Source organism: Pholcus phalangioides, unplaced genomic scaffold (assembly GCF_987345545.1).
Source record: "Pholcus phalangioides strain wild (caught in Gottingen) unplaced genomic scaffold, Ppha-v1.0 ptg000014l_1, whole genome shotgun sequence".
NCBI lineage: Eukaryota > Metazoa > Arthropoda > Arachnida > Araneae > Pholcidae > Pholcus > Pholcus phalangioides.
Window position 1 is genome coordinate 17086445 of NW_028301607.1, and position 72089 is coordinate 17158533.

Below are 72089 nucleotides of genomic sequence, written 5' to 3' on the forward strand. Positions count from 1 at the left end.
AATGAAGCACTTTCATTTCTAGCTCTTTGCTAAGCATTGTAAATATTTTTTATGCCTTTTCATGCCCTAGAAATACAGAAGAAACTTGAATGCTATTAGGTACCATCAGTCGCTAAACCTGGAATAGGTCTATGTACCCAACTGCTTCGTTATGCAAACTGTTGTTTCACCTATACACAAAATGTGCACCTAATTTTAAATGATGAATGTTAGTTACTGTCCAAGACCATGAAGCACAGTAAATACAAAATTATTTTTTTTCAACCAGGCAGAAGTTTTTAACGACTACTCTACTTGTAGAACCCTCAAACTATGCAAATGAAAAATTACTAAACCACCAAATGGGGTTCCCATACATCTTGCCCCCCAAATAAACATAAAAACAATACAATTTACGCCTTGGCAGAATCATTAATTATAATCTACTACATTTGCAATATTTGGCAGTATATAGATGATTCCCTGCTGAATTAGAACCAATTACATGAATTTTGTTGAGAGGATTTAGTAAGGAAAAGTAGGACAAAACTGAGAAAAACAAAAGTAGGGCATTTTACCAAAAAGTAGAGTGAGAGACCTGTATTAATCTTAATACATTTTCAGTAATGAGTAAAAATTTAAGTAAGCTTCCTCAAAAAATCTCCTGTTGTCTGGCCACAGAGCACAATAGATCTACAACAGTAGGTCATTGAATCATTATACTTCGTTCAGTTTGTAAAACAGATGGCAGCACTAAAAAATTCATGCCTAACACTAGGTGTGCAAGACTGTTAGGGACACATACACAATTCATTCAGAAAAAATACCTGTGGTGATAGACCATAGTTGTGATCAGTTTGAACGAATTGAAGGTCCACACACATAAGATCAGTGAAATCTTGTTTTCATTTGGAGATATCTCATCTCAGATTAAAAAATATATATATATATATTTGTCTATCCTCTAATAGCCATTTCCACTCGTCAGATGCACAGTTAAGAATCCAATTAAAACATGTTTGTGAGTGATGGGACAGATCATCCTGAACAGGCCCATCACTTATGTAAATAGACCTTTAATGTGGTTCATCATTTCACTATAGCACATAAATTTACTTGAAAAAATCTGAAGCAGAAATTCATCACAGCAAATTGTATCCATTGTCAGCATTATTAACATAGAAGAAAACAATAAATAGTCGAGCCTTTTATGTGACCCCAAATCTATACCAGCCATCAACTTCAACTAATCCCACTAATATGTTTTGACAAAAAAAGATCAGTAAAAAGAAAAAAAAAACATCTCTTTTCAAATTAAAAAAAAACTACCTCTTTATTTGATCACAGAAAAGATGCATGTAAAAAAAGGAACAAACACTTTCTTTCGTGAAGATGAATGCCATGTACAATTGAGACTATGACGACTAATTTCTCTCTCTGGAAAGACCTGCGACTCTTTTCATAAAAACAAGAAAAGAAGACCCTTTACCGCATTCGGTAGTCGAAACAGGCATTCAGATCCGATAATTCACCACTAAATTCAATGTCTATGGAAAAATCAAGATCTCTCTGAAAAATAGGGGAGGGGGGAAAAGAGAATAAATAAAAACCACCTGAATGAATGAATTATCACAAATGTAATTAAATTTTTCTTCACAATGTTTTCACACATTCATTTCAAGTTGACAATTATATATATGATAAGCTAAAAACAAAAACAAAAAAACATTGCCGCTGTGGTGGTCGAGTGGTTATAGTGCCGGACTCGTGATGCGAGGATCTGGGTTCGAACCCCACAGTGGTGGTCGGCTGAAGTTGGTTTTCTGTGGTTCCCAACTTCAAGGCGCAAATGCGAGCCGATCTCCCCGTTAAAAAGTCTCGCCACAGAGAGCAACAGTCCTACAACGGTAAATCATTCAACCATAACACTTCACTCATAGTTAGTAAAACTGGGGGCAGATGACAGCACTACACATAACAAGCATTACACAGAAGCAAACTTTACGTCAGGTTGCACTACACGTACACTTCCGCATGTACCGATTGGTTGGGGGGGGCTCCGCGGGCGGGCGGTGCATGTGTGGTGTAGCAGTAGTAGATAGGGGCTCGGGGATCCATGATGTTCTTAAGTCAGCCACGTCGTTGGGCAATTTGCCTGTTGTGGCGTTGTATTTGTATTATGCAAAATACAAATGACTGAATACCAAGCAAAGATATGTTTCAGAAAGAAAATTCACATTCCTCTGTGAGGAATCAAACCACCAACCTCTCACAGTCTGGACAAGCACTCCACCATTTAAGCTACAAAAGGACAGACATTTTCTTCCCTTGTAGGATATATTTATGCTGAACGGGACTGTACAGTGGGCAACCTCCTAGCTCTGCTCACTACTTTACCACACACCAACTCCAGTCGTATATTGCTATATAGCAATTTCAAACCAGTGGAGTTCGGTGGGAAATTAAGGCGTGAGCTATCAGTAGTTGCCTTAACCGACTGACGGTTTGAGGGTGTTGAGAAAATCTACTTGAAAAAGGTTCAGGTAATTGTCACAAAACTGCTTCGAAAAAAATCCAACCATTTTTCCTTCCCCCCGTACAAACAGCGGGATATCGGATTTAGTGTTGTGTGGTTTGAAATTTTTGTTCCGCCCACTGTTGAATGCTTCTTTGTAGGAGAGGAAAAGAAAAGGTGTGTTCTCTCGTAAAAGAATTCAAACTAAGTACAATACTTGGCTTTTTGTGGGCTCGTCTTTTTTTCCCATTCCTCTGCCAACGTATTTTTTACTTTTCAAGTAAAGATCTGGGCAAAATGGAAGTGATTACACACGAGCGCTGATTTGAACAACTACCAAATTATTTTACTCAAAAATTTCAACAAACTTACCGTATTCCCACGCATTGGCCGGTATGCCGTAAAACACGAGGGGCACCAGCTTTTTGTATGTTGTGGTCTTGGCCACTTTCGGCATGCCGGAAAAAGTGAGGTTATAATAGGATCACAGCATGCATTCAGCTGAATCAGTGGACTTTCCGAATAAAGTTTATATATATATATTTTTTTTTCTAAATCGCTCTTCCTCGTTTTCTTTAAATATTAATTTGTCTCGTTCTTCCTCAGGAATAAATTGAATCTATGCATTATCTTGTGTTCATAAAACTTTGAAAAGAAAGTATTTTACTTACATAGTTCCTGAATTTTATTACTCCATGCCATCTGATATGAATTCAACTGTCAGCCTTCATTCATATACAGGGCCGCAATTAGGGGGAGCAGACGGGTCTCGTACCCCGGGCGCTGAACCCGAGGGGGTGCAAATTTCATTCTGAAACCTCTCCCTTACCATTACAAGAGGGCGTAAAAATGCGCGCTTGCCCCGGATGACCAAGCATCTAGTTGCGGCCCTGTTCATACGCATGTATAGAAGACTAATCAAATTTTACCTTCTTTCAATTACAGTACCGACATTGAACAATATTTCAGATTCTCTCTGAAATATTTCATTTCCTTCTTCCTCCCATTCAGTTATTCATTCTAATATTAAATATTCAACTGTTTATTTTCACTAACATCCAGTAAGAGCCATCATTGTTGGCTCCGCGGATATGTATAATTTATTTTCCTGATAAGAAATTAATAAAAAATAAAGATATTCAAGAATTTTCCAGAATCCGTGAATCAAATTTATCGGCATTCCGGAAAATACGGATATTTTCAGCATGCTGGTATGCCCCACTGTTTCCCGGCATGCCAGCTACTGTGGGGGAGTACGATAATTGTTTTGCTAAGAAATTAGTTTTTCTCACTAATTGAATTCAATTGCTGTGGCCCGTTTGATCGTTAAATTTCTTCCTAAAAACATTATTGTGCAAATAAATGTTATGTTAGGTTGTTTGACCTCAAGACCTGTAAGACCTTTCTATTATGTGGACAATGGTGCTATTGGAAGAGCCGTTGCCAGAAATTTCTTGTGGGTTGGGGGAAGGGAACTGACAGTGCAGTACTTAGTCAAGATTCCACAATATATAAGTAAAATTCTGGCATTTAGGGGGATGACTGGCAGTGGGGGTGGAGCCAGAGGATGCAGTGAGTGCTCGAGTACCTACAGTATTCTGTACCACTGATCTGAGCACCTCCAAAATTCATTCAGGGATCAATAGTTTCCATGTAAAGCTCAAGTCAAGCACCCACGGTTTCGTAACTCTTCCGACGTATCTAATGGCTGGGCCACCAGATCACTATCTTAGATGGAAAAAAAAAAGTCAGTCAACCATTTGGATGTTTCGTTTGTACAATGAGCACACTTTTTATAAGAAGTGTGAGTAAATGACCACAGAAGATACAATAAAAAAATTGTATTTTATTTTTAAATTTAAATGTACTTTTTTTTCGTTCAATGTTGAGGCATTGTGCTTGGTGAGCACGTACAAGCTCATTCATGTCCTGTCACATAAGTGTGAGGAATTGATGGATGAGCTGCACATTTTTTTTTTTTTTCGTACGTAATGCTTAATCATAAGCCGTGGCTCAGCTTTTACAGCACAATACTTTTTTACTGGATTTTCACCCGTGGCCACTTAGTATATTCTAGAGCTACTGTGTCGTCGCGTGGACATCATTCTGGGATCTCATCACGAGCATCCAGGTTTGTACCTCACTGGCGGCAGAGTGGTGGTCTACCGAAGTTTGTTTTCTGTGGTTTTTCAACTTAATGAACGGTTACAGCAGCGGTTCTCATCCTTTTTTTACTCGCGGAGCCCTTTTCAGTTTATAATTTCTATGGCGAAGCCCTGTTTCACTCGAGGAACACTTTTTGCATATAATTTTTATGGTAGAACCTTGTAGGCCTCTTATTTTTTATTTATCTATCAAAGTTACTGATTTGTTTTATTTTCCTAGAGTCACCGCGGAGCCCCTGGGAAGTGGAGCACCGGTTGAGAATCGCTGGGGTTACAGGTTTATCCTGCTTGAAAGTTCGAATTTACTCATGACCGGTCAACAATGTGATAACATGCTTATATTTATTTCCACTTCCAACAGTTTTTTTTTTAATTCTTACTATAACCGATAAAATTTAAAAAAAAAAAAAAGCCACACGCGAGTGCCCTTGCCTTATTTATTTTTTAGAACATTGCTCAACGAAGTGATGAACAATGATATAAAAATGTATATATTTGCATAAGCACTGGTACTATCTGAAAATTATCAACTGAGCAATGAAATGTTGCAGAGATTGAATACATGCGTGGATTTAGGTATTGCAAATGAGCCGCATTCTCGATTTCACTGAACATTAGCATGGCATAGTTTGCGCAAAGCTAATAGAATTCTATACATGTTATGTACGCCTTACCACAAATGTGATGCGCATACGTTCCCATATGCTTTCTCTGTGTATGTTCGCCCAACTCTGGTTCACAAGTATGGGCTGATCCAGGCATAGTCCGGGGGGTATAATGTCTTCATGGGGCCTACATGATAAAATTCTGGCACACAATAATTTTCGAAAGTATGTAAATATGTAAGCTGTTACTTCCATCGAAATATTGAACCCCCCCCCTTCCCGTAAATCACTTTGGACGCGGGAGGGGGTGGGTTGGCGTGATCTTGGCATCACTGCCCAGCATATAACCTTCACAAGAGGGAAGCTCGCTGGACTCTAGAGGCATGACAATCTTGACAGACACTATGACAGTCTTTGTTTATAAAATTTTCGCTTTCACTATAAATTTTTTCAAAAAGAAAATAGTTTGTATACTTTGAAACGGTTTAGTCTGCTGAGTGAGGTTAGGGGCCCAGGCAAAGGCCAAGAAACAAGAAGTGAGAAGAAAACATGGTCCAAAGAGGGTTACAGGGGGTAGGGTAAAGGAGTTAAGAAACACTGGTATCAATTATGCTCTGCGTAAATAAACATGATACTGTATTTGGTTTTCTGATGTAGGGCTTTCCAATCACATCGGATAATTGAGGTTCTGCCGTATCGTACTTGAGTAGTGATAAAGAGGTAAAGATAAACAAATGAAAAATAAAATTAAAAAATTTCGCCTATACTGTAAAAAATTAAAATCACTGGAAAGCCAGGATGTCACAATTCGGGGGGGGGGGGGGAATTCTGTTTATCTCTATCTTGCATTCAGTGTTTCGCAGTCAATGAGTTTTAATACGATGTAATTTTTTCATGCCAAAATAAAAGTGAATGCCAGTACATATCCTACAATCAAGCGATAAGAATTTCTATAATAAGATAAAGACGTGCCTTTTAGGTGGGGCATTTCTTGCTGAAGAGCAGCCTTTCTTATACTTTCTGAAAATTCCTCTTCGTTTACAAAAGGATTAAGGCTTCTTTGAACTGACTATTCGAGAGCTGCTTGTCAAACGTCTATCTGCTAAGTTAATTGAAAACTGTCCCCTCCCGCCGAAGAGGCAGAAGCCATTTTGTCGTTTTCAACGCCCAGCGCTGTTGCGAGTACAATGGTCATTTTGTGGAGAAAAGAGAGGGGCGTATGCTAAGCCAGCTTAGTGATTCTTTATGGGGGGAAAGCAAGGCAGTATATTTACGGCCAGGACCATTTGGAAGTCAAAAAGTTCACACGTAAAAATACGGCCTAGACCGTTTGGAAGGCATCAACTTCACACGTAAATATACGTGCAGGACCGTCAGTCGGTTAAGATTGGTAGGCAAAGAACTTATTTTCCATGTCCTTCAGCCAGATTCAACCTTCATGGTTGAAGGCAAGCGTTCAGCTCAGCTAACTGCTCTTAATGAAAATAGCCCCAGATGGTGACACACACCCTTGATGGATCTCATTGTTTTCTTGCTGCTTTAACGTTGAAAAATTTGCGATAGCGGAAGCACAAGATATATCCAGTCTGGGGGCTCCAAAAAATTTGCGAATGCGGTCACGGGTAGTTGCGTGGGTGGTCCTGGATTTTATTCGTTGGTAAAACAAACACAAATGAAAATTTTTCATGGCATTCTCACCGGGGGATAACCGACAAACTTCCAAGTCGGGGCCCCATGTGTACAGGTTTCATTTTGGGGGCCCTGGATGAATCTCATTCTTTTCTGTTGCAGAATTTGCAACAGCGGATGCCCGAGATAAAGACAGTCTGGGGCCCCACTAAAAGTATGCGAATACAACGGGCAACTGATTGGGGGCCCTTGCTTCTATTCATTGGTAAAACGAATACAAATGAAAAATTTTCATGGCACTCGCAGTGGGGGATGACCCTGGATTTTATTCGTTGCAAAATTGAAAAAAAATGAAAAAATTTTGTGGCCCTTACAGGGGTGTGTCCGACAAGCTTCCAGGTCAGTGCTCCATGGGAATGTTAATAGGTTCTAATTCGGGGCCCCTGGATGTATCTCATTGATTTTTGTTGTTTAACATTCTAAAATTTGTAACACATCGGTAGCCCGAGATATATCCAGTGTGGGCCCCACTAAAATTCAGCGAATTGAATCTGGGGCTCCAGTTTCTGGGGTGCTTGATGAATCTCATTTGTTCTTTATCATTATTTTTATTAAAATTCACTTCTTCAGTAAGCTGGTGCTTTCACACGTCTCTTTCCATAGCACGCTGATGAAGTGGGACGAAATAAACAAGATATGTTGTGAAGAGAGGTGGGGGGCAGCGCCCCCTCTAGTATATATATAATTTCCTGCATAAATAATCCTCAAATACAAATTTTGCTAATACATAAAGTGAAAAGATTAAGATGAAAACAGTTTTAATTGCTTGCATGATGTAATTAAGCTATTTTTAAAATAAGACGCCCTTCTTCACACACATCCCATCCATTCATTAATATTAGAACAAAAACAAAATGATCTGAAGGATGCTTAAAGTGCAGATAAAGCACAAATGTTTATGGTCTGACAGCAAAAAATTCACTTTGTAATGAGAAGTTTTGTAATACATTTTTTTTAGCAATTGTGATAATGGAGTTTCACTGTAATTAAGTAATATGGTTTTTTGAAGTTTCTTAGTATTTAAAGATAAGCAAACAACTTACATTATTTTTAGGATTAGGACGCATACTGAACACTCCATGGACTTCCTCTCCTCTCTTGACTGTCAAATAGCTGTTGAAGTAGAATATTGTTTGTTTCCAATGGGTGTATGGAGCACCAGGTGCTGCAAAAAAACCAATCACACGTCAAAAACAAATTTCATGAAAACCTGAACCACATTCAATACACAATTACATAACAAGTACAATGAAAGTGCAAAAACAAAAGAAAACCAAAGTACAAATATTATTTCATGAAATTTCAAAATACAGGTGCAGTGAATGCAATACAAAAAATAATTATAATCTGCTTATTTATTAAAATTGAACAAAATATTTAATTTTATTCATGCAACTTTAACAAAAAAAAAACCAAAAAAAAACACTGCATCAACCACATTAATCAATGGTGGCACGAAGTATAAAGAGTGAAAAATGAAATTTTTAAAACTGGTAAAAAATTTAGGTTTTCGTATCTAGTTCCACTGATACTTCAGCATTAGATGCTGCTCTATCAATATATTTTGAGGTCTCTATATTGGAATGTATTAGGAAAAACCCAGTCACTACTGATATAAAGTGTTTTGTAATAAAAAAAGAACAGCAGTCAGTTACATATAAAACATTCAAAATTGTGAAAGTTTTTACTCCGACAATTACCTGTAGAGAAGCCAACTCTCTTATGACACTTTGTGAAGTCTACGGTGAAAAATGTAACAAATGCTTGGACATAGTCATCACGTTGGAAGGACAATACAAATGGCGTACAGAAAGACAGCTCTTCTGGTTTAACTGTATACAAATCAACTTCCTGAAAGAAAATGTTAAAAAGCTATGGAATCACGTCAGCATAAAAAAGTTGTAGCACCTGACTTAAAATTATGGACAGTCATTTTTAGGGGATGGGTCCATTGTACTGGAAAATATTTAAAACAGCTGAATCACACTGCACCGCTTTCATTATCAATGTATAATTTTTTTTTCTTTTTACCTCTGAATTATTTTCTTTCCACACTTTCCTGTTTCAGACTCAAGTGAGAAATAACTTCTGCATGTTTAATAATTATTCAGGTTTACCTTGTCATCATCCATGAGGGCATTCCCAACTACCACATTAACATGAAACTTTTGTTGCGAAAAAAAATAAATTAAAATATGGGGAAGATTTTTTTAAATGCTGTCCACCTGAACTTTTAAACTGCTCCCAACGTGAATAGGTGAGTTTAGTAGGCTGCTGAATCACTTAATACAGAGGCAGAGGAGGATTTTTCTCTTGTGCACACAAACACAGGTATACAATGCGAGACATAATTATAAGACACTCTTAAATTTGTGAAATCACAAGGAGCAAAGTAAAAAATATCAAAAATTTAAAGCTGTTTTATGACGGCAAAAAAATAACTTTATACCAAATATTGGAAATTTAAAAAAATATTTTAATTTTATGGAAAAACAGAAAATGTAGTATGGACAAAATTATAAGACCCCAATTGATTTTTGAGGGAAAAGTAAAATAAAATTCAAACAAATTACATATAAATTAATCAATATTTTGTACAACCACCTCTGTTGCTGATCAATGCAATTTGGCATGGATTCAACCAAATCAATAAGTGTGTCACAAGAGACATCATTTCAAGCTTGTTATATGGATGTTCGATGGAAGAAAATTGCCTCCTACCTGCGTATACTGATCTGCAAAGCATGCCCCACAAGTTTTCCATGGGGTTAAGGTCAAAGGAATGAGTACGGTCAAGAAATAGCATTGATGTTTTCATGCTTGAACCACTGCTTTGCGTGACCCGACACATGAATTTGACGCATTATCTTGTTGGAATATGCAGTATTTGCCACAAAGAACTTCTTTATATATACTATAGGCCCCAGTGTAGTGCACCAATCTAGGGCACCGGTGTGTAGGCGCCTATCTGTAGGACCGGTTGTTGAGCTCCATTATCAATGATAATAACAATCAGAAGGTTTTAAATAAAAACATGTTTAATTCGGTACGGACACATAAAAACATAGGACATCACATAACAATGGTTGCTTGCCAACTGCGAAGAAAAACATTTGATTTTTATCGCAACTTGCGTTGCTAGGTAACAATCATTCGCACCAGAAAATTGCGAGACGGGACGTCATCATTTTTCCGCAATCGATAAAAGTTCAAGTAGAGGTCGCTACAATACCAAGTTGCTCCTGCAAAAGTTCTACGTAGCTTTTTGAACTCATCCTTGAGGGTAGAAAAACTACAGTCTTGGGCAGAAAATGCTCCCCAAACCATCACTGAACCACCACCCATTTGACAGCACATTAATTATGGCGTTACAGACCTCAAAACATGCCAATATCAGGGGTGGGAAGTGACTAAGTCCATTTCGGAGCAGCTTTGGAGCAGCAAATTCTGGATTTGGAGCAATTTTGGAGCAGCAAAATGTGGGATTCGGAGCAGATATTTATAAATTGGAGCAGTGAAATTAACAAAAATATTTTCATTAACCTTTTACCCTTTTCAAAATAAAACTGCACTGTCTTTTGCTATGAAACATCTCATCAGCAGCTTGATTTTTGTTTTTGGTGTTTTAGGCTTTTGACACCTTGTTTGAAAGAGCGGCTGTCATAAAATTTTTTGCACCCGTCTATTTAAGATGATTTTTGCTTACTGAGGACACTATTTGCTGCCTTGAACAGCAGCACTTCAAATGAGCTAAAAAAAATTTTATAAGTTTTTAATTTTTTTATACTTGGAAAGAAATTGTTGCAAAATGGGAGAAAATTTCGGAAGTATCAACTCGATGTTTGGCAATTCAGCACTCATTATCTGGCGAGATTGGCGATCTGACACTCGTTATTTGGCGAGATTGGCGATTTAACGCTCGTTATTCGGCACCATTGGCGATTTAACCCTCGTTATTCAGCAACATTGTTGATTTAGCGCTCGTTATTCGGCAACATTGGCGATTTAACACTCGTTATTCTGCAAAGTTTCTAAACTAACATTCGTAATTCGGCGGACATGCGCTTTTTACTCCCGGAATGACAATTTTTTTCACGAAACATCGGGATTTAACACAATGACAATCGACTACAGTAATTTCTGCTGCTTCCAGTGACGACTTTTTTTTTTAAAACGGAAACACTCGAATTTGCACTTTAAAGCTGAAAGGCATTGCAAACCATCTTCAGTTCCACGATCACGGACAATATCGGGGTTTCGCGATGGAAAGCCCGATCAGGGGCCGATAGTTTAAGTATAGTGGAATAAAACACGCTCTTCTCTCTCGTAAAGTAACGTTTCGTGGCTAGCAGGAACAAAAATTTTTTGGCGTCCTTTCCGAAATTCCGGGCATACTGTAGCAAAATTCGCTATTTGGCGCAGAAAAATGCGAAAATACGCTATTGGAGCAGGATGGCGCAAGATATTAGTTTTGGCGCAATTGGCGCAGAGTTCCCACCCCTGCAATATGAATGGAAACCATCTGGACTATCAAGATTGATTTTTTTGTCATCGGATAACAGAGCTGATGAGTCCAAGGCATGGTATGTTTTGTGAGAGACAAATGATCCTGTTTAATGGAGGTTTTTCTTGATTTTTATGAATTTGATGTTACTTGTAAAACTTAAAATTCTAGAAATTGTTCGCTGTGAGCACTGAAGTTGTAAGGCAGATTTTATGTTTTTGGATGACATTTTGCTCCTTAACGCTAGAGCACAAATTGTGCTTTGATGGGGCAGACAAGCATGGAGTGCACCCAGATCATTTTTTGACAAAATCACATATTATACGGTTTAAAAAAATTTGTGATGTCACAGCAAGAACATCCAATTTTACTTGCTATATACATTTTAGAAATACCCATGCCCTGCAATAGCAAAATTTCACGAATTTCACTTTTTTGCAGCACTGTACGAGTGATATTTTTTCTACTGATGAGGTACTTGTAAAGAGGGAATATTTTTATTAGCTCGTTATCCAGTAATGTAAAAAAAATAATTTGCATAAAGTAACGCAGTGCTACCTACTATAAAATAGTGGAAATGAAAATATCTTATATTTCTGTCCCACTAATTTATTACTGCAATTCACAAAAATATTAAAATATCTAAAACTATTTCTCTGACGTCCTTGTAATTTCACTCACAACTGTACACAACATGAACAATATAATTCAGTTTCATTATTGTGGAAATATTCTTTTTTTTTTGCGAATATTTGTAGCGTCTTATAATTATGTCTTGCACTGTATCTACGAATATTAATTTAGGGTTAAAACAAATCTTTTAAACATGTAAATATTATACTTGTTTCAGAAATTTGAGCAGTTAATTAGCAAATTATTTGAAGTAAAATCAGTGAAACATCCTATCAGCAAAATCTCTTAAGTCAGAATAGTTTTCCATCTTGACCTTGATGTCTAACTAGCTATCATTCTAATTGCTGAGCAACCTGTGAAAAAGTGTCACACCAGCAGTTCTGAGTCAGAACTGATGATCTGACCTTCCTTACCTGGGGTCACTCATTTGTGTACGTTGAAATGTATTAGGACTTATAACCTTCATTTGCCATTTTCATGTATAGGGTATAAGTACAAACTTCACCAACGTTGAATTCATATACACTGAAGAGCCAAAAAAACTGGTTCACCTGCCTAATATCGTGTAGGGCCACTGCGAGCCCGCAGAAGTGCCGCAACACGACGTGGCATGGACTCGAGTAATGTCTGAAGTAGTGCTGGAGGTAATTGACACCATGAATCCTGCATTCTGAAAATTCGTAGGAGTAAGAGCGGGTGGAGATCTCTTCTGAACAGCACGTTGCAAGGCATCCCAGATATGTTCAATAATGTTCATGTCTGGGGATTTTGGTGGCCAGCGGAAGTGTCTAAAGTCAGAAGAGTGTTCCTGGAGCCACTTTGTAGCAATTCTGGATGTGTGGGGTGTCGCATTGTCTTGCTGAAATTGTTAAGTCCCGTTGGAATACACAATGGACATGAATGGGTGCAGGTGATCAGACAGGATGATTACGTACCTGTCACAGTCGTATCTAGACGTATCAGGGGTCCCATATCACGCCAACTGCACTTGCCCCATACCATCACAGAGCCTCCACCAGCTTGAACAGTCCCCTGTTGACATGTAGGGTCCATGGATTCATGAGGTTGTCTCCATACCCGTCCATCAGCTCGAAGCGATTGGAACCGAGACTCGTCAGACCAGGCAACGTGTTTCCAGTCCTCAACAGTCCAATGTCGTGTTGTCGGGCCCAGGCGAGGCATAAAGCTTTGTGTCGTGCAGTCATCAAGGGTACACGAGTGGGCCTTCGGCTCCGGAACCCCATATCGATGATGTTTCGTTGAATGGTTTGCACGCTGACACTTGTTGATGGCCCAGCATTGAAATCTGCAGCAATTTGCAGAAGGGTTGCACGTTTGTCACATTTAATGATTCTCGCCAATCCCGTTCTTCATGATCTTTTTCTGGCCGCAGCGATGTCATAGATTTAATTTTTTACCGGATTCTCGATATTCACGGTACACTTGTGAAATGGTCGTACATGAAAATCCAAATTTCATCGCTACCTCGGAGATGCTATGTCCCATCTCTCATGCGCCGACTATAACACCACATTCAAGCTCACTTAAATCTCAATAACCTGCCATTGTAGCAGCAGTAACCGATCTAACAACTATGATAGACACTTGTTGTGTTATATAGGCGTTGCCGACCGCAGCGCTGTACTCTGATTGGTTCCATATCTCTTTATTTGCATATGCATGCCTCTACCAGTTTTTTGGCTCTTCAGTTTACTTGCTTTAATATCAGAACTTATTTTCAATGCAATTTTTTATGATACATAATTTAAAGAAAATGCTTTTCATGATAAACTGAGGAAAATTTAGTGTTACTGGAATGAAAAAAAATATTTCCAGTTATTTTATTTTTAGTACAGTAGAGTTAGGAAAGTTAAACCCTACTAAGGAGCAGCTGGAATAATCCTTTTTCGTGAAAATAAAAACACATTAGATAGATAAAGCATCAAAATAGAATAAAATTACTACCTTTAGCAACCAACTGGAAGAAACCACCTGTTTGAAATCAACAACATCAACGACAGGTTCAGAAATGGCAACATTCCTTATGCAATCCATATTCATCCCATAGACATTTTGCCACCCTGAAGCATAAGAAAAATACATACATAATTATGCTATTAGGCGATTTGGGAAGTTTCTTCATCCCCTAAGAAAATTTTTTGACTGAGGAAACCGACATCAGTTAAAATAGAGTTCCAGATAAATGGTCACATAAATCAAGGTTCTACTGCATTATCTTACTTACACGAAATTTTTTCATCCTTGTATTTCCTATCTTCTATGGCACATATGTATAAACAAGTTTTATCAGGAAACATGACACCTCCAGGTTTCTAGAATATAAAAATATCTTTTTTCAACAGGAAATACTCTACGACCATAATATATTACAATTCAAATGGCTGTTCTTATTTTCATACGAACTGAGTATAAATTTATAAAATGTGTGCAGAGACTGCCCATATTTAGTTTCAGCTATCTGGAAACTGATTGGTTCATCAAGAAAAGTTGACTAAAGTCCATTTTGTTATATGCAGATGAGTTAATAACCTGGTTTCAAAAGGCAAGGACTTAAGGTGTTTTAACATATTTTGGTTAAATTAGGTGGCAAACATTTGCTTTGGCAATATTTTAAATGTAAAAATAAAAACACTTTTATACTTGGTGGAGAGGGGAAGGTTGAGGAGGTATTTTTCCCCCCCCCCTAGGAGCTAGGAAAGAATGGGTTCCCCGGGGCACGTGTGAACCAAATTTTTATGCATCCTTTTCTGAAATTTTTGGTATTTGACATGTTATAGCACATCAGTGACATCTCTGATTCAGCCTTTTATTCACATGAATTTTTTTTTTAAAACTAGCTTTAAAAATTTCAGAATACAAAAATTTAAAAAGACCTAGAAAACTTGGTAAACACATTACTTACCAACCATTTGTCCCGAGCATAAAGTACAGTCTCCAACATTGACTCATAAAACAAAGAATAGCCCATCCATTCAGATATAATTACATCAACTTTATCATTTCCAGGAAGATCAATATCTTCCACTTTCCCTTTGATTATTTTCACAACTAAAAAAAATAGAATGCAAATGTAAGAGGGTTTGCTCACCTACACTGAAATATATATTAGATTAATATAACAAAGCTAAAAACTTCAATTTCTATTGTTCATTTTGATTTGGTGACTTTTTATTTTAACAATTCAATTTTCTCGTCTACACAGTATTTTTAAAAAACCCCATACTTGGATTCAACCAAACCTGCCAGAGTTTGTCTGCATTTTTATTTCCCCAAAAATTTTTTTTATCTATGGGGATAATGAGATATGACTGTGGGAAGGAAGATGTACTATATAAGAGCGCCCTCTGGTGATGAGAGACGCAGGCGTATATGTGGGAGAGACCAGATGCGTCCTCCCATGCCGACGCTTTTGTTTTATTGTATGTATAAATTAGACCAATAGAATAAACTGTTTAAGTGTCCGTTAAATGTGTTCAATTTTTCTCCATATGACTATCTGTGCAAATACAGCAGAATTTCTCTTAATCAGGCTAGCTTTTTTTTTTTAAATAAAAAATCTTGTTAAATAGGGATACAGGTGAAATTCCAGTTAAGCAGAATTAATCAAAAAGTGCTCTAACGAATAGCAATATATATATACACCAGAGATGCCACTGGACTCTAATTGGGATCCAGGTTATTTGAAAAATCTGGGTCCTTTTTGAGTGAAAGCGGGTCCCTCTCAAAAAAAAAAAAAATTTATCTTGAAAAAAATTATGCCCTTCCCCCCAATAATTCACTGGTGTCTCTGAATTTTCTTCCAGTATAATCCAGGTCTTTGATCACCTGCTTATATTTCTTTATTGAGACTGAGCAGTGGGTCATGTTCTGGGTAAGACAAGAAGATATCTGTGAATCAAGTGTAATTAATTTCTAAAAACATGTTCTATCCAAAAAGGTTCATTTACTTTCATTGCCTACTAGTAGGAAAAACTTGCAAAGAAGCTCATTAGCACTGAGAATTTAATGTATGGAATTCTGCACATGTAATAAATCTAAAACAAATATACAGTTGATCCCGCTTATAACGTTTCTCCCATTTAGAATGTTTTTCCACTTGGTACAACTTATTTTCATGGTATTAACAATAGGTAATTCTCATTGCGATTTCCTGTTTAAAGTGTTTTCCTATTTATAACATTTTTTATGACGGTTTTTGAAAAACGTTATAAGCAGGATCCACTTTAATTAACAGTTGAAGGCACACATTTATATATTTACTAATAATCAATATATAAATTCCCTTCTGGCTAATTTTACATTTTGTTAAAAATATCTTAGCATTTTCAATATCTTCTGATCAAATTTAAAGCAAATCAGATGCTTTCTCTCCTCTCTCTCAGACACTTATCTTCTCATTCTCTATTCATACTTTGGTTATCCTGGTAAAATGATTTTATTTTCCTTCCCTGATGGTCCACCATTCTGATCTGTCACCATTTAACTGCCACATATTTTAACACCTGAATATGGGAGCTATGTCAGATTTGTGTTGGAGAAAGTTAACAGTGTGCTTATGTGTGTGCCCAGCATTTGGCGTGTTTTGTGTTCAGTAGGTGGTGCCATCTATCTAGCGCCGCAACTAGATACTTTCTCAAACGGGGCAAGTACACATTTTGGCACACCCATGTAATGTAGAAGCAGCAGTTATAAAGGGTGAATTTGTGGCTGCTTCCTTCGCCCCCATCTCGCCTCTATAGTGATTATCTTTATATTAATTCACACAAGAAAAAAATGTCAAAACCGCATGGGAGCATTGCCCCCCATACTGCCACATTCACAATATATAATTTACATATTAATGTAAATATTATACATATTATATAACATTAAATGTAATATCCAATATATAGAATATTATATATAGTTATTAAATATATTAAAACATTGCCAAACAGGCATCTGCTAATGCGTTCTCGCCACACACAAGCAGGTTTCTGATAATACATCGTACCACTTCAAAAATATAAAGCAAAAATATTCATTGTCTGCATGCAAAATATAACACATACACACACGTTACAATATGAAATTTTTGAGTGTGTGTTTTTCTGTTGTTGATTCTTCAACTATCTTGCACACCTTTTTTTTAAAGAGCCATTCAGATTAAGTGGGTTTTAGGATTAGCAGAATTTTAGTGTATTTACCATCCATATAACTTTTAAAACTGCAATGAAAATCCTATATAATGATCCTTTAACAATATTACTCTCTGGCCCTGATAACTAGCATTTCTCCAATCTTTTGAGTAGTTACACAGGCATTTTACTGTGCATTGTTTTCCATTAAAAATAATTATAAACCACATAATAATAATAGAATCCACTTGAAACTCACTATGATCAAGGTTGTTATCCTTCACAATTTGTTCAGCAAGCTCTACAATACTTGAGCATTCCACCTATGTTCAAATAAGTAAATAGGATTCTATTTAATATGTGCTTTCCTTATTACATAACTGGCAATAAAATAAAAAAAAAAAGTTGCATCAAGAATTAAAAATAGTGAATTCAATTATTATTAAAGCTCACATCCCATTTTTGCAAAACTGAAACACCTTGGAAATGTAAACCTCGACTTCACAAAAGCCCCAAAGAAATACTATCCACATGTAAATGCATATATCACAGGGGATTGTGTTCTGAGACTATGCTTTACAGATGTGTAGGTAGAGATGTGAGGCGAGAATATTCTCGGAGAATGAGAATATTCCGAGAATATTCTCCTGGATGTAAAAATTGGAGAATAATCGAGAATATTCATTTTTCTTTTAAATAATTTAAATGTTTTCACTAATTTTGTTTATATTGTGAGATATAAATCAGTTTTCATTGCCTGAAACATTCACAACAAAACAATTTTTGTGTAATCACCCCGAATGACAACTTTTAGTTCGAGAATATTCTCAGAATATTTTTTATCAAATTCAGTCGAAATTGTCAATTTTAGCTAATTGAAAAACATTTTTTCTTCAGATGACCCATTATCCTTCACTTATTAAGACACAGCACTAACTTAAACTTTTTTTTCACTGAAATTTAAAACACATGATATGGGCAGCACAATATTTTATTATACACCGATTGGCCACAGAAACCTTCCCACATATATTCTGAGAATATATCTCCTTTACTCAATGAAGGAATAGATTCCTGTTACCCCCCTCCTTTTTTTGTTTCTAAAGAAGGGCTGAAGGTCAATTCCTGGGAAGTCAAATCTTCGAATTATGGTTTTGGGGGACAAGAATTAAGAAAAAAAAATGGTTGGATAATTCAAAAGATATTCATTATATACCAAGGTTTTACTCTTCAAATAAAGGTTCAACCTCTATTTTTGCCAGAATTTCAGAAAGAAATTGTTAAAACAAGGAATTAGTTGAATCAGAGTTCGTTAAATTAGTGGGGGGGCCTGACTGTACAGTTGTATATTCAGTAAAGTATGATTTAAAATGGTGAGCTATTTATTATTCTACTGACTGACTGTCCCCTTTCATAATTGTCATATGATGCAAAAATAAATTTGCTTATGCTAATGAATTCGAATGTGACAAAGCAATTTTATCAAGTTTGAAAGTTATTTTTAAAAAAAAAGATTACGTTACACCACATTTCACATGTAAAGATCATCTTTCATATTTTTTAAAAACTAATTTGCATCTGCAGAAGAAAATAAAGAATTTTTTTTTTTTTTTTCATCTTACCCCATAGACTTTTGCTGCTCCAGCTTTTGCTGCAAACATAGAAAGTATCCCAGTGCCACAACCTACATCAAGGACTGTCTTGCCTTTGAATAAATGCTTATTATGATAAACAGCATTTTTATAAGTCAATGTCCTGACTTCATCTTTCAACATCTCCTATATATGAGAAATTTTATCATTGAATATTAAAATATAAAATAATACAGCATGAATGCTGATCAACTTTTTCTGATAGTAACAAAAATTGCAATAAGATTCCCAGGCACCAGGTTGCCATGACTAAAAAATTGGTATTTTCTAAATGTGATCGCCAAATTAGTTCTAAACATGACCCAAAATTTTCTGATTTCATTACAGGATGACTTTTAACCCTTTAAGCGGTTTTTTAAATTTTCCTGATCTGCATCTTTTATAGCTGCCACATTAGAAATAAAAGCGTGTTAAAAACTCAAGATAATTCAGGGTGACTGAAATAAAGCAGATCAAGTTCGATGAGAATCTTGGGATTGCCACTATAAGGGTTAATATGTGAAGGAGCCATAAAGTCAGTATTCGTGCCTGGAGTTTAAACAGTGATTGACAACTTGCATAGCTGACGAGCAGACCTGAAGGTTGTAAAACTGTTTTCTTGAACCATGTGGTAGCCATTGGTACAGCAGAAAATTTTTGCTGTTTGCTGATAAAGTATCCGCCAATGGGGGAAAAGAAAACAACATCTTGATTGTTGTTGAAACAGTTTTGATTAATTTTCATTGTGGTTTTTATACCTCAGAAATATACTGTTTTACTTTTAAATTCAAAGAAAAACAGTATACAGTGATTCACTACAACAATATTTTTTTTTCTTGAACTGGAGAGTACCATTATAGAAAATTCACTGCATTTCTAAGATATAAACACAGAGATATAACATACTAAGATATAATATTCTAATAGTACAAAAGGCACATGTAATTGAAATATGTCAATTTTTTGAGGTTGGCTTACTCACAGGTTTTGAATTTTTCCGACAGGTACTCCTCCATTACAACCATGCCAATGGCAAATTTTCTTAAAATTTATGCCTCTTGTTTAGTGTTATTTTTTTTAAGAGAAATGTTATTTATACAACAATTCCTTTTTTTTTATAACAAGGTGTGCGGAAAGAAGCAAGCTAAAATGTGCCAATTTGTTGTCGAAAATATGTGGTATGATTGTAACAGAAGAGTGCCTTTTGACTTTTTAGTTGTCCTCAAGTGAGGTAGTAGTCAGCTAGTACACAAGTATATGGGTCACCGCCCCCCCCCCAAAAAAAATGTACGTTCCACATTTTTTGAAATGAAAAATTCAAAGTTGAATTTTCAAAATAAAATTGATCTCAAATTATAGCCAATGATTTGAAGTTTAATATTCCATAAATATTTTTCACTTTTATTTTTGTAATATTTTATTTTATTGGGGTTTTATGACTGAAAAGTAATGGATTTTATTCACTCCATTACAAAAAAAAAATATATTTATGCTGTTTTTACCCCTTAAAGTAATGAAATCACAACTTATTAAGTACACAACTTATAGTACACAACTTAACATATGCTAAAAAAGGACAGTTTAAAAAATTTGACTTTTTTTGTCATTTTGATGGTTTTTCAAAATAGCATATAGAAAAGTACTTTTTACATACATTTAATTACTTAAAATCAAAACTTTATTTCTGACAAACAATAGGTAGGTGATTTATAAACATCTTAGTTCGAAGTGCTCTTTAATTTTTTTTGCCTGTGAACTGCTAAAAAACTAAGTTGGTAACTAAATTTTAAGTTACCGATTGTTCTTTCCACATGATAAGTAGTTAAGTACATGCTCAATGGATAATTTTTATAGAGGCCAAGAGCAACTAGCGCATGTGCACTTCGGTCTACTCAAATCCACGGAGGGAGAGAGATGCAACGCGTGGGAGAATAGTAATAATTTTTTTATTTATCTGGCATTCACAGGTGTTTTTTTTTTAAAGCTCATAGCTTCCATAACAATGGATCCAGTAGAACTTACGAATACTGTGATCAGAGCCACATAATATATTTTTTTAAAGAAGAATAAATTTATTCACTTTCACTTATACAAGAGGGGAAAAAAGAATGCACAACATATTATAAATTGATGTAAATATTGATTATATGACATTTTAATCGAATTTAGAATAGATAAATTATATGAATTATGTAAGCCGAAAAGATTATGGGAGAAAATTCTTGGCATTCGTAGAAAATTCTAAGGGTTAAAAATTAAATAATAAAAATGCATTAAACAAAAACTATTTAAAAAATTTTGAAATTATTTTTCAAAATTTAATGCAGATGCTATTTTTATGTTAAATATTTGATTATGTATTTTTACAATAGATGGCAGCAAATTCGTTCTGGGTGAGAGAAATATTCCAACTCCCCCCCCCCTCCAGTTTTTAATATATAATAAATCTTCCACACGTGCACCTGATATATTTTTGAATCTTCAATTTTTTTCAACTCCTAACTGCACATCGACCAAATATTCTGTAGCTTTTTCCAACATCGAATAATTTTTAGCTTGTTTGTTAAGGTAGTTTTCATTTCTATAGTTTAACAAACATTCATGGCGAAGATATTCTTCAACAAACTTGGAGGTTGTGTCCTCTGGCCACTTCACTATCCTATATTTCTGCGGAATTCTAGAGAAATGGTAGGAGACGACGGACTAGACTAAACCCCTCGAGAGAGAGAGAGCGAAAAGACCACTCTGAGTGGCAGGCCATGCCAACTGGCGCATGCTCATAGGTCTACTTAACCGAGAAAAATAGAACCATCTTTATTTCACTAAATTACTAAATCACTTATGCACTTGCCACTTACCAACTAAACCCGTGTAAATGGCCCTCATCGTCTGCATACATTGTAACATACTTGGCAACTTATTAAATTTAGTTACCCACTTAATCACTTACTGCGTGTAAACAGACCTTTATAACAAGGAAAGGCTGATCAGTGTAGTGTATTTAGTTTCTTAATAAGGCCTTAAACACAAAAGAAACCACACCATACACTTCTCCACCATAAGTAACTTTAAGTGGGAGAAAGTTGAAATAAATGGAATTTCCATGATATCGTATTTGTCGGGTGCATGGTTGGAAAATGAGAAGGTGGATGTATGCATCTTGATTGGTTGGAAGAAGGATTTGTACAATATTTTAGTAGTTAGTTTACTTGTGTTTTTGGTCTTTAAGCCTTTGAACAGAAGCCTTTTAGTCTTTAAATGAGTGCATGATGGCAAACCGTGATAGCAAAAAAAAAGTTAAAGAAAAAGTGACTATTTTTTTCAAGAAAAGTAGTCATCCTTACATATTTTCGTCAAATACACAGCTAAAGTAGTTTGTCTCATTTGCAATGAGAGTGTAGTCACAATGAAAGAATACAATATTAAGAGACATTACGATACCAATCATAGTGCAAAGTAGTTTGAATTGGAGAGACATTTTTGAAGTGAAAAAGTCAATGAACTGAAATCAAAGCTAAACTGTCAACAGTCATTATTCTTTGGAAGAAATGAACAGTCTGTGTGGGAAAATTGTGTTTGTGTAAGTAATATAATAGCAGAAAAAATTACGAAAAACGTGGAAAATCATTTGTTGATGGAGAATTCATTAAAGAATGTCTTCAGTCTGCACTTTATGTGCTTTGCCTAACACAGACTCAAGCTGTTTTGAACATTAGTTTGTCTGGTGTGACAGTAGCAAGACGCGTGAGGATCTGTCAGCAGATGTATTCAAGACCTTCAAATCCAAATGTGAGGAATTTTTTTGTTTTACTCAGCAGCTATGGATGAATCGACGGATGCAGCAGATACCGCACAAGTAGCCATTTTCATTCATGATATTGACAAAAATTGTTAAGGAGTTAGCTAGTGTAGTTACACTTAAGGATACCACACAAAGTTTTGACTTATATTCAAGTTTTCCAGAAACATGGCCAAATATGAGTTGCACTTACACACAACATATCTGCCATAACTACAGATGGTGCTCCCTCTATGACCAGTCAGAAGACAGTGGTAATCACACTGATAAAGTCAGATGCCAAAAATGTGAAAATACGAAGATGATGGCTTTCCACTGCTCATACACCAGGAGAAGTTATGCAAAAATATTTTCTCCAACTTTGAAAATGTCTCTGTTGTAGTGAAAGCGGTTAACTTCATTCAATCCAAAGGACTTAACCATAGACAATTTCAAAAATTCTTAGAGTATTTGGAAGCTGAACATGGCAGTGTTATTATACAGAAGCAAGCTGGTTGAGCTGGGGAAAGATGCTTCAGCACCTGTTTTCCTCGAAGGTGGAAGTTGATGAATTCATGAAATCCAAAGCAAAACATATTGGAGAGTTTGAAGATAAAAAGTGGACGAGAGATTCTGCATTTCTTTGTCGATATCACTGGTCATCTGAATGATCTAAACTACCGATAACTGGGAAAAGATCTACTTGTCCATAGTCTTTATGACAATATGAAAGCGTTCGAAACTAAATTAGTCCTCTGGGAACGTCCGTTGCAAAACAAAAACTGCATACATTTCCCTAAATTACTGGAGTTGGTAAATAGATTTACAATTTGGAAACCGGACGATTATGTACAGTACATTTCAAATCTGCGAATGGAATTCAGCGGCAGATTTTCAGACTTCTCCGAGAACGCAATTTCTATGAAAATGTTTTCCTCACCATTCTCGGTTTATATTGAAAGTGTTCCACCAGAGCTACAATTAGAATTTCCAATGTGATTCTGCAGTTAAATGCAAGTTTTTGAAATTCCTTCATTAATTGATTTTTATTCTAAGCATGTGTCTGAAGAAAAATATTCAGAAATATGCAAACATGCATTGTTCATGTGTTCTATATTTGGCAGCACTTACACATATGAACAGTTGTTTAGTCAAATGAGGAATACAAAATTAAAAACTAGAACACGTTTGACTGATAGGCATTTGGAAGATACTTTATGAATAGCAACACAATTTTTACCCAACATTGAAGCTTTAGTCAAGCAAAAACAATGTCAAGTTTCGCATTAATTTAGAAATTACATCCACTCACATCCATAATGTAAGTAACCAAAGACTACTTTTTTTTATTTGGTAGGTAATTCAACATATACATGCATAAACAAAAATCATCCATTTTCATTGTTTCATACGATATAAATACTTAAAATAATTGTTCTTACCCCAATTCAGCTTAATTTTTTTTAAACGAAAATGGTACATAATGGAATCATAAAATATGTAGTACGCGTCTCATTTTAATGTTGAATCTGAGCGTACCTAAGATCAACCTTTGACAGGGTGGGGAGGTGGTGAACACACTGAGATTAATTGAAGGCACAAGAAATCTCTGAGAAAAATTTAGATTTAGCAACTTTCAAAACCATTTTCAAATAACAAATGTATTAATATAACAAAAAAGTCATTTTTTGACACTATAATTTAAAATTTTTTTAAATCAATCAACATTAATATTTGTTAAAACTAATTGAATGTTTAAATTTTTAAAATATTTTGAAATATATTTGTTTGTGATCGTCTTTGGGGTGGTGCCCCCTACTACCGTTAACGAGTGGCCCTCGAGCATAAAATGTTGAAGACCCCAACCATAGATCATAGTATAATAAAAGAAAATCACACAAATTTATTTATTTTTTAAATTTTTAATTGAAAGTTCATTAAATACAGCACCTCATTGGCACCGGAGCCTACAGGGCACACCCCCTCCAAAGAAGCAACGTTCCAAAGTAACAAGTCCCTCAGTAATTCATGAATATTCAATGTAATCCCAACGTGCATACGCCCTTATGAGTCGCATACACGATGTCTATAGCAACCCTAGACCCCCATCCCAATTTTATTTTTATCAGAGCTCCTACAATGAAACATTCTTTCTGACACAAGTTCCGCGAGCTCGACCATGCACTATGAAAATGAAGCCGGGTTCACACCAATCCAGACCTACCGCACTGAACCACTCAAAAACCTGGCTTTAGCCCACAGATGGAAGCAGTTTTGATGGAAAACAGGTTTTTGCAAGTTTGGGCATCGAGTGGAGTGGTGGGTTTAGACCTGCCTTTAAAGATTGCCCTCTGCACATACAAAACAGATTGGCTCTGAGTTTGTCTTCTCCCAAACTCTCTCACATGCGTATACAAATTCATCGTTACAGTAAAGATCAATGTAATTTTAAAAAATAATAAAACACAGCATAAAACTAAAAAAGACCCAATTTTTTTTAACCAATTTCCTTAGTAGGCTATTCAGAGTAGCTTTGTAGTTTATTGCGACCGTCCGTAAAAACTATGGACAATCCGTAGCAATTGACAACTCTGGAAGTGGTATAAATCTTGTGTTTATGCCTATCACATTAATGATCCAAAGTGGATTGGGGGGTTTAGCCTGTAAATAAAAATAATAGTTCTGTCCCATTTCATTTATGGTCATTTCCCAAATGACTAACAGCATGGACATCTTAAGAAAAACTTCATGATATGAAAAAAAAAAAGCTTTTCATAGGAAAAAAAATCTAAATATTAATGTCAATTTTATTCGTCAATAAAATATATAAAACGTGATTCAAGTTGTTTGAAAAAAAAAATTTAGATTTACGCCAAGTCTCCCTTTTCAACACATTTTCTCAAGCTGGGAAAGCCAGATTTTGAAGCTTTGCTACAAACAATTAAAAAACAAAAATTAGATGCCATCTGAAACAAATTAAGTAGCCTACCATATGACAGAGAATTAAATGACGAACTAGAAAAAAATTACAACCAGAATGCTCTGAAAATTTGTAACAAAAAAATTAGTCTCAAAAATGGTTTGTAAACTCTTTTTTTTCAGGAATGACACATATACAGTATATTTACTAGTACAGTATATTTACCTACTATAAGTAACACATATCACATATATTTCTTATTATCGACAATTTATCCTGTTTTCATGACATCTATATACCTTCAAGACCAACTAAAAATTTTTAGAAAAATGTCTAGGGTTAAATATAAAACTTACAGCAGTGCTGCTAACGAAAATGTTGGTGTTAAATAAACACTTCATTTGAAGAAAAACTCATCACACCATTAGTTTTATAATTGGATTCATATACAGTGAAACTTAAGATGGGCATTTCATGAGATGGAAACCTGCCTTAAATGGAATCAAAATATAGCCTGTGTTCAATGATAAGTGCTTTTATTTACACCTTTATAAAATGGAAAATCCGAATCAGAATATTTCAGTCCATTGATGTTGCGTTTTGTACAGGTTTCACTGTATTGCTTTTTAAAAATCTATAAATTGAACAACTCACCTCGTGTATACCGAAGTGGGCATACGAATCAAAATAATAGTCTTTGGAAGTCATTTCCTCTGGCTTGTAAGTTGTCAACCCATTTAGTTGTTCATTGCACCTGGCACAGTATTGAGACTTCTTGGTCAAAGAAACTTCCTTGGATTCATTAGGTGTACTAGTGGACACCTGCAACAGAACAAACCATAAATGAAAACACATTTAAAACAATAACCATACAAACAATATTTGCTTTAAAAACTAAAAAATATAATTGACACTGACAATCAAATTTCTTTGAGGCCAACTATTTTTTTCTTCTTCTGGAGATGGGGAGGGGAGAGAATGGTCTAAATCAGTGTTTCTTAACCTTTTTTGCTCATGGCTCCCTTTGAACTATACTTCTTCTCGTGGCTCCCACGGTCTTTAAGAAATCCTTTCTACAAATTAAATTGATTTTTCTTCCATAAATTTATACTGAACAAAAATTTTGTAAATAAGATTGGTCTTCAGACCACTGGGCAAGAACTTATTGAGTGTCATACTTTCCCCTCTAGTTCGAGTTTTATTCAGGGCAGTCTCAACATCATGGCCCTTAGGCAAAGTGATGTGCTGTGCCTGTACTTAGCTGGAAGCAACGGCCTACATATGACATGAGACTCCTCGGGCATGTCCCCCCCCCCCAAGAGTAGGACTTACAGAGCTGCAGACTAGAGGAGCGATAGGATTATCATTTTTTGTTTTTTACAGTATAAATCTAATATGTGGAGGTACCTGTGAAAAATCTAGCCAGGAAGTCTCTGCGAAAGACCCCATTCTAGGAGCCCCTCATGTAAAATACGTGGGGTCCAGCCTGGGAGACTTAAGATGGCAGAGTTTAATGGTGGTTTTGCTGGATTCTGTAAGTATAATTTTCCTCACATTTCACTTGAAACGTGCATGCTCAATACATGGTCTATGGGCTGAATGTGGTCTGAGGTTATCCAATGTGGACCGTGACCGAGGTTACCAACCATCCTCCTTTAAGAAGACATGTCCTCCCTTTTGATGTCATATCAAACATCGTCCTACATTTCGGAAAAAATTCACCTTTTTTTGCTTCTTTTCAGGTTTCCGTAATTATTTTTGATTTTCTCTGGGGAAATTCGTTTTCCTCCATTTTGAAACACATATTTCTTCATTGATATGTCCCCCCCCCCCCCCGCGCACTCACGAATAGCCATCCAAAGTCCCAGAATTTTTTTAATAGTTCTGTTTTATTAGGTATTGGGAAAATTGTTGTGGCTGGTTTTATGGGTCGGAACAGTGGCACCATTTTTGGGGGAAATTGGGATAAGTGACGTCACTAAGAATGCATGCACAGAAGTCTTCCTTTCTCAGCCTTCGGATCTGGTAACCCTAACCGTGACCTGAAACTAAATTTCATAAAAATGAACAAAGCAGCACATAACCAGATTCCTTAATTGAATCATGGCACATTTACAGATCACTTAAATGACCTGGGGCATTCTATTGCTGAAGGTGATGTTTTTGTGGAAAATTACATAATTCATTTCAGGTACTGCTCAAAATTTCAAGATTAGTTTTATGTGAGCTTATTATGTTTTCTAAGTACTGTAATAATGACAAAAACCCACCTACAGCTACAATAAAATAGCTTCACTGTTGGACAGGTAAGAATTTAAATAGAGAAGAGAAACTGAATAGGCCTATATATCTTACGATTTCATACTATATACACAACCCAGGGAGTTTAACTCTAGAATACTAACTCTACATTCCAGAGATGTAGAGGTATAGGCAGTTAACATGCAGTTTTGATCAGCTTTTTCTTTAGTAAGTATTCTAGGGTTAACGATGATTATGTCAATGTTTCTCAAATGTATGGCTCTGAATTCATACAGGGCCGTGAGTGGTTGGCTGTTTTCTTTCCCCATTAGTCATGTGTTTGACCCGCCCCCACTTACAAAAATAAATGAAACCGGGCCGCAGGCTTTAAAAGGTTGAGAGCCTGCTCATGCATACAGATGGAGAAGATAGTCTTACACTGTTAAGTTTGATGCTAAAAGTTTCACACTGAAACATTCAGTCTAGGTTCCACCTTTTTAAATGCATTTTCTTTAAGCTTTCTTAACCCTGCAGTGCTCGTGTGGCATCCGAGAGACGCCAAGCGCATTTCTTTTATTCACTGTTTTTAAACAGATTGACTGGCTGACTTGTGCTTCCAACTACCTTCCTATAAATTAAATAATAATGTCTAGAACTCATCGACATGGCCCGTTCCATTTCAGTGCTGGAGAGAAGAGGTTTATGAATGTGCACTTCTGGAGTCTAGGAGACACCAAGTGACTTTATTTGATTCTAAAGATAAGTATTAATTTATTTCATCAAATATTTTTAATTGTTATTGGCAACAGCTGTTCTTAGTAGTTATTTTCTTACTTTTAGATCCAACATGACTTCAAAGAAAACATTCAATCAGGAAAACGAACATTACCAGGTAAAAGTATTATGTATACTAATGGAAGAATTTCTTGAGACACTTTCCTTATAAACTGTATAATGTATAAAATAATTATTATACTTAATTTTATCTAAAATTACATCCTTTTTAATGAAATATTTAATATGAAATTTTTTTCAAAACAGCGCAATAATGATTTTTCAACTTGTATTTGCATACATTGAATAAAGAATGTGTCACACTGTAAACTGAAGTTGTGATTTGTGCTTACAATTAGAAACCACAAATATATCAGGGTTTAAACTAGATAAAAAATTCTTTTCGCAAAAAAGCAAAAATTGGGGGAAAAGCTTCAGCAAAATGCTACAATGCTAATGATTGATGGTTGGATGCCTAATCGTTTCGTACCTCCTGTACATATTTTTGTAAAAGTGGCTACCACTTCTTACGGATTCTAAGATTTTCTTTCGTATTTTTTGCAAAATGAAACCATAGCTTAAACCCTGATACATATATATATATATAATTACTTAGAAGTTATACTATTGTTTAAATTTTACGTAGTAAATCTGTTTACACTTATAAATGAGTCCGATGACCTTAATATATATTACTAGTCAGGATTTAAGGTAGATAAAAAATTCCTTTAACAAAAAAACAAAAATGGGAAAAAACGCTTTAGCAAAATACAGACATTCCAACATTGGCTTAAAGCTTGTCAGTAGTGATGAATGTTCTGCTTTGTCATGTGAAGGGGGTACTCTTCTAGGACATCATAATCATAGTGCAATAAAAAATAAACACTCAAAAATTTATTTTTTAATTTCATTGAAAAGAGCACCTTATTGGCACTAGAACCTAGAAAGCTCAGACCACATGACCTTCCCCCTCCCGAAGCAACTATCCAAGGTTGCCACGTCCCTAAATAATTCTAGGATTTCAATGCACTCCCAACGTGCATACACACTTATGAGCCATATATATGGACATCTTGTAACTCTAGACCCCATATATCTTCTTTTGTTCTAAACGTCATTCTACTTGGTTCTGCTAACCCTAGACCCCCCCCCCCTCTCCCCATGCCCGTTTTCTTCGCATCAGAGTTCTTATGGCACCTACATTGAAACACTTTCCAACACAAGTTCTGCGAGCTTGACCATGTCCTATGCAAATGAAGCCGGATCCGGACCCGCCATGAAAAATCTGTCCACTCCACCGTTTTGAAGCATGCAAAAACATGTTTTTAACCCACAGCGCGAGGCAGTTTTGATGGAAAACAGGTTTTTGTGTGTTTGTGGGATGGCTTTACAGATTGCCTTCCATGCTCAGACAAAATAGATTGGTTCCGAGTTTTGTCTTCTCTCGAACTCCCATACGCATATGAATTCATCATTATGGTAAAGATTCATGAAATTTGAAAAAATAAATAAAACACAGCAAGAAACTCAAAGACCTGATTTTGTAAATCAGATTTCTATGTATTGAGCATGTCGCATTCAACCTCATAATTTATTGTGGCTGTTCGTAGAAACTACAGACTGCTGTGACCAACTGCCAAATCTGTAACTGTTGGCAACTCTGCAAATGCTAATGATTGATGGATGGGTCTACCCGTTTCATACATCCTGTACGCATTTTTTGCAAAAGTGGCAACTACTTCCATCACATTCTAAGATTTTCTTTCGCATTTTGCAAAAAATGTGACTGTAGCTTAAACCCTGTTACTAGCGCAAAAACATACTTGGCGTCTGCGAGACGCTGCGACCATTAATGGAACAGTATGCAGCGCAAGCACTGTAGAGTTAAAAAGAAATGGAAATGTGTGATTTTGACGGCAGAAAACGAAACGCCACGCAATCACCCTCTCCAGCAAATCAATCCATTAGGGGCTGTTCAAGTATTACGTCATCATCGATGGGGGGGGGGGGGGAGTCCGATTTGCTGCCTTCTGATGACAAGGGGGGATTGGATAATGCTTACGTAATCAACCACCCCTTATGAAGATATGAGTTATGATTCAGAGGGGCAGAGCTGATGAGGAAATTTTGCTGACGGGACGGGGTCAAAAATGGCTAAAAATTTGCTTACGTAATACTTGAACGGCCCCTTAAAAAAATACGCACATTTGTGCTTTCTACGTGGATAACGTTTTCTTATTAACGGGCATCACTGTCTAGGACGACGATCATACCAGCATTTAGTCAACATGGAACAAAGTGCTCAACCACTCTCACGTTACATTGTTCAATAGCTGTTCCGCGTTCTTTCCGTCTATTGTTCATGTGCTGGGAACAGCTACAGTTCAATCCGCAGTTGCGACTTTTTCTTTCAGCGCCAAACACGTCCGACGTAAGTCGCCAAGGCCGTAATTAACGTTATGGACGCCAGGAAAAAATCGCCAGCATAGGAGTGATTCATAAAATCCAAATTACATATTCAGACATTCAATTATATCTGCGCTCAATGTAATTTGGATGATTTTATTTATTACACTTCAAAATGCTCAACAGAGATGCTAGGGTTGAACAAAAGGGGTTCGATAACGGAATTTCAGCTTAAACAATACAATATGGAGGGGGAACAGATGGGTCGCAAATAAAGGAAATAGAAACCAAAGTTGGAGGAACCCCGGAAATCCCTAAAATTTGATCATTAAAAATATCGAAACATATTCTTATTTTCCCATCTATTACTTTATAGAATTGAATTTGTTTCAACGCAAAATATAAGAAAGCCGGGCAAAAATTTATAACCATACCTCCATTTCTGATGCCATTTTGAATGCAGTTGCTCCCGGTTCGGCACAACTAAAAACACTGTGTTATGGGAGCATCCGTTAATCTAATATCATGGAAAACCCAGGAGTTCAAGAGTAGCAGCATACGTCACTGTGACGTCATCGATTACTTAAGACCTATTAAGGTGACTTGATAAGGGTTATTCTAGTGCCTAGTCTCCCAAACTTTTCGTTCCATCGCCCCCTTCATCAGAAATTTTTTCCTCTCATCGCCCCCAACTCAAGTCAGCCCATAGGATCCTATGTTAAATCAGTAGGTTCTATCGCCCCCTTGGACCATTCCATCGCCCACCAGGAGGCGATATTGCCCACTTTGGGAAACACTGTTCTAGAGGCTTATTCTATCGTCTGTTTCAGGCATAGCTCAGTGGTTTCAGGTTAACTTTGCAGTGAAAAGAAAGGTAGAGAGTGTATTCCTTCGCCGCAAAATATAGTTCATATATCGAAGCTTTACGATGATCCTTTATAAAGAATATTTCAATTTTTTTCCATGATTTTGAAAAAATACTGAAAAACTATCGTTTTGAACCGATGTTTACTTGTTTAAAATTTTTAAATTATAAAAAATATTGGTTACTATTATCAAAAATCCATAGCAACGGCAACGACATTCTGGCGCGACATCCTAGAAATTTTCCCCGCCAATATCACTGTCGTGTTTTTTCCGTTACACAATTATATACGGTATACACAGTATGTATTTTTTTCGTTATTTAGTTGAATTTTCCATAACGATACAATTTTCCATTCAGTTTTACATGCAGTTACAGGCTTACATAAACACGAATATTCAGTTTTATTTTCTCCCAAAAATAGGCTTCAGTGAGTTCAGATATTCACTCATAGATTACAAGAAGTGTTTCTCTTCCATTAGAGTGTCGATACTGTTGTAAGAGGCCCTCTATGGGTGCAGAAGTTTTTTGTTTTAGGTCCTCCCTTTTTTTTATTATTTATTTTTTGTTATGTTTATGGGGTAGTTTTAGTTTCCGATCACGGAGAGTGTTGACACGAGTCGCGTCTTCCACTCACACGAACGGACGTCATCTTCCACCCACCTGTTTCTCCAGATGCCCCTTGCCTATCTCTTCAGATAAAATAAGTGAGAGAGGGGGGTCCACAGTGGATTGGGCTTTCATCTTTTATGTGACAGTTGTATCTTTATTTTCACCATAGATAGCCACGCTACAAGTTCTCTGCTCTTCCATTCCCGAATACTATATTTTTGGTTTTTGAATACTCACTGTAAACAAAACTCGATAAGAATCATCCGTAATAACCATGAGCAGCACATCAACCGCAACAAAAGACTAAAACTATCGTGAAAACAAGTATCATCAACGTATACCGCTCGGGAATAGGGGGGGGGGGGGAGGGAGGGGAGGTCGAGCGACGGAAATTTCTGCAAGAAAAGTGAGTAAAAAAATTCTAAACTTTTCCGTATCATTATTATTATTTGCTGCTATTTCTGCATTTACACGTTAAGACAGAGTTCTTAACGTGCTTCTTTGCTTCTTCTTAATTTTTTTTTTTTTTGATTGGCTTCAAAAATTTTATTTAACATTAGTTTTTTCCATATAAATTGAAGAGAAAATTAAAAATCCCCAAGTTTTTTTGAGAGCCATGGCTATAATACACATTACATGACTATAATACATTTTAAAATTATATGTTGCTTTCACATAATATTGTTTGGATTTTTTTTTTTGTAAATAAATTTCAGCTGAGGGAAGGGAAACATTGCAGAAAAGTATTACTGTTTTTGAAATTTTTAGTGTTACAGCACATCAATGAAGAGTAAGTGACACGCTGATAGAAGTTAATTATTTTTTCAAAATTTTAAAACACTTTCTAATCAGAAACAAAACAAATGATTTTAAAAACCTCTCTTTAATTTCTGAAAGTATCGGCAAGGGTTTTTTTTAATTCCATAATTATTACCAATTTAACTGTGCAATTACGTTACACGTAAAAAAAGATTTTTCTCAGTGAGATTGGCAAGAATCGGCCATACCTTACCGAGGCCGCGCATCGATATATTGGTTAAGAGGCTTTCGTTCCCATAGCAACAAGTGATGCGGTTCCCTCGTAGCTTCCCTTTCACTGCAAAGTTATAACCTGAAACGGACTATAGTGGCTATAAGACCTATCGGTTGTTGCAATACCTTCTAGAGTAGATAGGTTGTTGCAATACCTTCTAGAGTAGTAGTGTTGCAATACCTTCTAGAGTAGTAGTGTTGCAATACCTTCTAGAGTAGTAGTGTTGCAATACCTTCTAGAGTAGTAGTGTTGCAATACCTTCTGCTCTAGAAGGTATTGGTTGTTGGCTGTGAAACCGCTAGTTCCACAGTTGCCAAGAGTGGCAATCCTTTCTTAAAATTTGGCTGGTTTGAAAAAGGTTCGGCAGCAAAACTGGCGGATGGCGTTTTTCGCTATAACTGTTCGTAACGAATTTATATTTTTCTTTGCTTTTGAGGGCAAATAAATTGTTCTTATTTTTTCTGGTGCATATTTTGGCATTTCATTTTTTAGTGCATATAATCCGGGCTCTATTCATAACGAGCAAACATAGAAATTTTTATCGGTAAAAATATTTTAAGATTAAAAAACGTGTTTTTTTTTATCATGTTTTCATTTAAGATGAATTGCTATCATGCCGAAAAGGAAATGTATATTCACAGATAAACTCCATGAAAGGTATCCATGTTTTCGGCCAGGCAGACTGCACGACTTGTTGCAACTTATGTTTCGATATGGTTGGTTGTTAATTGTTACGTTAGCTTTATTCACATTTATCAACATTTTTAAACATAAGCAACATCACTGATCGAATCCATTCATCCTAGACTGAAATTTGATCCAAATTTCCGGTAAATTTATTGACGATTTATCATATTTACCAATACCAGCTGGGGATTACACTATTAATCACCGATGAATGTGAAGAAAGAAACAAAATTTATTAAACGTATAAAAAGGGTTGGTAACTATGCATATAATAGCCGGTGATTACGCTTAGTAACCAGATTTATAAAATTCGCGGAACATATATAGCGGTTCGGTTCAGGGCCGTCCCCATTCTACCTCGCCTCGGTTCTGGTAGAATAGATACGGCCTTGTTCTGTTGTAGTTGGGAAAAAATTATTGCAGTGGCGTTTTTTTGCAGAAAAGTAGCGTCATCTAAGTGTTAAGTTATAGAAATTACATCATCAAAGGTGTACGCGTTAGCGTCCCCCTTTCTCAGTTTTCCAATATGGTTCATCGTGTTACGTCCACGAGTTTTTGGATAGTAAAAGAAATTTTTTAAGGATCTGGCAGAGCTCTGCTCGACAAGTCCTCGTTTCAATCGGCTCGCAGCTGTTGCTGTTGCTACCTGCGGGTGCTGGATTTAGGTAATGTTGGTCGGGGAAATTAACAAAAGCCGATCGTTGTGATTGAGATAATTATATTTATATTAGACACACACGATGTCTCACTTTGCAAGACAACTCCAGATCGTTTCATCCCTGAAGTCTTCGAGCCCAGATTCAGAAAAGTTTTTGCCCTTTTGTAAGGTGAGCGAAATTGTGGACATTGTTTTGGTGTCGTATATACCGGAAGAGAAAAAGTCTTCTATCTTTTCCTGCAATCGTTGATTGGTCGATTTCTTATTTTTGAACAATATTGTCGGTGCGCAAAACGTCGTAAGCGATAAAATTTCAGAATTTCCGCTGGAAAAATTCAATTTCATTAGATTAATTGTCCTTTATTTTTTCCCATATATTAACCAGTTACAATTTAATTTCTGGCGAAATTTTTTTTTATTACAGTATTTAAAAAAAATAACCTCGTGATAAAGTCTTTCCATTCAGTTTATTTAAAATTAAAATATTTCGAAAATATTGTTATAAAGTATAATTATTCAACAGGCAGTGCCCATTTTTGACGGATCCTCCAACTCCTGACCAAATAGCAGGGTTGGTAAAAAAAACCGTTTTTTTTGGTTTAAATAGTATTAACATTAAAAACAATGAAATTTCTGAAAAATCATTCAAACTTCTAATAATTAACTAAAATGAAATGGTTATTAATGTAATTAACACTATTCCCATACTAATTAATCAATAAATATTTCTTACATTTTAACAAAAACCAACTTTTGCAATTTAATTATTTTTTGCTCAAATCAATGGATTACTGTGTGTTTGAAAATTCTTTCAATGTTATTATCAATCATATAGTATATAAAGGTTTTTCTCCAGTTACTTTCAGTATGCTTAATTAGGAAGCTATTTTGAAAAAAGTAATAAAAATTAAGTGAATATAATGTATTTAATGAAGCATAAATAATGCAGATTAATTAGCAATGATTTACGATATACAGGGTAACGATATAACTAAGGTTATGATTTCAAAACACTGTAAAAAAAGAATGATTGTCAAAATGACTTGAAAATTGACATGAATATTCCTGAAAAAATGCAATTTTATTTGGTAAAGGGGAAAAAATACTTAAAAATGTAAAATTAATGACATCATCCAACATGTGGGAAATTTGCTCGCAGAATGAAAACGATAGCCAGTCATGGCAAAATTATAACTTAATTATAGCATTGCACGAGTCCATAATTCACGGAAACATCACAAAAAAAAATGAAGTAATTGAAGAAATAACTACAACTTACTCAAAAAATGTTAAATATGTTGTCCACCGCGTGTTCTGGCTATGAGGTTGAAAGCACAAAAATTCTTGTTCAACAGCAGAATCGGAGTATGTCATGGTCATAATGTGGATGTGCTTGCAATTCAGCTTTATTAAACCAAACGCGCCCCCCCCCCCTTCCCCCGTTCATATTCCTGAGGAATGAGGAACTTCTAACATATAGGGAATGTGCTGGAGATTGCAATTCAAAGTTTGCAATCTGACCACTGTTTATAACATTTTGAGGTACCCCCACAGCCAGAAGTTGCAAGGGTTAAGGTGCATCCTGTCAAAATTGGTCTTCAGCAGCTGCTTTGCTGGTATTGCAATGTGCATCTTGATAGAAGTTCTGTCCACACACTGATGCTGTGGAAGTGCCGAAATGATGTGGTTTCACAAAATAGATTATACTGCTGGTCAAGTACAGCATAATCTACTTGCACATTTTGCACTTTTTTCTTTTGTGAAAGAAACGTCCATTGCTCCAGGAGTATCCATGCAAATTTTCAAGTCATTCCGATCAATACTTATTGTATAGTTTTGGAATCAAAACTTTAATTATAATCACCCTGTATATAGCTGATTATTTTTCATAAATCTGTTACTACTGTACAGTAGAACCTTGATTAACTGGGCTTAACAGTGTGTGTGTGTGAAAGTATAAAAAAAACAACTATTGAATATTAAGACTGGGAGATATGCAGTAGGAGATGTGCTACTTCTTATGGGAATGAAAATGCATGTGGGGTAATGTAACAACTAGTACACTAGTCTTTGTCCTTTAAGGACAGCTGGTGTCTTTATTGGATTATAGGACCACCTGGCCGTAGCATGATGGTGTCACTACTGTAGCTGCTTCTTTGTGAAGGGAAAAAGAAACCCTGTGAGATAATGCACCACTACATTTAGATGTGTGATGCAATCCTTATTCATGAATTTGCTAAAGATAGAGCATCTGAATGTAGCCAAAAGTTAGAAAATGTTGTAAGAATGAGAAATTTTGGCTTTTGTATATAACTTTAAATAACTAAGATACTTCATATGAAAAATATATATTCTGGCCACTTTGAGACTTTTTGAAAAAAAAAACCCCACTTATAAAATCTTATGTCGTTTAAAGATATACCATCAGATTGTACCCCAAGGATATAAAATGTGGTAAAAATGAAACATTTTGGCTAATAATGAACAAATATGATATTTTTCAAGGAAAAAAAAAAGATATTTAGGTCACTTTTATCTGATTTTTTGAAAAAAACCAAAGTGGTTTTTTTAAAAAAACCAGTTGGTTAAAACCAAGGTTTAAACCATGGTTTAAACCAAACAACCCTGCGAAATAGCGCAATTTTTTTGTATATGATAACTGGTTACTTGAATAACATATTTGAGAAGTTTCGGGAAAGTTGGCTATTAATTTAGCATGTTTTTCTTTGTAATTTATGTGAACTCATAATTAATAAACCTTTTAATTAATATAAATTAATTAACGTATTTAAAATGCATAGTGATTATGTTGTTGGTAAACCTCATGTATTGTGTGGCAAAAAAAAAAAATGGAAGAAAAAACATTTTATTTTATATTAAGTTTTATTTTTGAAAAGCCATAAAGCAAATTTCTTTGTGAACAAGTGTTAAAAAATGCTATGGCACTCTTTGAATCTTTTAATTCCCAAAAATGTTAATTCCATGTTAAAATTTGAATAAAATTTTTTTTTAAATTCAAAATTCAAAAAATTCATTTCAAAAACTACAATACCAGTCAAAACTGGGGTTAACGCATGGGCCCAGTAGCCTCACAAAAATGAAAACTGGTTCAAACTCTTGAGAATTTTCCTGATAGGGCCTGGGAAAAATCAGTTGGCCCAGGGACCAACCATGCTCTTAAGACTGCCCTGTCCACAGGGATAAAACATGTGCTTTCCTGTAATAGATGCTTTTTTTCAAACCAAGCACAACTCAGGTCTATCGCCATGGGCAATTTACTACCTAGTGAGTTGTGCTGGAACTGTACAACCTCACAGTTTGATTGTGTATGGTTTTTTAATGCTCCCATCAATATTTCAGAAGTGAAGTGTAATGTCTGAATACTCGTTACTGCTTGTAAGACTGTTGCTCCCTGTGGTGAGACTTTTTGAAGGGGAGATCAGCTTGCATTTATCTTAATTTTAGTTCAAATTAAAGGTGCTCAATATGTCCACCTTGGGATGCACGCCATATGTCTATACGGTAGTCAAATTCATCCCAAACTTTTGCGAGCATGTTTTCATCCACTGCTGCTGTTATGCGTATCTTCAGTTCGGCTAATGAAGCTGGAAGGGGGGGGGGCACATAAACATAGTCTTTTATAAACCATCACAAGAAGAAATTGCACACTGTGAGGTCCGGCGATCTTGGAGGCCAGTGATGTTTAACTGAATCTCATTAGGTCCCATACAGCCAATCCATGGAATGCGATTGTTCAAAAATTCTCAAACATCCAAGCTCCAGTGTGGTGGTGCCCCGTCCTACTAGAAAATGAAGTCATCCGAATCGGTTTCTAACTGTGGGAAAAGCAAATCTTGACAAACACTGAATTGGTGGCTGAAGGAAAAGTGTTAGTGCTACCGGTTGGCAACTGCGTAAAACTCGAGATTTCCCTCTTTCTATCCATACATTATTCAATCAAAATGGATTAAATAAAAATTGATGATAGCTTTTACCTGATCTTGTTTCTCAGCAGTTTCCATCAGCATGGACTTGAAGAAATCACAGAATTTCCCACAGACATGTAAAAATAATTTTTGTCAGTAAATCCTTGGGGGGGGGGGGAAAGACCAAGTTGGCCCAAATGAAGAAAAAAGGTTTTTTTACTGTTTTGGAGCTAAAGAAAGTTCCAATATAAAAATTTTGTCATCAAATATTCCAGTAATGATACTATTTTAATGTAGGGTAATGCAAAATTAATAGGTTTCGTCCAAGACTATATTATAATAATGGTGTTTCACAACGTGCCAGAGTTGGTACCAGCTGAGATAGCTGACATTAGACTTTACTAACCTGCAGATAAACTTCAATGCAGCTAATATTTATTGTTAATCATGGATGGTTCTCTTGGTATGAGCCATTACTTTTGGACACTTTTAATCATAACACCCTGTTCTGTAATGAATACAAGTATAATTATGCTTCAGTGTCTTGCAAAAGATGTTAGGCCGGACAAATTTCAACATGTTATGTCATGTAATGAATGATAAAAAGGAAAACAATGTGCTTTCTTTTTTTCAACTATTTTTTCAAACTATGAGTGAAGTATAGTGATTGAATGTCTGTATCGTGGTAAGTCTGTTGCTCACTGTGGCGAGACTTTTTAATGGGAAGATTGGCTCACATTCATGCCTCAAAGTTGGGGGCTACAAAAAACCAACTTCAGGCAATCGCTACTGTGCAGCCAATGGGGTTCAAACTTGGGTCGTCGTGATGCAAGTCTGTCGCTATGGCCACAAAGTGGCAAGACAATGTGCTGTTGATATAAATATATTGATAAAATATGGTTAAATATAAGCCCTCCTATCAATGAAGTATTGGTAAAATTGTATGTGTGTGACTGAATCAGTCTCGCCCATTTTTATGTTTAAATGCTGGTTACCCGAAATAAAACCCAAAAGTTTTCCTCCTAAAAAAATTGTATATTTTGTATTGTATAAATTGTATATTTTTTGAAAATTGTATATTGCTATGTTTCTTATCAAGTGTTTCATTCATTGTTTTTGTTTTTTTCAAGAATTTGTCACCATTGATCTCGTCCACTATCTTCTCAAGGCCTATGCACTCACAGACTCTAACGAGAAACCTGCAGCTGAAGACGGAAGAATCTCCCGTATCAGAGGGACAGAAAAGTGGAAAGAAACAGTTAGCCGTCATCTTGTCTTGGTTGTTAGCAAAAGGCACTCACATTGATAAGTACTGCAGCCTATATCTTAACAGGGGGTTTGATGTACTCACTGTAAAACTGACTCCCCAGCAGATGCTTTTTCCTACAACTGGCAGCCAGGTTGTTGCCACTAATATCTTAGATTATTTAGAAACAAATAAGCAATACGACAAAGTTCTCATCCATGGATTTTCTATCGGCGGATACCTGTTGGGGGAAGTATTTGTAAAATTGAAAGAAACATGTAATAAGTACAATGATATTCCCGACAGAATTGTTGGTGTGATATTCGACAGCGCTGTGGATTTTGAGGGAATACCTACAGGATTTCCCCGGGCAGTAGCGAATAACTATGCAGCTGTGAAGGCTTTGGAATGGTACATCAGGTCGCACCTTGCACTCATGTACAATGTGGCTACAAAGCATTACGAGAAATCATCGAAATGCTTTCATGATACTCCTTTGAAGTGTCCCGCTTTAATGTTCGTGTCCAATGCTGACAAAGTTGGCACTCCAGAATCCAACATGTCTGTTGCAAATGATTGGAGGGCCAAAGGGGTCGATGTTTCTTTTAAATGCTGGAACGATTCTGGTCATGTCAGTCACATGCATAAACACAAAGAAGAATACATTAGTGAAATTGATAAATTTTTGTCGAAATTAAACCTAGAGCAAAATGAAAAACCGGAAGCACTTAAAAGTAGTCTTTGAAATTTCCTGTTATAATGTTACCTGATTTTCTGTTTATGCAGATAAAAATATAATTTTATATTTTATGCGCTTAATTACATCAAAGAGATTATGTAGAAAAATTAAAAATATATACTAGAAATATATATATATATATGAATTAATTTCTTTTTGAAATTCCTGTTATAGAGGGATTGAATATAAAATGGTTTTAGTGAAATAGTGTGTGAATTTTTTTTTTTTGTGTGTAGCAAACTGAAAAATTTCGTTAGGTTTTGTGAATTTTTTTTTTAATCCCATAATTCCCTTCTATGTTCAGCTCAGATTTTGGGGTTTCCTACTTTATTCATGAGTGTGAATAGCATTCAAAATTATTGAATTTAAAATACAGTAGTCTTGATAATTTGAATTTCGAAACTTTGAGGTTCTGGATAATCAGAGGTGCTGAGATTATTTGAATTTTTTTTAAATGCCTCTCTGTTGGTTGCAATAATGAGTTTTTTTTTAATTTTCTCACAAAATACAAGTAATTTCAGTCTTAAAGGGACTGAAGAGGTCTTGATCCTTAGACTGGGATATTGAGGCTTTAGGCCCTGGAGTCCCTATTAGTCTCACCTATGAAGAGCCCATGGTCTTGGCAGAGTTGTAGAATGAATTTTAAACACAAAACAAGTAAGAGTAGGTACTACCCCTCTGAAAAAAGTTTTTCCTATCACTTTTCAGATAATTTAAATTTACATTAATCTAAGGTGGTCTCAGTGCCGTTCACTTCAGGTTGTCAAGACTGCTGTAATGATTAGAAAATTGCACTACATGACATTTTTATTTTAACACTTATAAGTCTGTAGTCTCCACATAAATATGAAATTAATTGTGAATCTAGTTCTATCATATTCTGACTCCTTCAGAATATCTCCACTATTTATTTTCCCAGTGTAGTGACTCTGTATACAATAACTGCATTTAAACCATCCACTTTTGATTATGTGTCCTATATACAGGGCCGCAACCAGATGCTTGGTTACCCTGGGCAAGCGTGCATTTTGACGCCCCCTTGGAATGTTGGAGAGGTTTCGGAATGAAATTTGCACCCCCTTGGTTCCAGCGCCCAGGGCACGAGACCTACCTTTCTCCCTCCCCCCCCCCCCCAGTTGCGGTCCTGCCTATGTATAAGAATTAACAATGCTATGTGCAGAAATACATCCTCATATTCATTGAATGATTTTGATTACGCATCCAGGGTGAGAAAGAGGGAAATGTCTACAGCAAAAATAAGGTTACAGATGTTTAAATTACTGTCAGGGATGCTATTCTAAAATACGAGGTTTTGTGTTTTGCTATGGAATATGACAATGATATGATTCAAGAAACTACAGCAAACAACCAGATATGAAAACCCTACATATAAAAAAATAGCTTGGTATATATTTAGTATCGGTAGAAACCTGCAAAAACAAAAAAAATCTAGTCAACAGAGCAGATGATTACAATATATACAGTGGTACAAAACACCATTTAAAAATGACCAAGAAGAAAACATAAATGGCAATCACATCTACATGGGAACATGTAGTAAAAACCATTAATTTTAGATTATTTGCAGCCCTAGAGGTGGGAATTGGTATTCTTTTTGTGGGAATGAAACATGTGTTTCCTCTGAAATGGACCTCATAGCGAGAATCGTTATCGCTATCAGTAGCAGTAACATATGCATGACATTGTGCTTCATTGATGTCAGAGCCAGGGTTGCTGTTGGTGCTTCAAGCACCTGTGATATTTTGTAGCATGGGGCGTTGCACCTACTGTACTGAATCCAGAAATCTAAATCTCCTACATAAAATACAGGCAGACAATTCTGGTTAATGCAACACATTTTGGTAGGTTGTGATTTTGAAATTTGCATGCTGAAAGAAAAGTCCTAATTTCCTGATACATTATTTTTTTTTTGGGGGGGGGGACACATCTTCAAGCATGTGTTCTCATGTTTAATATGGCTTATATTGGTATTCTATACCCTCAAAGTTTTTAAACCACCCTGTTCAAGTATCATGATTGTTAACCCATTATAACTTTGCTTGCAAGAACAGCGTAATCTGCTTCTAGAGTATTCAAAAATACATTTTTAACAATGTGCACGACAATATGCACCAGGTAGAGTTGTAAAAACCAGTGCCAGAAAAATTTAGCAGTTCCATGCTCATGGCAACAACTGGTAAAAACTAAAAGTTTATCAAAGATCTGTGATGAAAAATATTTCTATAAAGCTAGTTTAGCTTATTTAAATTATTAAAACGTAGTGAGCAAGATAAAAAAGTGATGTTTGTTGATGGGGGTTGAGATATTTCCCGCAAACTCAGTGGAACTTGAAAGAATTATTCTCAAGCTCTTTTTCGCAATTATTCAAAAAATGCATGGAGAGCAATGTTACACCATCGGTTGCATATAATAATATTTATACATATAATTAGCTTACATATTGTGGGGGGGGGCCCCTTCCCTAAACGTCAGGACACTGCTAGGTAGCCCTTGTTGCATAGCGTATTCAGAGCTCTGATGGAGTAAATACTCAATTTTCTTTTTTTCCCTAGACTTTTGGTCTTGATCTGATTCTCCAATTGTTTTAAGGATTTTCTTACCTCAAATGAAAAGCAATTATAGTATATTTTATGAAAAGTAATTTGTCTCTGGATTTCTGGCAGTTAATGACATTTTTGTACACCAGTCATAAGTGGTGGTAACCCGTGGTTCTGCTACCTTGGCAGAAGCTTGCCACACCTGGTATCCCTAACATTTGGTCACTGTGAGTTGTTAAATTGAATGATGTAAGTCTATTCTGAATCTTACAGCCTACACATTTGAGTGACTAGAAAGCATGAGATTTATGATTTTGTTAATTTATGATTTTGATAATGTTAATGATTTTGTGTGTGCATATTTTTATGACTTGAAACTAGTGAACTGTAACTTCATCCGGGTCATCGGAATAAACATTTTTGCAAGTTCCTTTCAGTGGTGGGAGAAAATGTGAATGTTTCCTATTTTTTTGTTTCTTTAAGGTGAAGTCGAGCCTTGTGTTTTGGAAAGAAATGTATTGCATGTATGGTTTCCTTCAGAGATGAGCAATTCATCTTTATTTTGTGATTAATGTACAGTCAAACCCTGATGTAACGCCACAATCCACCCCCAAAGAATTTTTCGCTATAATGAGTTTGACATTTTGTTGGATCATGGTCGGAATAGCATTTCAGAGAAGCTCCATTACATAAATTCAAATGTTTCTTATGTACTACTGTACCTCGGTGGTGTCTTATTAGTGCTACTCCCCATAAATAAAATAACCTGTTTCATACGCATTCAATTTTAAGTTGAGAAAATTCGTAAAGTTGTAAATACTGTGCAAGAGTAGTACTCAAATATTTTTTTGATATAAAACTTGACATAAAAACATACTTACCTATAAAATTGTTTTAATTCTGCATAAACTTAGTGACACATTTTATAGGTACAAAAACAAAATAAACAAAGGGAAATGATGGTACCATTTCTTTTTGTCCATATTGGTTTGATAAAACCGCAAATTTCCAGTTTTCCAGATATTGGAGGAAGAACAACTTTTAGCATGATTGAATGGAGCAAATCGAGCCAGCGTGAAAAAACGTGTGGTGTTGAAAAACTTTTCTTGGAAACCTTGAACAAACTGGTGCAGTATGCTCATTGTTCACCTTCCCTTATTAATAAATTCATTTCTTTGAATAGGTTAGTTGGTCAGCTTTAAGTTCCCTTCACACATTCAGGTGTTTAATGTACTTTCTATGTCGCCTTGACCATCTTTATTCTTCAAATCATTTGCCCTAAACTGTTGTCATGCTGACTGATAATAACAGCAAAATTAAAGGATAAATCTCCAATTCCTTTCGGAAAAAAAGATAAAATGACAGACTTTGTACATCCAAATAATAGTTGGCGTTATATTGAGTTGACACTATAAAACATGTTTTTCATAATTCCCATATGAAAGATGTCCACTGAAACTTTGACCCTAAGTGGGGTTGGCGCTATAATGGGATTTGACTGTATATTGTTATATCAGGGCTTGACATCTCAAGTTGTGATGGTGACATAAAAATTGACATTGATTCCTAAAACTTCATGCTTGCGAATAAGAATTTTTTGGAACTTATGTTAGCATGTCTACAAATATAAAAAAACAGGTTCTAAAAAAAATTCTTTGGATCATTTTCTTGAAAATAAATGTTTTGCACCTAACAAATTTAGTTGGCTCCTAAATTATTTTCTATTTGTCAAGTCCTGGTAATCATTCGTTCATTAATGTGATTTGAGATCAAATGTGTGTTTCACTACTTTGTGATATCTATTATTTTCCCTTTTGAATGCACTATTATAGAAGAAACTTTTTTTGAGACATAGAGCTTTATGAGAGGGTAAAGAAGTATGAAAAGTTTCAGAAATTTTTAAAAATGATAATTGATTTGTGAAAAATATGTCACATTTATAATCAGGTGATTGCTTCTCATGCTGATCTCAAATGGTATTAGTTTTTTTTTTTGGCTGAAGTGTATTAGAAATGGACTTGAAGAAAAGTGTTTTTCTCTATTTTTTTTCACTTTGAAACAACTGCGATTTATGAAACTTGTATTTTTCTTACTCGAAGTAGTCATTCGAGCATCGAATTGGTGCTGAAACTCTAGTAATAAACTTTGATTCTCATATTCTGTTGCTTTTAATTGGTTTATCATTGCATTTAATTTTCTTTGTTGTATAGAATTTGGATATTGGGGTTGTGGGAAGATCAGGGAGACTTACTCGAATAACAATATACTAGGTACATGGGAAAAGTCCCTTTACCCTGGATAAAACTCGAGCCGTTGATGTTAGAAGCATACTTCCAATCGGAAGAAGTAACCAAATTGCGTGTAGTAATCAGATAAAGCTATTCATATTGCAAGCGGTTTCATAGTTACAGCGATATCTCGGTTTGCGGAGATTTTTTTTCGTGATTTTTGGCTAACGAAAATTTTTGTCGATATGGATGCACGTGCTAACAAAACAGCTGTATCGTGACTGAGCTGAGAATTTCAGAGCCAAATTATCAGAGTTTGTCATTTGAATCCGATTAACTCGTGTCCACCTCGGAATCTTTTCCCAGATATGCTTCCACTTCTCTTTCTGAAAGTTTTTGAACCATTTTGTGTAAAATAACTGATTCAGCTAAGGGGCCCTTTCACACGGAGAGGATGCGAACGCGGGTCCGTAAGAAGTTTTAACTATGTACATACGGACCCTTTCAGACGATGTGGAATGCGCCCGCAACTTCGAAGTGTTCATGCGGGTCCGGATGGCGTCCGCATGTAACTTAAAAAATGTAACCAATAAATTTATCGGAAGCAAATGCAACCGATCAGCTTATTGGTTGCTCTTGTAAAAGATTTATAAAATGTTTATAGTGTAATCCGAGGTTATATATATTACAGAACTGCGATGCGAATATTTCTAAGCAGACATTTTGAGTCTCCACCCTTCCCCCTTTTTATTTGCGTCTTTGATATCTCCTGAATTATTTTTTTTTTGGAACATCATTGGATGTTTTTGAAATTTTTCTTTCATATTTTCCAAAAAGACACATCTTAGATATTTAAAAAAAAAAATCTTTTAAGATATTTACTGCCGTCGACTGCTTGTGAGGATCGAACTGAAGGCATCTTCATGCCCATAATTCTATGAAGCTGTATATTAAACCACCAAAGAATGGTTCTAGCCTACATAGGCGGAGATTGACTTGGAAGTCTGTAAGGAAAGGCCATTAGTAGCAAGGGACCATTATTGGTGGGGGAGGGGGGGCGGGTACGATGATGTCGTCTATACATTAGATCAGTCGACTCCACCTTTGACGCTGGGGGCAATGCCCCCCCCCCGTATCTCTGTCCATGCTAGCCTATGAGCGCTGAATCATGGGTTGGAGAAAAATAATTGCAAAAAAATAGCTTTTATGCAAAATTTCAAACTAAAAGCGTTCTGGACTGAGTGACTCACAGAGAAAACCGTGAATAAAGCAAAAAAAGTAAATACTTTTTATATTAAACAACGTGCTATCCGCGTATGGTGTTCACTGGGTGAAAAAATCGGTCTAAAGATGCGGGCGAAACGCCTGCAAATATGTGCTCGTGTGAAGGGCCCTAATAGAAAATTCATTGGAGGAAAGGAGCCCATGATTTCAGAGCGTTAGGGTTTTGCAAACACTAGCTTTAGCAGACTAAAGCTGTTCGTGTGTGTGTCCTTACATCAGTGTAAAATAAAAAGATCTATACAATATCTCTCGTTTTCCTGTAGATTCTCATTCATCCAATTTTGAAGCTGTTCATTTTAATCTTCAGTCAGTTTTTGTCTTTTTTTATTGCGTTCCTCGGTATCTTAGAAATGCATCTTTAAATTTTGGACAGAACCTGCAACGAATCAAACGATTTTCCGTAGAAACCTGTGGGAAATCACGTTTCGGCTATATAATGATAGCATCATCGTGCCCCCCCACCCCCCCAGACTTCGAAGTCTATCTCCGCCTATGATCATACATGTTCAATGATTCTATTAAATAATTATGAGATAATGTCTACATATTTCTGAATTTATTTTATCCCTTGACTATTAAGTTATTGTTTTAATATTGAACACTGTATGCTCTTGATTAGCTAGTATTTAATGAACATTTTGATATTCAGGGTGAATCCATGCTTGAAATTCTAAAAACGTTATAATTTGTTATTAATGATAATGTTAAAAACTCATTTTTTTAATCGTTTTCATTTTTTTTTTTTTTTTGCTTTCACTAAATTTTATTTTTTGAAAATTTTTTTTTATCTGATTAATTAGATCAATTTTCCTGTTTCAGTTTGTCTCATTTCTTGGATTAATGGGTTTTTCCTCTCGTGTGTATAGCCCTCCAAAAAAAAAGCTCGGTTCGAAAATGGCTGATAGAGGGTTCCATTATCTTTCATTTGCATATTTGCATTCCAAATGAGGTAATTTTAAAGGAAATTATATTGATATATATATATGCAGTACACGGTTCTTTTATTTGTTGGCACTGTGAGGATAGTGGGATAAACACACTGCTCAAAACAAGTAGGGGAGCAAGCAAAAAAGTGAAGAAAACCATGCGAGACAGCCACGTATTGGCATACAATGGATAGTACACGCGTATCAATGCGCAGTACAGAAAAAAGACGTTAAAAAATTTGGAATTAAGCTTTAATTCTTTGAAAATATGGAAAAAACATGAAAAGATGATTTAGGGCAACAATTTGGTTACATGTAAACGATAAAAACAAGTATTGTTTAGACATGATGCATGAGTTTCAATAAGGCACTCTTTCTCAATTGAATGAAAAAACACAATTTTTTTTATCGGGGTATGTAATGTGATAGAGTTCTAGAATAAATATTTTATACCCATGAATATACTTCAAACATGCAAAAGTGCATATTTTACTGCAATAAATTTCACATTGGCATTTCGCTACTTTGAGAGCAAAATATGCCCTGTAATCTACATGAATAAATTTTATTCTCTTCCCCCCCCCCCCGCCCCTAATGAAATCTTAAGAACATTGAGGAAAGTGTGATTTTCAGAGGAAATGTTGTTGCTTCTAAATGTTGCATCCGTGCACAGTCTGTTATCTTATAAAAATATACATATTTTGCAGATTTTACATTTAATTCTTGTTTATCTGACTTGAGAAAATGACTAGACTTGCGTTTTCAAGGTTGGCAGGTCTGGACTTGTCTTTTTTCACTTTCCGTATTAAAATTTCTAGAGTTTGCTGGTTTTTTTCCCCCCAAAACTCGTTAAATCTGTGATAGAATAAAAATGTGTAAATTATTAAGCAACCTATCGTGCAAGTCGAAAACACGCCATAATAAATGCATCTATCAATTGTACAAGGGAACTCTTGTCAATAGAATGCTTTTCATTTAGTTGATGCTGAATGACCCTTTGCTTGTACATCGAGCGAATCGAGAAACCTGTACCGTATGTGGTACCGAGTCACCACCAGGCATTTACTTTAAAGGGGGGACGGAGCCTTCATGAATAAAAAAACTGTAAGACTGAAGTGAAATTAATCCGGGATCAACGACTTTTCGTGTTACAAAAACACAAATTTTTGGTGTTCACATTTCTTGATTGCAGTTCGTTTGTTAGTTTATTCATTAATGGTGAATTAAATTTGAGACATAAGTTGAAAAAAAATATTCTTAATTATTAACGAGATTTGTTTTAATTAATAAGCAGTCAGTTAATTTAAATTTAAAAAATTATATTTCTCATACCTTGATCCAACCTCTCCAACATTGCAAGGGGGCGCCAAAATGGGAGCTTGATCCGGTTGACCAAGTATTTAGTTGCAGCCCAAGGGCAAGTATAAATTTTTATCGAGCATGTTCTGGGATATTCTAAGGGGCCACGAATGAAGAATTCATGTGGGAAGGTGAGCCATGAAAAATATTCGTATGTAAATTAATGCCCATGGTTTAGACCAGTGTTTCCCAACCGGTGTGCCCCGTCACCCTAGGGTGCCGCGATATTAGGGAGAGAAGTAAAAAAATATTACAGTCCACTTAAGGCCTTAAAATAAATTAAGTCGAATTAATTACTATCATGCGTGACAGATTTATCGGATAAGTCGCCATCTGGTGGCAGTGTCAGCACCTTTTGCCTGAGTTAGGTCTGGCTGTCCACGTACGCGGCCCCGTTCAGCGCACACGATCTCTAAAGAAAGAGGATTCGTTGGCTTTCTTGTTTAATGGTCTAGGGTGCTCACCCTGCAGGTGAGAGGACGTGGGTTCGATTCCCCGCAAGGCTAATTTTCTTTCATGGATTTATCTTCGCATCAGCCAGCTGCCGCAACCTTCGAAGTAATAACGGAGAGTGACACCCACACACAGACCTTCGGATAAGCTGATAAAACCTCATTTGTCAACACTTATGAAGATTGCGAGATGCAATAGATATGTACTTTCCATCTCTTTCTACTGAGAATTTCGACTGGGTTGTATCACCATTTGATTTTGCAGACAGTGCGGAGGAAATAGATTTCACTGCTCGTGAACGAGGTGAATTTATTGATCTTGGCGCCGATTGCACACTCAAGGGTAAGTTCACCAAGAGTGAAGCATTGATGTAGCTGCTTTTAGGCTTGCACTGAAAGAGGAGTATCCTAATCTAATGAAGAAAGCAATTAATGCACTTGTGCCCTTTCCAGCATCATATCTATGCGAGCAAGCTTTCTCTGATATGGTGACAATGAAATGCAAAGCAAGAGATAGACTACTACTCAACCGCACATGCACCTCCTTCACATTCCTCTATGGAATTTCTAACGAATTGGTGCATGCCGGAATGTGCGTTTATGTGTTGTGAACCTAACGTGACGTGTGTTTTTGTGTAATGCTTGTTATTTGTAGTGTTGCCTTCTGTCAAGAAATAGACTGTGCAAGACCTGGAGAACAATTTACGCACTTCGTTGCCAACTGTAAAGCCTGGTTTCAAGTGTCTGTTCTCTAAGCATTAATCACAAGTTTCACTTTAATGATTTAATCGAACAAAACTCTACTGATGTATTTTTATTCAGTGATTTTTGATGTAGTAAACTGTATATACAAATATATAACATCAATAGTCGCATTTAAAGACCTCAAGAACACTAGGAAATTATCAAAATTTGTCCTCAGGCGTTGTATATTCAATGTCAGGAATGTTAGTACCTTGTTAATTTTGTTGGGTATATTTAAAATTACATCCACTTTGAACTTGTATATACACTTGGCACCTATTTATCCACTTTTGAACATTTCTTTTAAATTTTACAAATTCATGTACATGGTTTAAATTCTTAGCACCTATTTATACATGTTTCGATATCTTGGCACCTATTTATTCACGTTTTGATATATTAGCACCTACTTAGTCATTTTTTATATTCTTGGCACCTATTTAGTCCACTTAATTAAAAAAAAAACAAATGAGGAGACGTTGCCCTATCTGGTGTATTTGGTGACAAACAAAGGAATGAGAGTGACTGGTTGAATTTGACTCGCTGATAAAAATAAAAGTTCGCTGGTTGACGCATACAATTCATCGCAATTACCTAAACTTCTTATGATTTGACTTTGTGACTTTTATAGGTGTGATGGCATTTGTGTAAATATCTACTTCAATTGGAGTTCTACTCAGGCAAAAATTACCAAGGCCATGACCAAAACCACCAGATTTTGCCAAATTCTCTCTTCACATACACAACACAAACATGCACTGACATTCAAAAAATAACGTCTCTCTTTTAACCTTCTGCATAGGCCTATCTGGCCCGCCTGTATTCCCACAATCGCCCCATGGGGCTGGGCATACGGAAAAAAATGGATTCTGGTCTGGTCTGGGGGGGGGGGGGAATTGTAGCCCTTTAATATTCATCACGGGGAAAAGCAAATAGAAAGGGGAGCCACGTCAAAAGATGGAACAGGCCACACAGACCTCTGAAAAAAAAAATTCATTCAAGTGGAATATGGTTGAAAGAAGTGTGTGGTTACTTTCAGAATCTAACAGAACTGGTCATAGAATCAGGGCACTGCCGGGCCTCGTGCTACATTATGCCAGAGATATCTCTTTTATGGTATCATTGGCGTACGCAAAGGAGGCGAGCCGAAATTACAGTGTTATTTTGTGTTCAGGGAAAAAACATAAATACCCCCTTTCTTAAAAAAAAAAATTCGATCCGCCGCCCGAGAAAAATCCTGCGTACGTCTATTTATGGTATTTTCTCGTGTCCATAGGATGACCTACCCTACGAGATCTGGTACTATGATTATCGAGAGTAAGGATTTACATAATATGTAAGCTGTTACTTCAAGCTAGGTAAGGGGTGGCTCTCCTAGAACATCCCTTTTTCTGTGGGTCCATGATGTTGAGATGGTCTGCGTAGAACCACCAAAAAAAAAGGTCACTGAACTCTAGCCGAGGGGTCCAGAAATTCACCTTTTATAAAATTTTCGATCACTAAATTTACTGGAAAAAAAGCCAATTCAGTGAGTAGAAAAGCGTCTCTGTGTCTAATTTTTTTCTTGAATGTTTCCTAATTTGTATATCAACAAATCGATTTTACCTTTTGATTTCATATAAATTTTGCCATCACGTTATAATTATAAAACATAGTTACACACAGAAGTCCTGAAGAACTATTTAATATAGTTTTAGGAATGACTCGTGATGAATAATGATGTAAGTGAGGGAAAAAAATGTGTCATCTGATAAACACTCGCTGAACTTAGTACCATCGTAGTCGCACTAAAAATAGATTACGTTATCTCTTGTATTAAAGATCTCGCAGCATCAGACCAGACACGCATCTGTTGTATTTACGGAGACGAGTGTTGACCTCTTTCAATAAATCCATTGTCACCTATACATCACTTTTTTTTGCTATGGGGCTTCGAGTCCAAGGACGAACATTCGTTCAAAGTGCATCTTAATGTGCTTATACCAAACGTGTCTCCTCCAGCTTTGAAAAGAAAACAGTCTCCAGAGAGAGTGTAAAGTTTATTATTTCTTTAAACTATACATCGCCGCAATATGCTTTCACGTGTCTTGTGACAAAAAAAACATTGTTCTGTAATTTTTCTGTTGAAAGATATCATAGCAAAGGTTTCACAAGACTTCATCGCCTATTTCCCTAATTTGCTGCCCTTCCCATCTTCCCGCTCTGGGGTTTATTCCGCTTTGCTCACCCCCCCCCCCCATAAATACGCCAGTTGGTAGTTTCCTGTTTATGAGATCGTGACGATAATTTACGCCCATAACCAATACTTCCCAGATACTACGCTATCTGAAACAGTGTTTCCCGACCTGTAGTACGCGGACCCCTGGGGGTCCGTGAGTTCTAAGGGATCCGCAGAATAATTTTCATTCACTGTCATTGCATGAATGACATATTTAGTGCAGTGAAATTATAATTTATTGCATCCGTTTTCTATGATACGAACATTTACGCAAAACAGTTTTAGATTTTATGGAGGGTGCTCCAAATTAACCTTCGCTGCAGGGGGTCCATGGAGAACGGAGAATTGACCTTTACTATAGGGCAGTGTTTCTCTAAGTGTGCGTTGCGGCTCCTAGGGCCGTCACCATTGGTGTCGTCTTAACGCATGGGCCCACCCGGGCATTTCTCCGGCAGGGGGCCTCAAGAGAAGAGGGCCTCACAAAAATAATATTTGGTTGAAATTTTCGCGAGTTAGCATGTAAATTTGCCTGGTAGGACCTCAGAAAAATCGCTTGGCCGTGGGTTGATTAGAGATACGTAAATTTCGCAAAAAAAATTTTTTTAATCAGAAATTCCGCAATTATTCGCAATAACGAATTCCAAATGAAAAATTTCGCATTCGCGTTCACAAAAAAAAAAAAAAAAAAAATCTCGAAAAAATAAAACTTCAAATCAAAAATTTGGCATTAAAAAAACCGGTCGTATTACTGGAAAGTGTTAAAAGAAAGTGCATTTAGTTGAAATCGTAATATATCTCTCTACTTTCACCTAATTTTTCAAATGCTTTTTATAGCGTCTTTCTCGGAAATTCCAAAGAAGCTACATATAGTCGATTACACTTACAACATAAACTGGGGATGTAAACATATTGTTGTGAAATCCTTAAAATTTATCCCATTCACGTCTATACATTTTTAACTCTGTTATAACATACCCTGCTTAAAACATACACCGTGGATATAACAAACCAAAAAAAAAAGAGCACCCGGATATAACATACTGCAAAAACCCTAGAAAAATATAGTCAAAAACAGCCTTTGGTGCACAACATTCATTGTATGCGGAAGATATATCTTGATGTTTTCTCACAAAAAGACCTAATTTTTTTCAATAAACGAGGAATTACATGTGACTGAAATAGTTACATTTCCTCATCAACAACAAATGGCATCGATATTATAATTGACCAACTTCAGCGTCACTTTTCGGTGATAAATGTAACTATTTTGGCAATAAAATGGGTGGCATGCAGTTTAGACCCCCTTCAGAAAGTAGCCAACTGTGGCACCACGGAAACGTTTGTTTATTTTCGCTGTGGTTTGCCTGCTTCAACTGGATTATACTGTCTTTTCTGTCTGCTAGGGCTTTAATTCTGATTAGTGAAATAATATTGCCATGTTTCCGGTTGTGATGAAAACAGAGTTGATATTTTCAGGGCCGAACTCTGCCTACGGATGTAGTTACTAATAAAGTAGTCGGGAACTTTTTTTTTTTGTGTATCTATGGTTATAGCTGTAGGAATTTTACTACGTTCCCTCTTACGCGTCTTATTTGCATATTCGCATGCACCTATGTTAGCGATTGGACGAAACGTTTTCTGTGCTAATGCATTGTTGAACTACGTGCCATTTCACTTCCATCGCACCTTGTTGCAGGATATTCTGCTCACGCAACAGTCGCGTTTCAGCAAGGATTTTTTTAAATTCTTCTCGGTGTTAAATAGCTTCTGTTGGGCCGAGGCCTGGTAAATTGAAACCCCGGGGAATTTATTTTTCTGGTGATTTTAATTTCGTGACTTTTGTGTGTGTTTTAAATTCGGTAGTATGAGTTTACCGCCCATTCAATTCCGTGTGGATTATTTTCGATTTAAAACGTGCATTTTGGATTATTTTCGATTTAAAACGTGCATTTTGGATTATTTTCGATTTAAAACGTGCATTTTGGATTATTTTCGATTTAAAACGTGCATTTTGGATTATTTTCGATTTAAAACGTGCATTTTGGATTATTTTCGATTTAAAACGTGCATTTTGGATTATTTTCGATTTAAAACGTGCATTTTGGATTATTTTCGATTTAAAACGTGCATTTTGGATTATTTCACGTGTATGCGCCCTAAGGATTATTTGGATATCTAACGTGGATTATTGATGTGCGGTGCAGGGAGGAGGATGGGGGAAAAAAAAAGCTTTATTTCCCTTTCCCCTTCACGGGGTTACAGTAGACTTGGTGCTAAGAAAGGCACTTATACTGCTTTTTCACCAAATTCCCCTTTTTCCTCCCATCGTAAACCAAACCGATTTTTTCCACGATGTATGGAGTCAGCTTCTCATTGAAACGAAATTTCGAAAGCGTTTATCTTCCCTTCAAAAGTGCTTGGATAAAATTTTTCTTGATGGATTTGGATGTTTTCCCTTAATGGTTATTTGTTCATGGCGAAACTGTTATTATTCTAGAAATGCTCTGAGGAAAGAAGGGTTTCCTTACGCAATGTTATTGTTTGTTACGCGACTGTCATTATATATATAAATGCACTATTATATATTTTTTCTTCCTATACAATATGCATTTTAAAAACGTCAAGTTGATTCAAAAAAATAATTGTAATTCTGTCATAATTCAATTACTTTATTGAGTTTTTGATTGCAATTAAAAATATAATATTCAATTTCTTTCCACATTTTCCTTTCTTTGTTTGGAGTTTGGTAGTTTTTAACATTTTATGGTAATTAGCTATTTTACGAAATTCTGAGCCCGGCGTAAATATACGAATTTGAACAGTGATCGTAATTTTTGTGTGTAGGTGCCCATCAGTGGTAGCGCTTTTTGAATGATCCTGCATTCTAAAGGCTTCAATAATTACAAATGATAAAAAGTGGAACATTTTTTAAATCAAATTGTTTTTATATTAAGATTGGACAACTTAAACGTACGTGCACCTCGTGAACATTCTTCTAGGGAATTTCTAACGACTTGGTACACGTCGGAACACCTGTTCTGAGTATATTGTGTGGTCGCCCGACGTATTTATCTTGTTAGAATTATGCTTGTTTCGTGCTCCAACTTGGTACCGTCATCAGTGTTTTCCATATTTTGAAGTGAAAATGGCAAAGGGATCATAAAAGTATTACGACAGCATTGATGTGGGGAGGGGGTTCCGATTTGCTGACTTCTCAGATGTCAAGGAGGGGTTCGGATGACGCTTACGTCACTAACCACCTTTTAGGAGCAAAGTGATACTGAGGTCACTAAGAAGTCTTCACCAGATACCCAGACCCTTGGCGTAGTTATACGAGGGCTAGATTCAACACTCCCTGTTGAAGATCTGAAAGACGAACTCTGTGCTAAAGGATTTATTCCTATCACAATCTCGCAACTACGTTCCCAAAGAAAAAGGGCAAGAGGTAGAATTTTGCCCCTGTGGAAAATCGACCTGCCTGGAAATGAGGATTCGAAGCGAATTTTCGAGCTCAAGGAACTCCTCCTGGTCGATATATCGATTGAGAAATATCGAAAAAATCCAAACAGACTATCGATTAATATATGCTACCGATGTCAAACCTGGGGACACAGAGGCGACGGGTGCGAGAGGCCTCAGAAATGTATGGTTTGTGTGGGCCCACATGATGTGAAAATGTGCGGAAACGTCAAAGGAGTGGATATCCCAACCTGCAGTAACTGTGGGAAAAATCATACAAGTCTGTACCGCGGATGTGAAGTATATAAAAAAAAACTTAAAAAATTACGGGAAAAACGGGACATTCCACCACCAACGCAAAAAATCCCGGAAAAAGTCCAAAAAATCAAGCCTGCGACATTCAGGAAATCCGGAAGGAAATATACAAATACAACTTTTCTCCCGAACAGCGTCTGGAAAAAGTTTCATGACAGGAAAATATCCATATCGTTGGGAGCAGCGGATAAGACGACCAAAAACGCGATTGGCCGAAATCCATCTACGGACTTTGCTACGGACTCTGAGCAGCAGAGCGAAGCAGCTGCAAATCACAAGTCCAGCTCTACGGACTTCAGTGCTAACAACACCGAGCAGCGACAAAGCTCGGGAAAAAAGCACGATGAGACCGAAGTGCAGGCCCGGAAGACCGACGTCCTCCCAAGGCAAAGCCCGAGACCGGAACATCCCGTAAGCGATGACGGCACAACACGCGCCCAGCCCGCAAACACGGTCACCAGAAAGCCCGGAACACAGCCGCGCGAGGAAGCGGAATCTAGAACGGACTCTGGGGACTCGAATGTAAGCTCAGGTCAAGCTGCTGAAATAATGTATGAAACAGCGAAAGCATACATGCAAAAAAGCTCGAGAAAGAATAAGAGAGCTTTACTTCAGGCATTTCAAAAAGAAGCCGGGACTATTCTAGCACGTTAGAAGCTGGAGAAGCTTGTAGAAACTTGCTAGTAGAAGCGAGGAATCTTAACGGAGCATTAAAAGCTCCATAAACCGAAAATTTAAAATTTCCTTCTTTTTCTTCCTTTCCTTTAACCATCTTCCCAAGAATATTTTCTCCAAAATTCCAAAAAAAAGCAAAAAATCGAGGCATTACTGATAATTTTCAGAAATGGCTCAAAAAATTAAAATAAAAATTATCTTTCTATCTTTTCCGAACTTGCTAAAATTACTAATACTTTTCCCCTTTGTTCTTCACCTTCAAACTAATTTTTTGAATTAATAAAATGCATTTCATGTTTTCCATTTTTTCAGCCAATAGAATTTTAGGCACTCAACCGTCCAATGAGGTGAGACCATGGTGCGAGGTAGCTGACGTCACGAAGCAGATCACTTTTCCTGCCCAAATATTAACAAGTAATATTACTAATAAGTTCGTCCAGACATGTTGAGATTGAAATTCCTGGTTAATTAATTTTAATTAACCGTAGGCATCCTGAATTAGTCAAAATTTACCGGACTCTGACCAAATTACAACACTTCACAAATACACATACATTACTACCTTGTCTATTTTTCTTCACATCGGTCCCCCGCGGGCCTGTTATGAGGGCAGCTAGTGTCCAAGAGGATAGGCACTGCCATAAATTCCCATCGTTCGTTCGTTCGTGAAAATATGGGATAAATTTAATGGCATCTTATTCGGTGCGCCAAAAATGAGAAAAACCTTTCGATAGTTTGTGAGCACCTGAACTAATATTCCCCCTATTCATAAGTCCCCTACACATTAGTAGGGGACATCAATAAAAACACTTTAGGGATCTCTAAATGTTTCGCGGATCCAAGTGATCTGGAACTGTGTCATGGGTCACTTAAGTGATCTGTGAATGTGCCACGGGCCGCTTAAATGCTCTGGAACTGCGCCACGGGTCACTTAAGCAACTAAACCAGACATGCGCCTCGTCCATATTCCTCTGCGGAACTTCTAACGAATTAGTACATGTTGGAATGTGCGTGTCCGTGTTGTGAACCTAACGTGTGGTTTGTTTCTGTGTAATGCTTGTTATTTGCAGTGTTGCCATCTACCATCAACTTTTCTAACCATGAGTGAAGTGTAATGATTGAAGATTTTATCGTTGTAGGCCTGTTGCTCTCTGTGGCGAGACTTTAAAGGGGAGATCGGCTCGCATTAACGTCTCGAAGTTGAGAACCACAGAAAACCAACTTCAGCCAACCACTACTATGGCATCGGTGAGGTTTGAACCAGAGTCCTCGCAATGTGAGTTTGTCACTATGACCACTGGACCACCACAGCGGTTATATGGCTGAGTTCATAAGGCCTTCAAATTGTTATACGTTAGACTTATCGCCGAGTAAAACCATTTCTTTCTTTAAATATGAAATTACTAGCTGTTACCCGCGGGACTTCATTCGCGTGGATTTGGTAACCTGAATATTACTGGGCGATGATTCTACCGTTTGAAGGCCTTATAACCCCCTTGATGGTTGACTTTTCAGAAATCTCATCTCTTTTCCTGTGGTTCCCAACTTCGAGGCGCAAATGCGAGCCGATTCACTCATTAAAAAGTCTCGCCACAGAGAGCAACAGGCCTGCAACGATAGATAAATCATTAAATCATTACACTTCACTCATGATTTGAAAAACTGGTGGCAGATAGCAGCACTACACTCAACAAGCATTACACAAACAAGTTTCACGTCAGGTTTCACTACACTTAGGCCGAACACATACTGGGGAGTGGAACAAAGCGAGCGATTTCAAAAGAGAAAATACATCGAGATCAGCATCGATGTCCCCTAACATACTGAGGAGGCGGAGGAGAGCGAAAATCACCGCAGGCGTTCTGAAGGGTAAAGAAGAAAAGCCTTTGAGCTGGAAACGTGACATCTCGCCAACTAGTAACCCTACCAGCCTGTTCATGCCAAATCAATCAGTTTGGCAATATTGGAGTATTCCGATAAACCAGCGGTTCTCAACCAGTGCCCCGCAGATCCCTTAGGGCTCCGTGTAAACTCCCAGGAGCTCCGCGGCCACTCGAGGAAAATAAATAAAAAAACCAGTAAATTTGAAAAAAATAATTAATATTTTTGAATAATAAAAATAAGTCAGAAACTTTGATGAATAAATAAAAAAAATAGGTGTCTGGCCTCCGCCATAGAAATTACATACCGGAAAAGGGCTCCGTGGGTCAAAAAAGGTATAGAAGCGCTGCAATAAACGCGTTAATCCTCAAAAGACTACAAGTCCTGTTTATATATGTTTTTAATGACTTCTTGTATCAAACCGTTGTTTCGAATATCATTGCACAATATGTATAAAGATTGAAATAATTATACTTCAATCAAGATAGAGAGACAATACAATTAGTTAGACACTGAATAAAAATACATGCCTACAATCCGCAGAAGCTAATTTCGATACTTTCAAAAGAAAATATCACCGTTAATGAGATGAAGCGAGAAGTTATCCATACACCTCGATGATGAAACCGTAATTTTTTTATGGCCAGCGTATCATTATGAAAATGATTATTATTAGCGATAAATGTACACGTGGTCGTTAAGCACAAATTATCAGTGTGGATCCATTATTTATGAAATCCCAGAATTACAGATTCCTCCTATATGCAGGGCCGTCTTAAGAGCATCATGGGCCCAAGGGCCAAATGATTTTTCTGAGGCCCTACCAGGCAAATTCCCGAAAATCTCAACCACATCTCACTTTTGTGAAGCCTTTTTTATCTTGAGGTCCCACGGTCCTTGCCCTGGTGGGCCCATGCCTTACGACGGCACTGCTTATAACCGGCATGTTCTGTGCATAACCAATTTCAATGAACGCACGGATGCTGCAATCAACTGGTTTCGATTTTTTAAGAAATACAGAAATATGTATTGTGTGTGAGATGTTCATTATTTGCATCAGAAAAACATTTTGTGCCTCTTTCATAACACACGACATTCCAATTCAAATCCACGGAAATAATAGATATTCAGTACAATAAAATAAAAGAGAAAAAACAGAAACCATGTTTCGACAATGCGATGAGCAATCATCACGGTGTTTATCTGTTTTCCTAAAAAACGGGATCTCAAACATTTTCCACCCGCGCCACCCATTTCCCTTATGAAGATCCATTGGCGTACGCAAAGGGGGGGGGGAGGGATTTGGGGTTCTAACCCCCCCCTTAAGCCAAGATTATAGTGTTATTTTGCCGGAAAAAACGTAAAACCCCCAGAAGGAAAAACAAATTTGAACCCCCCCTCCACGAGAAAATTCTGCCGTACGCTTATGTGAAGAGCAGTTGTAAGCAAAGCATTTCTTTGAAAAATCTTTGTCAGGACTACTGCGAAGCTGCACCCCTGACGAAGGTTGGCGTGCACAGTTTGAGAACCCCTGCTAATCCATCAACGTGTTGACAAATCCAGGGCCGTCATTCGAGGGAGGGGAGCTTTTGAAAATACACTAAAAATGGTATATATACATACAAATATATATATACTAGGGGCTCTGCACCCCTGCAGCCTTTGGCGGCCAACCTCCCCCTCCCCTCATCACAACATGTCTTGTTTATTTCGTCCCACTTCATCAGCGTTATGGAAAGGGACATGTGAAAGCACCAGCTTACTGAAGAAGCGAATTTTAAAATAATAAAACAACATAAAAAATTTTAGCGGGGCCCAGACTGGATTTATTTCGAGCTACCGATGTGTTGCAAATTTTACAATGTTAAACGACAGAAAAGAATGAGATTCATCCAGGGCCCCCAAAATGAAACCTGTAAACATGGGGGCCCCGACTTGGAAGCTTGTTGGTCATTCCCCGCTGCAAGTGCCATGAAAAATTTTTATTTGTATTCATTTTACCAACGAATAAAGTCCAAGGCCCCCAACCAATTACCTGGGACACCAGTTCGCATACTTTTAATGGGGCCCCCAGATTGGCTTTATCTCGGGCTTTCGCTGTTGCAAATTCTAAATTGTTAAATAACAGAAAAGAATGAGATTCATCCAGGCCCCCAAAATGAAACGGTCCTCTGACTCGGAGCTTGTCATACATCCCCCCCTGTAAGTGCCACGGCAAATGTTCATTTGTATTCATTTTACCAGCGAATAAATTCCAGCCCCCCCCCAGTTACCCGTGACCGAATTCGCAAATTTTATGGGGTCCCCAGACTGGATATATCTTGGGCTTCCGCTATCGCAAATTTTTCAATGTTAAAGCAGCAAGAAAACAACGAGGTCCATCAACGGCCCTGGAAATCAAACCTTTTAACTTCCCCATTAAGGTATACGTGCAATCCCCCGGGTACCCCGACCCTGTGTGTTGGGAGCACTGGTGTTATATGTATATTATACCTCTCGACATGACCCCCTTCCCCCAACAAGGGCAGGGCTGACAGGGGCCGGAACGATTCTTATCACTTTTTGCTTTTTCACACTATAAATTAACCATAGAGGGCCCCTGAAAAGCTGGTTTGGGGGCCCTGCTGTAGGATGTGCGAGCCTCTCCGTAAATGCACGTAACTTGGTCCCGATGGGTCAAGTGGGTCCCGAATATGCTAGAGATAAATGAATACTTGACCCAAAATCGTAACAGATTTCCGCCACTCAAAAAACGTCACCCACTTCCGTAACATAAAATCGTCACTAATCGGCACTTTTCGAGTTTGTGTTTTATATTATAGAGTAGATATACATACATTGAGTTCATGTTCTTTGCCTGCTCCCTTCCCTGGAAAACGTTGAAATGACGTTCCTGGAAAAATCTCTACAAATTTTCGTTGAAATTCTAAGAACATGTTCAGTATTGAGTAGAAAATGAGTGTCGACCAGCAATTCTCAACCTTTTTTCTGAGTCACGGAGCCCTTTTTAATATATAATTTCTACGACGGAGCCCCGTACGCTACGTTTTTTTTTTTTTTCATTTGGTCATAAAATTTACTGATTCATTTTACTTTCATCGAATGAACGCGGAGCACTGGTTGAGAACCGCTGGTATAGACAGTACATAGATAGTTTTCTTTCTAAAAGATTTTTGATGTCTTTGTGGGGAAGAAAGGATGGAATTTGCACCCCTTCTGATACTACGCCCCGGAACCCCCCCCCCTCCCCCGCTCCCTTCCTAGTTGCAGCACTGTCCGTTCGTCAGAAGGAAGTTCTCTTGCACATAGTGCAGTTTTCCATGCAAAAAGCGCAATGGGATGTGCGGAAATTTGCGAAATATCTATCTCGTAGTCCCAGTAAAATTTTGAAAAATATTCACGTCTAAAAAAATGACGGGGGGAATTAATCCGTAAAATGCTACCACAACATTCGTCAAACTTTTAAATTAGGATAGACTGGGTTAAGCCAACACCTTCTAAAGCACAGATAGCTATAGATGGCGTTGGTTAAGCACAATGGGAATCGAAAAGGAGAGAGAGCGCCAAAAGTGAAAAAAAATCCGAAGCACTCCCTCCAAACCAAATGGGTGTGATGATGATGATGATCCCCCCTCAGAAGTTCTCTTTTTTTTTCCAAGAGAGTGAGGAGAAAACTGACCAATCCCCAAATAGCGTCTGATTTTACCTCGCGATGAAAACAAACCGGCTTGAAAGAATCGCGTACCTCTTGAGCTGCCTCTTTCTCCTCCTCGTCTCGCTGCCCGAGTATGTGAGGCGCAGAACAAAACAGTACATTTGTTTTCGCCGCTATTTCGTACCTCTCCGCTCACATCCCCAGTATGTGTTCGGCACACACACATTCCAACCATTCGTTAGAGGTTCCGCAGAGGAATATGGACGAGGTGCATGTCTGGTTTAGTAGTAGTAGAAATCTTATCTCAGTGGAACATCTCATCTGACAAGGGAGGAGGGGGGTAAAAAATGGCTAAAAATTTGCTGACGTAATACTTGAACGGCCCCAAATGCCTGAATTTTCATGTTATGTACGATTGAACTGAAACACAACGTAAATATGACTTTTTGGTCATTTCACATTTCAATTGTCATTTCTGCTTTGGAAAGTAGATGATAGCGAGAATGTGACACTTTCTTGGCGCAATCACACATTCGGCGAGCATTAGCGGATGCAGGCTCTTCGAGCGTGGAGGAGCGGGTCATCGAGGGTTTGTGTCGAGAAGGGCGGGGGGGTTGATTGTCTTCCACCTCTGTTAATAATGCAAATTATTTTTTTTTTGTGAACGAGAGCTTCTCTGTATCCGCTCAAGTTCGAAAAGTCCAATGAATGTAACAATGAATGTCCAACCTTCGTAGTATGATAAGGAAATTTGAAACCACAAGATGGTTGGCTGTTCGTCCTTTAAGAGGAAGAAAACCAGTTCCCTATTGACGCAGAACAGGAGGTTTCGCTTCAGACGGAAGAGGACAGAGCTTCAAATTCTCGTGGTAGCACTAGTGTCAGGCGTGTAGCGCAGGCATTGGATAGGCCACGTTCAACTGTCCAGAAGAACACATGCGGAACATCCTCCGATATTATCCGTACAAACTTTCACTTGTGCAGCGGTTGCTTCTACATGGTTATGACGCTTGACTCTGGTTCTCACTGTAGTTTCTAGCTCGCGTTGAGGTTGATTCAGAATGGCCTTGGAATATCCTCTGGACAGACGAAGCGCATTTTCACTTGAATGGTGCAGTCAATACTCACAACTGCCGGATTTGGGAACCAGAAAATCCGCACGCTTATCTTAGAGGTTCCGTTGGTTCCGAGGGGGCAATGCACCCTAGTGAATGATGGATCCGACTGATCAAATTTTTTTGCATATACACGAATTGACATCGTCTCATTGTGATCTCCCCAGCCTCTTAAATCTATCTCCGCCTATGGCACGTGTGTAACACGCAAATTATTTTAGGATTTGGTTTTATCCGGTCATTATGTGAAATCAATATGCACTCATTTATTACGTAAAAAAAGTGAAATTTATATGGCAGGAAGGTAGTCCACGTATGCAATACTTCCTTGATTGTCATTTCTTACGAGTTGAATAGTAGCACTATCCCGCGCGGGGATGCAACTATATTGCATCTAGATGTATATTCCTTAATTATTTGGGGGGGGGGGTCCAATAGCATCTGCCCTACAGGTTCCAGCACCTACGGCATAGATGGGCTTGTAAAGCTAGGAAATGATGATGCCAAGACATTACTCGTACTCCACCCATGACTATAATTATCTAGATTGATTTTTAACGAAAGGGGGAAAGGAGGGAGAGACGAAAAATTAATTAGTATCGCGTGACACTCATAAAATTACGTTAACGGGTTAAATTATCAGAATCGATCTTGATGATTCATACGTAATTTACTTCGTTATACTGTTTGTTCATCATCTTGAAATAGCCTACATAGGAAGAAGTGTCGGTAAAATAGAAGAGCTTATATAGCAATATCCTTCCCACACTTTTTTTTTAAATTTCGATATTTGTTTCAATTATCCTCTTCGTCCCAGAGATACACACGTGCACTTTTTTATACGATGTCTTTTTTTTTTAATTATAGGGTTAATTTTTTTTTTTAAATTTTACCGTAGATATTACTTAATTCCAAGCTTTCTAGCACATACCTGGAAGTTCAAGCTTCTTATTGATTTGGGTAGAATGCGTCTCGTAATGATATTACCTGAGAAATCAAGTGAATAAAAAGGCAGATTCATGAAATCGGGGTGAAATTTTTAATATATTTTCAAGAATTTAATAGTTAAAAATGATATGTATTATAAGATAAGGGGCCGTTCAAGTATTACGTAAGAAAATTTTTAGACATTTTTGAACCCCCCCCACCCTTGTCAAAATTTCGTCATCACTGCCCCTACCTCCTAACGCATATTGGTGGGATCAGAAACGTACGCGGGAGGGGGCATAGGGGGCTCATGCGCCTCCCTACCCCCAGACGAAAAAAAAATATTTCCAAAAAATTAAAATTTCGAAAGAAAATACCTTTATATGTTATTATAATTGATTTCTGTTAATTTCAATGCTATTTGAAGAGTAAGAACTCAAAATTTCTCTTAAAGAAATTCATTGCGACCCACCCTTTGAGCCATATATGGTAAACCCTTGACTCGCTGACCAAATGTGGCCCTGAAGTTTATCTGATGTGGCTTGCCTCCCTCAAACCTAATTTTTTTAAAAATGAACCAAGCGGCACATTTGCAAATCGCTTAAATGACCAGTGGCAAAATTCCAGAGCATTTAAGTGGCCCGTGGCACATTTTCAAATCACTGAGGTAGGTCTCAAAGATCACTTTCACATTCAAAGATCACCTAAGTAACCCGCGACAGTTACAGAATACTTAAACGATCCGTGGCACATTTAGAGATCCCTTGAGTGACATGTGGCACAGTTTTAGAGCACTTAAGCGGCCCCCAGTGCGGTTCTACATATATCTCAAGTTACCCGCGGAACATTCCCAGATTACTTAAGTGATGCGTGGCAAAATTAATAATCACTTGAGTGATGCAGAGCACTCAAGTGGCTTGGAAACATTTCCAGAGCATTTGAAGGATCCGTGACACATTTAGAGATCATTAAAGTGACTCTGTAGGGCAGGGTTTTCCAACGTGAAAGCTCGCGCGGAAACCTTGATGGTAACGAGGCTATTCCGTGGACAAATTTTGAATATTTCTTCAATATACAGGGTGTCTCAAAAGTCCGCATTCGCTCTGCGAAACAAGAATCCTCACTTGCAGTAGATAAAAGTGCCAAAAAATATATATATTTGTGAGTTACACATAGTGTGACCATATGATCCATATTTTACGGGCAGAATTATTTTTTCACAATATTCGGTTATGTCATCGTTTTAATAAAAATGTTAATTTTTTCAATCTTGCTAAAAAAAAACCCTTTGAAATTTTTAAATCGTGAATTCGTTATTTTAACATGAGCTATGGATCAATAAAAATGTCCGTGTTTTTTTGTTTTTTTTTTCATATGGTCATATTACTTATACACATAGCTTCAGGATAACGAAAAACATGCTCATTTAATCTTTTCCTCCTGCACATTCATTTTTCTCATTTTCAATAAACTAATTAGGCCGTTACTTATAGTTTCAAGCCGATCCCGAGCGGCTTTTTTGTTTCTCACTGAGAGGTGTTTGAACACCAAATCGCTGGATCACTTCCCTTGTGATGAAAGAGAGCACAAACTGATATCGTAGCCTCAAAGGAGCGAAAAATTCCAACTTGAGCAAAAACACGAAAGTGAAAGGACGGTCAGTTTTTAGCAATTGACCATTTTGTTTTCCTGGAGCATGCTAATGTTTGCTTGTCGTGGGATGTTACATGACCAACACTGATTAGACATTGAGAGCGATTATGTCTTATTACCAGGAATGGGAATATTGACATTTTCGGTGAACTCGCCCACATACAATGATGTTCACTCGTGGGAAATTTCCCTTACGCTTTTCTTTCCACATTAAACAAAAGAATAATTGGAAGAAAAAAACACGCAGGTCAATGTCAATGCCTTTCTCGAGACCTTCTTCCGAGAATGATCATGTCTATACATTGAATCGATGTAATTATTGTGGATTACAAAAATGCATCACTATAATTTATTTTTCATTGCATATTGTCACCTAAAAAGCCCTAAAATTGGATGATGGACTAATTGACTGATTGTTGACAGAGGTACGGTATCAGAGGCCGCAACCAGATGCTTGGTCAGCCGGGGCAAACAGGCATTAAGAAGGCCCCCCTTTTAATGTTGGGGAGAAGTTAAAGAGTTAAATTTTCGCCCCCTGTGGTCCGGCGCCCTGGTCACCAGAACTCCCAAGTTCCTCTCTGGTTACAGCCCTACTCAGAACAGTTTTAAAAAAAACCACCCCTATAAAGCACTGAACAGGCAATCAGCAATGTCGATAGTTTACCGTGGCGCCCTTGACAAAGGTTGGCGATGCGCCTGAGAGACTTTGAGAAACACTGATATCCAGTATTTCGGTTCTTCTCTTTTAGACAACTTTTAGAGAGTTGGACACGATGTCCAACTATTATCTGCTTTGTTTAGATATGGAAAACAAAACAAAAAAACTTTTTCAAAAAAGTGAGAGTGAGAGAGAGAGAGAAAAAAAATCTACTTTTTTTTTCAAATCCAGAAGAACAATATAAGAATACTCAGGATTTAAGGAACGGTGATGAAATGCGGATTAGTTATTTAAGTAATTTATAATATTGTTTTGAAAAATTTAATATTGTGTCTAATTTTTCTCAAGAGTTATTATATAACAAACAAAATGCCATTGAAACCATTGAATTTTTGTGATATTTTCTGTGAGGTCTATGGGATGGGGGGGGGGGGGGTCGTTTTCAAAGAAGTTTCATTTGTATGATTTTCACCCTTATACGACGTTTTGACGTGGCCTCTGGAACGTTGATTAAACGAGGTTCCATTTGTAGTAACGAATCTGTAGCATGGGATAATATAACCTCAGGCAAGTTAGAAAGTGAAGCTTCTCCTTTTTCTCTGTCTTAGGATTGTTATTTAGGATTTTCTAGTCATAAAAGTGATAAGAATCCGACACCATGAATCTCAATTGGCGATTCCAAGGAAGAGAGACAAGCTGGGAGGAGGGAGCACAGAATGCGAAGGAACAATTTAATACTTCCGGATCTTTGAAGGGAGACCCTCATAAAAATCCTCATGTAGGTCTCTCGAGAGTTTTGGGAATACCAATTCCCAGGAAGTCATATTGACTGTTGTTGTCTGAAGGAATTGTGTGCGAGAATAGGAAGAAAGAAAGAAAGGAGCCAACAAGAATATTGTTAGTCTTCTACTGGTCTCGATTATCCAATATTTTCTCTGAATTATTTTAGAGAACCCGTTCTCAACAGCAATAAAAATAAAAAATTGCTTCAGGTGAAACAGTAACAAGAAAATTTTTCGAGCTACCAGGGTTCCGGGGTTTTGGGGTTCCGTCCCTTCCGATTCCGCGGAACCCCAAAAAAAGCTCTCATGGAGCCCAAGAGTTCCGCGGAACACCGGTTGGAAAACCCTACTGTAGGGGACTTATCAATAGGTAGAATGTTAGTTCAGGTGCCCAATAACTATCGAAAGGTTTTTTCCGTTTTTGGTGCTCCGAATAAGGTGCCATTAAGAATATTTCATATCTTCATAAAGAGTGGTTGATTATGTAAGCATCATCCAAACCCCCTTTCCCCCCTTGTCATCAAAAGTCAGAAAATCCGAACCCCCCCCCCCCCCCATCGATGCTGACGTAATACTTGAATGACCCTACAAGTTCTAATATTTCGTCCACTTTTTGTCTACTTCTCAATGAAATTTTTGCTTGAAGTATTTGTTAATGTTTGGCAACACACACTGATGTCAGTTTGCTGGTTGTGCTCATATATTTTACATGATTTCACGCAAATTAAAATGGCCAGCTCTAATAATTGTCTCACTATCACTAAGAGAAGATACTGAAGAGAAAAAATTGATGTCATCAAATAAAGTGGAAAACGTAAAATAGGAGTGCGTTCTTTCAAACGAATTCAATGTCGGAAAGACACACATATGCTCCGTTTTGTAGCAAAAGGAACATGGAAAGAAAAATGGCTAAAAAAACGGAAATCCTGCTAGGAAAAATGAATTTCCAAAGAGAGAATAACTTGCCATGGATGCTGTTGTGTACAATTGGTTTGTTTCAGTAAAACCTGATCTGAACGAAGCCTATTTCGGCGGTACCGTTGCATCTGGGCGACTCTGCCGCACTTAACGAGCGGGCCAATGTGGTGGCCTAAACTGTTTGTGTGAGTGCATGTGTGAATTTAAAGTGTGTAGGTGTCTGTGTAGAAAAACGTCCAATCTGGGAATTTCGACAACGCCGGGAATTTAGGAGTTCACTTGCTGTTGGGTTATGGGAAAAAGGGCTAAGGTCTATATATAGGTAGCAGCCGCCACAACCTCCGATGTCTGGAACCTGGAATGAAAGCTGAAATGAGGGAAAAGATTTTCCAAGTCCATCAGCTGTAACGCCATTGGCTCGGATTGGCTGTTTCGTTGGTCAGGGCCGTCTGGATACCTGAAAAATGATAGGGAAGGTTCGAAGGCCTAGGGATGAGGAAGAGGACTCAAGGTGAGTTCATGAACGGTCGTGTTGTGTTTGCTCTTCGTGATTGAATTCTTTGTTTTGTGAATTTGTATTTTTTTTTTTTCTCTAACAATTATCAAGTTAAGGAATATAGATTGAAAGACAGGCCTATTGTGTCGAACATTCGTGGTACCAGCGTTGGGTTAGTTGTCATCGAACAACGTCGGAAGACGTTTTCTAACTTCATACCCGTATTGAATACTTAATTTCAAGTTGTCTTCAGTTATTTATATGGCGGCGTAAATTGAAGCCACCATAGCTCTGGCGATAATGGCGGCAAGTTTAATGGAGACTCAAGAAGGGAATGGTAATGCAAACCAAGGTCAGGGTATTAATTTCCCTGTATGGTCATCTAATTATTCTGATAATGAAATAATAGATTTTTCAACAGACATCACTAGCTTCACCGTGAAATATCACGGAAATACCAGAATTCCAACGTCCAGACCTAATGATCTCAGAAGGAACTTTATTAATATGATCAGCAATTCAGATCAAATTATTGAAATAAGGGTAGCCAAGAGCGGTGATCTTTTTGTTACTACTAATTCTGCATCAAAACTATCCTTGACATTCCAGTTGTTAACTCACTTCTAACCGATACACTATCTTCAAAATATATTGTGAGGAATATTCCAGTTGAAATTCCATTAGATGAAATTGCTAATGAGTTAATTCTAAATGGTTTTTACCCTTTGAATATCCGCCATATTCTACGAAACCAAATTCAGACACCAACTATTATTATTATTGCACTAGGGACTTCTGTGCCCATTGAACTTAAATTATGGTATCAGATCTTTAAGCCACAAAGATTTATAGAACGACCTTCCATGTGTAACAAATGTTTCAGTTTCTTTCACAAATCAAAATTCTGCCCAGTCAAGTCTCAAATCTGTTTATATTGTGGTGGTAACCATATTGCCAAAGATTGTGATAGTGAAAAGAAATGCATTAATTGTTCATCACCAGATCATCTTCCTACTGACAGAAATTGTCCAAAATATATCCATGAACAAAAAATTCTCAATTACAAGTCTGAACATAATGTGCCTATTCATGTAGCGAGGAGATTCTGTAAGCCAAATGAGATGTCATATGCCACTAGAGTGCAAACTTCGTCTCAACACATAGATTTATCTAATATAAAAAAAGATATCCAATCTCTTGTTGCAAAAGAACTGGCAGAAATAAAAGAATCAATAATGCTGGAAATCAAACAGTCTGTAGCTGAAATAATTACACAATCATTGAAAGAAATTGTACCAGAAATCATCTCCTGTATATCTAACCAGCTTCAGCCTATGTTAAAAGATCTTGTTAATTCTTCAAGAAAAAGATCGGCTTCTTCTGATGATGAATTGAGAGATGCAATTAGTTTCAATAGCACCATTTCTGAAACTGTTAAAGACAGACATGGTTCAAAGAGAAAGTCTTAACCTGTTTTTATTTTTGATTTTATGTCACATTTACTCATTGCCAAACTAATTTATAAATACTACTTTATTAAAAATTTACTTGAAGATTCGGTTTGAATCACACATGACTAACATCCGTAGAATTCTTCAATGGAATTGTAGAGGTATTAAAAATAAGAAATATCATATTCTTCGTTTCATGAATGATTTTGATATCATGTGCTTCCAAGAAACATTTTTATCTGATGAATTATATTATTTACCTAATTTCCAAATATACAGATGTGATAGACTTAACAGTGGGAGAGGAGGTGTATTAATGGCTATCAGAAATAAGTTTCCATCAAACATTCTTTTCAAATATAACTCATCTGGTGTTGAAGCTCTTATTATGAAAATTTATTTGCAGAATTTTCATTTCACCATTGTAAACTTATATATATCAGATTCTTCAAATATTATTAACGTCATGAATGTGATTTTTGATCAAATATCTCCACCTTTTGTTATTTTGGGTGATTTTAATAGCTCACATCCTGCATGGGGCTCATCCAGAACTGATAATGCTGGTCGTCAGCTTTATAATTGGTATCTTCAGAATTCTATTGGGCTAATTCAACCGCTTGCTCCAACTCATTACTCTTCACAATCTTCCAACTCAATTGATTTGAGTTTTTGTAGTACCGATTTAATTGGAAATATTACTTGGTCATGTAACTCTCTGTATGACAGTGACCATATTCCAATAACATTAGAATTGAAAACTCAAGCAAGATCTACATCCATTATTCATAAATACACTAGTTGGAGAACATTTAATGACAGTCTGAATAACTATGATGAAAATATTACTTACTTTAATTTTGTGAAAAATAAACACATGGAAGCTCAAAGATCTTCAAATCGTCATCATTTCAAATACAATGACTACTTTGATGCTAATCTACGTATGCTGCTAATAGCAAAGAAACGATCATTTCGAAAATACAGGAGATGTCCATGTCAGGTATGCTGGATTAATTATAAGAAAAACTCAGCTATTTTTAAAAGAACTCTGAAAAATTAAAGAAATAAATCATTTGAAGATCAACTGTATAAACATGCAGCCTATCCAAAAATTTTTACTATTTTAAGAAGACTGAAAGTTATTCACTCCAAAGTATATGAAGATGATAATTTGTTATTCTGTCATAACAATACAGTCATCAGTGATCCTTATAAACAAATTGAACTCTTACAGCAAACCCTCATCAAACCTTATATCCATAAAGACTTCGATTTTTTTTGTGGCCCTTGTCAAAACTTTGCCACAGATATGAATTCTCCAATACAAATTTCAGAATTGAAGACAGCAATTATTAAATCACCACATACAACTCCAGGTCCTGATTCAATTAACAGCAAGGCCTATTCATTAATTCCAGATGATCATCTAAAATTTCTCAATTCTGAACTTAATGAGATTTGGTCATCAGGCACCATTCCTTCAGATTGGAAGCAGGGAAAGATAATATTTCTCCTCAAACCCAACAAGACACCTACTTGCCCTTCATCATATCGACCACTTACTCTCACAAACACAATTATGAAGATT

At 36.8% G+C, this 72089-nt stretch overlaps 2 protein-coding genes across 4 annotated transcripts; one reads left to right on the forward strand and one right to left on the reverse strand.

Moving 5' to 3' along the window:
- Window positions 1–1293: 1293 nt before the first annotated feature.
- On the reverse strand, window positions 1294–31621 carry LOC149078221 (protein arginine N-methyltransferase 8-like). Of its 3 annotated transcripts, none has more exons than XM_089241817.1 (10): window positions 31413–31621; window positions 26212–26379; window positions 18851–19006; window positions 17488–17551; window positions 15014–15159; window positions 14336–14423; window positions 14056–14171; window positions 8654–8804; window positions 7997–8118; window positions 1294–1548 (listed from the first exon to the last, which is right to left on the reverse strand). In XM_089241817.1, exons 1-10 carry the CDS (start codon window positions 31428–31430, stop codon window positions 1465–1467), a joined length of 1113 nt encoding a protein of 370 aa, XP_089097943.1. In that variant the 5' UTR covers window positions 31431–31621; the 3' UTR covers window positions 1294–1464. The 3 variants fall into 3 exon arrangements, with proteins under 3 accessions (XP_089097943.1, XP_089097944.1, XP_089097945.1); XM_089241818.1 differs by having other exon boundaries at window positions 30846–31415; XM_089241819.1 differs by lacking the exon at window positions 31413–31621 and adding an exon at window positions 30743–30996.
- Window positions 31622–34799: 3178 nt separating this feature from the next.
- Window positions 34800–40941, forward strand: LOC149078222 (transmembrane protein 53-like). Its single transcript, XM_089241820.1, has 2 exons — window positions 34800–35002; window positions 39890–40941. The coding sequence occupies exons 1-2, from the start codon at window positions 34916–34918 to the stop codon at window positions 40748–40750; spliced, it is 948 nt and encodes a 315-aa protein (XP_089097946.1). The 5' UTR covers window positions 34800–34915; the 3' UTR covers window positions 40751–40941.
- The last annotated feature ends 31148 nt before the right edge of the window (window positions 40942–72089 follow it).

Bases quoted from the DNA above. Each gene is read 5' to 3' on its own strand.
- LOC149078221 (XM_089241817.1), bottom strand. The intron at 15,160-17,487 runs GTGAGTTTCAAG...TATTTTTTTTAG, and splicing joins GGATAACAACCTTGATCATA to TTGTGAAAATAATCAAAGGG. The intron at 14,172-14,335 runs GTAAGTAAGATA...CTTATGCTTCAG, and splicing joins CAAGGATGAAAAAATTTCGT to GGTGGCAAAATGTCTATGGG.
- LOC149078222 (XM_089241820.1), top strand. From the start codon at position 34,916: ATGTCTCACTTTGCAAGACAACTCCAGATCGTTTCATCCCTGAAGTCT. The intron at 35,003-39,889 runs GTGAGCGAAATT...GTTTTTTTCAAG, and splicing joins AGTTTTTGCCCTTTTGTAAG to AATTTGTCACCATTGATCTC.